Source organism: Mobula hypostoma, chromosome 5, assembly GCF_963921235.1.
Source record: "Mobula hypostoma chromosome 5, sMobHyp1.1, whole genome shotgun sequence".
Classification (NCBI taxonomy): Eukaryota; Metazoa; Chordata; class Chondrichthyes; order Myliobatiformes; family Myliobatidae; genus Mobula; species Mobula hypostoma.
The window spans coordinates 9,501,531-9,573,619 of NC_086101.1; the positions used below are offsets into that span (position 1 = coordinate 9,501,531).

The 72,089-nt window shown below is 46.0% G+C and overlaps 1 protein-coding gene and 1 long non-coding RNA gene across 3 annotated transcripts in view; one reads left to right on the forward strand and one right to left on the reverse strand.

Moving 5' to 3' along the window:
* Positions 1-2,592, reverse strand: part of LOC134346096 (uncharacterized) — a 12,017-nt gene extending 9,425 nt beyond the window's left edge. Inside the window, exons 1-2 of one of the 2 annotated variants that reach the window (XR_010017825.1) lie at positions 2,481-2,586; positions 1-5 (exon numbers count right to left, since the gene is read on the reverse strand). The exon at positions 1-5 is cut by the window's left edge and continues 45 nt beyond it. This is a non-coding gene — a long non-coding RNA (uncharacterized LOC134346096). Of the gene's footprint in view, positions 6-2,480 lie in introns of both variants that reach the window. The other variant, XR_010017826.1, reaches the window with a different exon arrangement.
* Positions 2,593-10,244: 7,652 nt separating this feature from the next.
* Positions 10,245-38,520, forward strand: LOC134346566 (zinc-binding protein A33-like). The gene is made up of 6 exons (XM_063047986.1): positions 10,245-10,748; positions 10,828-10,923; positions 11,728-11,961; positions 15,768-15,790; positions 15,887-16,005; positions 37,888-38,520. Exons 1-6 carry the CDS (start codon positions 10,338-10,340, stop codon positions 38,418-38,420), a joined length of 1,416 nt encoding a protein of 471 aa, XP_062904056.1. The 5' UTR covers positions 10,245-10,337; the 3' UTR covers positions 38,421-38,520.
* Positions 38,521-72,089: the final 33,569 nt, after the last annotated feature.

Sequence of the window (72,089 nt, forward strand, 5' to 3'; positions counted from 1 at the left end):
AGCATCTAAGGAAAAGAGTTTTGGGCCAAAACCCTTCATCAAGACCAGAGAGAAACAGATGAGGAGTCAGGGTTAAAAGTTGGGGGAGGGGAGGGAGAAACACAAGGTGAGAGGTAAAACCGGGAAGGTGGGAGGGGTGAAGTAAAGAGCTGGGAAGTTGATTAGTGAAAGAGATACAGGGCTGGAGAAGGGGAAATCTAATAGGAGAGGACAGAAGGCCACGGAAGAAAGAAAAGGGGGAGGAGCACCAGAGGGAGGCGATGGGCGGGCAAGGAGATAAAGTGAGAGAGGGAAAAGGGGACAGGGAATGGTGAAAGAGGGGCTGAGAAATCGATGTTCATGCCATCAGGATGGAGGATACCCACATAGAATATAAGGTGTTGCTCCTCCAACCTGAGCATGGCCTCATCACCATGGATTGAAATGTCGGAATGGGAATGGGAAGTTTAATTAAAATGGGTGGCCACTGGGAGATCCTACGGTTTCTGGCAAATGGAGCATAGGTGCTTGGTGTAGCGGACTGCCAATCTATGTCAGTTCTCACTGACGTACAGGAGGCCACACCAGGAACACCAGACACAGTACATAACCCCAACAGACTCACAGGTGAAGTGTTGCCTCACCTAAAAGGACTGTTTGGGGCCCTGAATGGTACTGAGGGAGGATGTGTAGGGCCAGGTGTAGCACATGTTCCCTTTGCCAGGGGGGAGATCAGTGGGGAGGGGCGAATAGACAAGGGAGTCGTGTACAGGGAGAACCCTGCGGAAAGCAGAAAGCAAGGGGGAGGGAAAGATGTGCTTGGCAGTGGGATCCTGTTGGATATGATGGAAGTTACAGAGAATTATGTGCTGGACACAAAGGTTGGTGGGGTGGCAGGTGGAGACAAGAGAAACCCTATCCCTGATGGGGTGGCAGGAGAATGGGGTGAGAGCAGACATCGTGAACTGGAAGAGATGCAGTTGAGAGCAGCATTGATGGTGGAAGGGGGGAAGCCCCTTTCTTTGAAGAAGGAGGACACCTCCAATTTTCCAAAATGAAAAGCCTCTCCCTGAGAGTTGATGCGGCGGAGACAGAGGAATTGAGAGAAAGGGGTGGCGTCTTTACAAGTAACAGGGTGGGAAGAGGTACAGTCCAGGTAGCTGTGAGTGTCCGTGGGTTTATAACAGGCATCAGTAAATAAGCTGTCTCCAGACACAGAGACAGTGAGGCCAAGAAAGGGGAGGGAGGTGTTGGAAATGGACCAGGTAAAGTTGAGGGCAGGGTGGAGGTTGGAGGCAAAGTCGATGAAGTCGAAGAGCTCAGAATCGGTGCAGGAAGCAACACCAATGCAGTCATCAATGTAGCGTAGGAAAAGTGGGGGACAGACACCAGTAACATAAACTGTTCCATGTAGCTGATAAAAAGGCAGACATAGCTGGGATCCTTGCGAGTGCCCATGGCTACCCCTTTAGTTTGAAGGAAGTGGGAGGAGTGAAAGGAGACATTACTGAGAGTGAGGACAAGTTCTGCCAGACAGAGGAGAGTGGTGGTGCTGGAGGAGAAATGCTGTTCAGTAAGAAATGGAGAGCTTTGAGGCCTTCCTGGTTGGGGGTGGAGGTGTATAGGTACAGGACATCCAGAGTGAAAATAAGATGATTGAGACCAGGGAATTTGAAATCATTGAAAAGATCCAGAGTGTGTCAAGTGCCACTGTTGTAGGGAGGAAGGAACTGGACCAAGAGGGATAAAACAGAGTCGAGGTTTGCCGATACGAGTTCAGTGGGGCAGGAAGAAGCTGAAACAATGGAACTGCCTGGACAGGCAGGTTTGTGGATCTTGGGTAAGAGGTAGAAAGGGGAGGTGCGGGCTGCGGGAACTGTGAGGTTGAGGTTGGAGGCAGTGGATGGGAGATCCCCAGAGCTTATAAAGTTGGTGATGGTGTGGGAGGCAGTGGCCTGGTGCTCCTTAGTGGGGTCCTGTTCGAGGGGTAAGTAAGTAGGAGATGTCTGAGAATTGTCACTGGGCCTGAACGGTAGAGGTCAGTACGCCAGACTACTACAGCACCCCACTTATCTGCGGGTCTGAGGGTGAGGTGAGGATTAGTGCTGAGGGAGTGGAGAGCAGAGTGTTCGGAAGGAGTGAGGTTGGAATTGGAGAGAGGAGCGGTGAAGTGGAGATAGTTGATGTCCCATCAGCAGTTGGCAATGTAAGGATCCAGAGAAGGCAGAAGACCCGAGCGGGGTGACCAGGGAGAGGAGGAGGGTTGAAGACCGGAGAAGAGGTCATCGGTGCTTGTCCTCCCTCGCCCTTCAGTCTGTCGGATTGCACAGGAGAGAGGTGAGAGCACCAGCGACCCATCAGCAGCCGCTGCGGCGCAGCTCCGGTCTCCCTGCAACAGGAGACGGGTTTCGGAGGCAGCTGCAAACAACCGGCCCCGATCCCCGGCGGGGAAAGGCCGGGCACCCTCAGTATAGCTGGAAAATCTCTCGGAATCTCCTCACCTCCACCACTGAAAAGATTCGCAGCCCCGGTCGGTGTTGCAGCGGTTGCCCAAGGCGCAGCTGCCGATTTGCGGCCTGTCCCCGGATCGGACCCACTCGCTCCCGGTGGCAATGGACGGCCCACTGGGCGGGGCTCACTCCTCGGCCGATGAGAGCCGGTCCGGCTGATTGACGGACCGCCTCCGAGAGCTGCAGAGTTCAGTCCGATGGAAGCGCCGAGTTTGTTCACAGAATCACAGGAAGCTCCTGTCAGTAACTTTGTTTATCGCCTGTGCATGTGAACTTTGCGTTAATGAACTTGGGTACAGTTCACCCAGACTAACACCTTAGACCGCAAGTCACCAGGAGGGACTCGATGTACACGGTACAACACGCACAAAATGCTGGAGGAACTCAGCGGGCTTTTCTGCTTCTATGGGGGGATGAAAAGTACAGTCGTCGCTTCGGACCGAAACCCTTCGGCAGGACTGGGGAAAGAAGAACTGAAGTAGATATAAAAGATGGGGGAGGGGGAGAGACACACACGGTGATCGGAGTAACCTGAAGGGGGGTGGAGGATGAACTAAAGAGCTGGGAAGTTGATCGGTGAAAGAGATACAGGGCTGGAGAATGGGGAGTCTGATCGAAGAGGACAGAAGGCCATGGAGGAAAGAAAAGGGGGAGGAGCACCAGAAGGAGGCGATGGGCGGGCAAGGAGATAAAATGAGAGAGGGAAACGGGGGATGGGGAATGGTGATTGAGAGGGGGTTGGGGGCATTACCGGAAGTTCGAGATATCGATGTTGATGCCATCAGGCGGGAGGCTACCCAGACAGAATATAAAGTGTTGTTCTTCCAACCTGATCGTGGACTCAACACGACGGTGGAGGAGACTATGGTAATGTCCCCCACTTCTCCTTCACCATCCCGTCCACTTTTTCCCAGTGGTGGGTAAATTGTTGGAGAAGGTCCTGAGAGGCAGGAATTATGAGCAATTGGAGAGACATAATCCGATCAGGGATAGTCTGCCTGGTTTTGTCAAGGGCAGGTCATGCCTTACAAACCTGATTGAATTCTTTGGGGATGTAACAAAACATGTTGATGAAGGTAGAGCAGGGGATGTAGTGTATATGGATTTCAGCAAGACATTTGATAAGGTTCCCCATGCAAGACTGATTCAGAAAGTAATGAGGCAAGGGATCCAAGGAGACCTTGCTTTCTGGATCCAGAATTGGCTGGACCACAGAAGGCAAAGGGTGGTTGTAGATGGTCTGTATTCTGTATGGAAGATGGTGACCAGTGGTGTTCCACTAGGATCTGTTCTAGGACCCCTCCTCTTTGTGATTTTTATAAATGACCTGGATGAGGAAGCAGAAAGATGGGTGAGTAAATTTGCTAATGACACAAAAGTTGGGGGTCTTCTGGATAGTCTGAAGGGTTGTCAGAGGTTACAGTGAGATATCGATAGGATGCAGAACTGGGCTGAGAAGTGGCAGATGGACTTCAATTGAGATAAGTGTGAGGTGGTTCATTTTGGTAGGTCAAGATTGAAGACAGAATGTAATATTAATGGTAAGAACCTTGACAGTGTGGAAGATCAGTGAGATCCTGTCTAGAGGACACACAAAGCTGCTGCGCAGCTTGATAGTATGGTTAAGAAGGCGTATGGTGTGTTGGCCTTCATAGTCATAGTCATACTTTATTGATCCCGGGGGAAATTGGTTTTCATTACAGTTGCACCATAAATAATAAATAGTAATAAAACCATAAATAGTTAAATAGCAATATGTAAATTATGCCAGGAAATAAGTCCAGGACCAACTTATTGGCTCAGGGTGTCTGACCCTCCAAGGGAGGAGTTGTAAAGTTTGATGGCCACAGGCAGGAATGACTTCCTATGACACTCTGTGTTGCATCTCGGTGGAATGAGTCTCTAGCTGAATGTACTCCTGTGCCCAACCAGTACATTATGTAGTGGATGGGAGACATTGTCCAAGATGGCATGCAACTTGGACAGCATCCTCTTTTCAGACACCACCGTCAGAGAGTCCAGTTCCATCCCCACAACATCACTGGCCTTACGAATGAGTTTGTTGATTCTGTTGGTGTCTGCCACCCTCAGCCTGCTGCCCCAGCACACAACAGCAAACATGATAGCACTGGCCACCACAGACTCATAGAACATCCTCAGCATCATCCGGCAGATGTTAAAGGACCTCAGTCTCCTCAGGAAAGTGACGGTTCTGGCCCTTCTTGTAGACAGCCTCAGTGTTCTTTGACCAGGCCAGTTTATTGTCAATTAGTATACCCAGGTATTTGTAATCCTCCACCATGTCCACATTGACCCCCTGGATGGAAACAGGGGTGACTGGTACCTTAGCTCTTCTCCGGTCTACCACCAGCTCCTTAGTCTTTTTCACATTAGGCTGCAGATCATTCTGCTCACACCATGTGACAAAGTTTCCTACCGTAGCCCTGTACTCAGCCTCATCTCCCTTGCTGATGCATCCAACTATGGCAGAGTCATCAGAAAACTTCTGAAGATGACAAGACTCTGTGCAGTAGTTGAAGTCCGAGGTGTAAATGGTGAAGAGAAAGGGACACAAGACAGTCCCCTGTGGAGCCCCAGTGCTGCTGATCACTCTGTCGGACACACAGTGTTGCAAGCACACGTACTGTGGTCTGCCAGTCAAGTAATTAAGAATCCATGACACCAGGAAAGCATCCACCTGCATCGCTGTCAGCTTGTCCCCCAGCAGAGCAGGGCGGATGGTGTTGAACACACAGGAGAAGTCAAAAAACATGACCCTCACAGTGTCCAGGTGGGTGTAGACACGGTTCAGCAGGTAGACGATGGCATCCTCAACTCCTAGTCCGGGCTGGTAGGCGAACTGGAGGGGATCTAAGTGTGCCCTAACCATAGGCCGGAGCAGCTCCAGAACAAGTCTCTCCAGGGTCTTCATGATGTGGGAGGTCAATGCCACCGGTCATTGAGGCTGCTGGGGCGCGGCGTCTTCGGCACAGGGACGAGGCGGGACGTCTTCCACAGCACAGGAAGCCTCCGGAGTCTCAGGCTCAGGTTGAAGACATGGCGAAGTACTCCACATAGCTGAGGGGCACAGGCTTTGAGCACCCCGGTACTGACACCATCCGGTCCTGCAGTCTTGCTTGAGTTGAGACCTTTCAGCTGACTTCTCACCTGTTCAGCTGTGAAGCCCACCGTGGTGGTTTCGTGTGGGGAAGGGGTATAGTCATGAGAGCAGGGTTGGGGACTGTGAGGAGGGGTAGGAGGGGAGAGTGGAATATGTGTTGGTTGGGGGCTGACAACAGATGACTCATGGGTGATGGGCAGGGGCCATAATGTCAAATCTGTTAAAGAACAGGTTAAGTTTGTTGGCCCTGTCCACACTGCCTTCAGCTCCTCTGTTCCTAGTTTGCCGAAACCCGGTGATGGTCCTCGTCCCCATCCAGACCTCTCTCATGTTGTTCTGCTGGAGTTTCCACTCAGGCTTCCTCCTGTACCTGTCTTTAGCCTCCCTGATCCTGGCTTCCAGGTCCCTCTGTATTGCCCTCAGCTCCTCCCTATTTCCATCTCTAAACACCCTCTTTTTAGCATTCAGGATGTCCTTAATGTCCTTTGTTACTCATGGCTTGTTATTTGAATAACAAAGGAATGTTCTTGTCAGAAGATTGCAGTCCACACAGAAGTTGATGTAATCAGTGATTCACTCTGTGAGCCCATCAACTGTGTGATTGAGTTCAAGAGCCATGAGGTAATGTTACACTTGGAGTCCTGTGTTCAGTTCTGGTCACCTCATTACAGGAAGATTGTGGATACTATAGGGAGATTTACAAAGATGTTGCCTGGATTGGAGTGCATACCTTATGAGAAAAGTTGAGTAAACTTGGCCTTGAAGCGATGGAGGATGAGAGGTGACCTGATACAGGTGTATAAAATGATGAGAGGCATTGCTCGTGTGGATGGCCATAGGCTTTTTCCCAGGCCTGAAATGGCTAACACGAGGGGCCAGAGTTTTAAGTTGCTTGGAAGGAGGTACAAGGGGATGTCAGAGGTAAATTTTTCACACAAAGAGTGGTGGGTGCATTGAATGCAAAGAGAAGGTGGTAGAGTCAGATTGAATAAAGTGTTTTAAGAGACTCTTAGATATGTACATGGAGCTTAGAAATATACGGGGCTGTGTGGTTGGGAAACTCTAGGCAGCTTCTAGAGCAGGATACAGGTTGGCACAACATTGCGGGCCGAAGGGCCTGTAATGTGCTGTGGATTTTCTATGTTGTATTTCTATGTTCTATGCTGGAGGAACAGGTCAGACAGCATCTATGGAAATGACATTACGTGCCGAGATCCTTCTTCAGAACTGGAAAGGAAATGGGAATAGAAAGGTCGGGGGTGGGGGGGATGGAAAGGAGGATAGCTGGAAAGTGATAGGGGAAACCAGGTAGGTTGGAAAGATAAAGGGTTGGAGAAGAAGGAATCTGGTACAAGAGCAGAATGGCCCATAGGAGAAAGGGAAGGAGGGGATGCAGGGGGAGATGATAGTCAGGTAGCTGAAGGTAAGAGGCCAGAGTGGGGGATAGAAGAAGAGGGGAGAGACAGGGAATTTTTTTTTTCTGGAAGGAGAAATCAATATTCATGCCATCTGTTTGGAGGCTGCCCGGAAATACTATACGGTGTTTTTCCTTTGCGCTGAGGGTGGCTTCATTGTAGCACAAGAGAAGGTCATGGCCTGACGGGTCGGAATGGGAATGAGAATTGGAATTAAAATGTTTGGCCACCAGGAAGTTCCATCTTTGGCAGATGGAGTAGAGGTGCTTGATGAAGCAGAACCCCAATTTACAACAGGTCTCACCAATGTAGAGGAGGCTGCAGTGGGAGCGGCAGATCAAATAAATGACCCCAGCAGATGAAGTGTTGTCTCACCTGGAAAGACAATTTGGGTCCTTGAATGGAGGTGAGGGAGGAGGTGAATAGGTACTTTGGCTGCTTGCAGGGGTAAGTGTCAGGACTGTGATTAATGGGGAGGGTGAATGGACAAGGGAGTCATGGAGGGAGTGATCCCTGCAGAAAGTAGAGAAGGGAGGAGGTAAAGATATGTTTGGTAGTAGGTTACCATGACTGTGTAGCTGGGCATAGCTCAAATACCATCTATAAATTTGCTGATGATACAACTATTGTTGGCAGAATCTCAGATGGAGATGAGAGGGCATACAGGAGCGAGATATGCCAACTAGTGGAGTAGTGTCACAGCAACAACCTTGTACTCAATGTCAGTAAGATGAAAGAGCTGATTGTGGACTTCAGGAAGGGTAACACGAAGGAACACATACCAATCCTCATATAGGAATCAGAAGTGGAGAGAGTGAGCAGTTTCAAGTTCCTGGGTGTCAAGATCTCTAACGACCTAACCTGGTCCCAACATATCGATGCAGTTATAAAGAAGACAAGACAGCGATTATACTTCATTTGGAGTTTGAAGGGATTTGGTATATCAACAAAAACACTCAAAACCATCTATAGATGTACCATGGAGAGCATTTTGACAGGCTACATCACTGTCTGGTATGGAGGGGCTACTGCACAGGAACGAAAGAAGCTGCAGAGGGTCATAAATTTAGTTGTCTCCATCTTGGGTACTAGTCTACAAAGTATCCAAGACATCTTCAAGGAGCAGTGTCTCTGAAAGGCAGTGTCCTATACTAAGGACCCCCAGCACCCAGGGTATGCCCTTTTCTCACTGTTACCATCAGGCAGGAGGTACAGAAGCCTGAAGGCATACACTCAGCAATTCAGGAACAGCTTCTTCCCCTCTGCCATTCGATTCCTAAATGGACATATTGAACCCAAGAACACTACCTCATGTTTTTAATATATTTCTGTTTTTGCACAATTTTTAATCTATTCAATATACATATACTTTAATTGATTTACTTAATATATATATATAGTACTTCTATATTATGTATTGTATTGAACTGCTGCTGCTAAGTTAACAAATTTCACAACACATGCCGGTGATAATAAACCTGATTCTGATTCTGGTTCTGAGATGGTGGAGGTTTTGGAGGATGATGTGTTGGATGCGGACACTTATGTGGTGGTAGGTTAGGACAAGAGGAACTCTATCACTGTTAAGGCAGAGGGAAGATGGAGTGAGCACAGATGTTCAGGAAATGGAGGAGATGCAGGTATGGACAGCATCAATAGTGGAGGAAAGGAAACCCTGTTCTTTGCAGAGGAGGATGTACCTGATGTTCTGGAAGGGGAAACTACATTCTGGGAACAGATGTAGATTATGAAGACACGTAGTCCCCTTTTATTGTCATTTAGTAATGCATGCATTAAGAAGTGATACATTATTTCCTCCGGTGTGATATCACAAAACACAGGAAAAACCAAGACTGAAAAAACTGACAAAACCACATAATTATACATGTAGTTACAAACAGTGTAACAATACCATAACTTGATGAAGAAAGTCCCTGAGCACAATAAAGTTCAAAGTTTCTCAAATGTCCCACATCTCACGCAGACGGGAGAAGGAAGAAAAACTCTCCCTGCCATGCCGACCACAATCTGACTCTGAGTCATCCGAAAACTTCGAGCTCTGATCAGCTCTCCGACACCGAGCACTGAGCGCCATCTCTGCCAAACGATTTGACCTCCTTCTCAGTTGCCAAAAGCAGGCAAGGTGCGGATTTTAAGGCCTATGCTCTGAAAGATACTCAACCACACAGCAAGGACAACAGCGGATGGGCGTTTCAGAAATTTCTCCAGATGTTCCCCTGTGCTTTCAAGTCCATTCTCCATCAAATCAGAATTGTCCACAGCCCCTATTTAACAGATACGACACAATTTTCCACCGGAGATACAGTGGAAATGAAGGAATTTAGAAAAGTTACAGGAGACAGGGTGGGAAGAGGCATAGTCAAGATACCTGTGGGAATCAGTAGGTTTATAGAGTATGTCGGTTGACAGTATGTTTCCAGAGATGGAGGCAGAGAGATGGGCAAAGGGAAGGGGGGTGTTTGAAATGGACCAAGTGAATTCAAGTGCAGGGTGGAAGTTAGTGGCAAAGTTAATGAAATTGATAAACTCAGCATGGGTGAATGAACCAGCACCAATGCAGTCATTAATGTTTCTGAGGAAGATTTGGGGAGCATTACTGGGGAAGGCCGAGAACATGGACTGTTCTATGTAGCCAACAAAGAGACAGGCATTGCTGGAGCTCATGCAGATACCCGTTGATAGCCTTCGAGTCTGGAGAATGTGGGAGGATCAGAAGGAAAATTGTTGAGTATGAGGACCAGTCCTTCCAGATGGAGGGGAACTGGTTTGTTCTTTTATTGAGAAAGAAATGTGGAGCTCTAAGGCCTTCTTGATGGGGCATAGAAGTTATAAATTGACATCCATGGTGAAGATGAGGTGGTCAGTGCATGGGAATTGAAAATTGCTGAGGAGATTGAGGACGTGAGAAGTGTCGCGGATGTAGGTTGGAAGGGATTGACTTGAAGGGGTTAGAATGGAGTCAATGTATGAGGACAGGAGTTCAGTGGGGCTGGAGCAAGCAGGGACATAGGCCAAATGACTATCTCGCTTTTCAGGAATTGTCCCTTTCATTTCTGCCTTACACTGAACCAGGCTCCGCGCTCCGGATTCATTTATAATCGGACCTCTTTGATGTGTTTCTGATCCCACCCTGACGTGGAAATTGCCGCGAATCCTTCCCGGACAACACATGTAGCAGAATTATGTTCATTCCCGAGACTGCAGCGCGCATACTGGACAATCGCAGTACTGCAGGGGTTCAGCAACTCCCGAAAGTGAAAGGATCCTGAACCCGGAAGTGCCGGAATTAACATGGCTTCGAAAGGACAAGTCGAGAGCTGGACCGAGGAGGTAATTTGTCCCATCTGCCTGGATTTCTTCACCGAGCCGGTGTCACTGGAATGTGGTCACTACTTCTGCCGCTCCTGTATCACACGGTGTTGGGAAAGGGAGGAGAGAAACTTCTGTCCGGAATGTAGAGAGGAGATTGCAGACCGCACCCTCAGGGTCAATCGGGTTTTAGCAAACCTGTCTGAGAAAGCTCGAAAACTAAACCTGAATCCGAAAGAGAAGGAAAGTAAACTTCACTGCGAGGAACATGAAGAAGAACTGAAGCTGTTTTGCGAGACGGACAGGAAACTGATCTGTCTGATCTGTAGAGATGCACTGGAACACAGAGAGCACCGCTTCCTGCCGATTAAAGAAGCCGTTAAAATTTACAAGGTAAAAATAACCCGCTTTCAATCGTCTGTTTATGTTGTGTCTTTTTTCCTGTCTAATCCATTCACTCTTTAATTCCCAGGATCGGGTTAAATCTTCCTTGGACTCTCTCACAAAAAAGAAATCAGACTTTCAGGAAATGAAGCAGGAACAGAAAGGGAAGATTGCTGGAGTTCGGGTGAGGCTTCCTGAGCAGAATTTCCAATATCGTTGTGTAGTTTTGTTCCCTTTAATGTAGAATAGCAGAGTATCGCAGCTTCAGTGCCTGGGGTTCGATCCTAACCTCTGGTGCTGTCTGCGTGGAGTTTGCACGTTCTCTGGATGATCACGAGGGGCCGACATTGCCAAGAAATCCTGATTGAATGATTAATTGTCTACTGTAATTAACCCCTTGAGGGGCTTTGTATGTGAATCAGGTGGGAGTTAATGGGTCAGTGAGGAAGACTGGGTTTCAGGGAAATGTGATCGAAGATCTGAGAGCCACTGACTTACTGCCTGTTATGCCACCGGCGTTTAGGACAGTCCTCCATCTCTAGCAGTGTTCATGTCTTCATTGAACATGTCAGTCGCTACTTCTTGGTTTTCACTACTGTCAGTCATGCAAGTCCTGAGTGGAGATTCAGGAATAACATGGCACTCAGATGTAGAATGACTCTTCATTGCTGTTTCCATAACAATTTTGTTTTACCAGTCAGTATTGTTAGCCCTGAGCTGAACCCATTAACCTGGAGGACTAGTAGACCACTCTTACTCTGGCCTCTACCCTTTGACTTGTTTGGCATGGGTGACCCTACCAAGAGTCAAAGCATAAAGCCCTGACTCCAGCCAATATAGTGCTTTGGGTCAGTGAGGCACACAAGCCTCCAAACCCAACGGCAAGGTTGTGGTCCTCTTGTATGATAATGGGCTGGATAGACCTTCCATATCATAAGGAAATACATCAGGGCCAAATAATAAACTATCCTCTCCTTTCATTTGACAGGAACAGTCACAAAGCGTTCAGTCCCACATCACATCCCAGTTTGCTGAACTGCGCTGGATTATCACCGAGAAAGAGCAGCGTGCGCTCCGTGATCTCAGGGAAGAAGAGGAGAGGATCCTAAATCCAATGGAGAAAAATCTTCAAGTAATTCAAGAGAATTTAAATTCCATCCAGGAGGAAATCTCAAGGTTACAGGAACAGATGGATCAACAAGACAATATCATATTCCTCATGGTGAGAGATTTCAGTTTGTTTCTGTAAAAGTGCAGAGTCACAAAATGATCTATTTTAACCATATAACCATATAACAATTACAGCACGGAAACAGGCCATCACGGCCCCTAGAGTCCATGCCGAACGCTTACTCTCACCTAGTCCCATCTACCTGCACTCAGCCCATAACCCTCCATTCCTTTCCTGTCCATATACCTATCCAATTTTTTTTTTAATGACAAAATCGAACCTGCCTCTACCACTTCTACTGGAAGCTCATTCCACACAGCTACCACTCTCTGAATAAAGAAGTTTTCCCTTGTGTTACCCCTAAACTTTTGCCCCTTAACTCTCAACTCATGTCCTCTTGTTTGAATCTCCCCCACTCTCAATGGAAAAAGCCTATCCACATCAACTCTATCTATCCCTCTCATAATTTAAAATACCTCTATGAAGTCCCCCCTCAACCTTCTACGCTCCAAAGAATAAAGACCTAACCTGTTCAACCTTTCTCTGTATCTTTGGTGCTGAAACCCAGGTAACATTCCAGTAAATCTCCTCTGTACACTCTCTATTTTGAGGATATCTACAATTCGGTGACCAGAACTGTACACAGTACTCCAAATTTGGCCTCACCAATGCCTTGTACAATTTTAACATTACATCCCAACTCCTATACTCAGTGTTCTGATTGATAAAGGCCAGCATACCAAAAGCTTTCTTCACCACCCTATCCACATGAGATTCCACCTTCAAGGAACTATGCACCATTATTCCTATATCCCTCTGTCCTACTGCATTCCTCAATGCCCTACCATTTACCATGTATGTCCTATTTTGATTAGTCATAGCAAAATGTAGCACCTCACACTTATTAGCATTAATCTCACTCTGCTACCTTTCAGCCCACTCTTCTAACTGGCCCAAGTCTCTCTGCAAGCTTTGAAAACCTACTTCATTATCCACAATGACACCTATCTTAGTATCATCTGCATATTTACTAATCCAATTTACCACCACATCATCCAGATCATTAATGTATATGACAAACAACACCGGACCCAGTACAGATCCCTGAGGCACACCACTAGTCACCGGCCTCCAATCTGGATAGATTGATTATGTAGGTAGATAAATAGATAGATATACTTTATTGATCCCGAGGGAAATTGGGTTTCATTACAGCTGCACCAACCAAGAATATAGCATAAATATAGCAATACAAAAACCACAAACAATCAAACAACAAAATGCAAACTATGCCAGATGGAGATAAGTCCAGGACCAGCCTATTGGCTCAGGGTGTCTGACCCTCCACAGGAGGAGCTACAAAGTTCGATGGCCACAGGCAATCTCCACAATCTGACAAACAGTTATCTACCACTACTCTCCGGCATCTCCCATCCAGCCACTGTTGAACCGTTGGCAACACTGTCGGCAACCGGGAGATCCTGTCTGTTGTGGCGGACGAAGCGGAGGTGCTCGACGAAGCGGTCCCCCAATCTGCGTCGGGTCCGCCACAACAGACAGGATCTCCCGGTTGCCACCCACTTCAACTCTGCTTCCCACTCCCATTCGGATATGTCCATACATGGCCTCCTCTACTGCCATGATGAGGCTAAACTCAGGTTGGAGGAGCAACACCTCATATACCGTCTAGGTAGTCTCCAGCCCCTTGGTATGAACATAGAATTCTCCAAATTTTGGTAATTCCCTCCCCCTCCCTTCCCCTATCCCTATTCCACTCTGCCCCCTCCTCCAGCTGCCTATCACCTCCCTCATGGTTCCGCCTCCTTCTACTACCCGTTGTGTTTTCCCCTATAACTTCTTTACCTTTCCTGCCTATCACCTCCCTGCCTCCTCTCCCCCACCCCTTTATCTTTCCCCTTACTGGTTTTTCACCTGGAACCTACCAGCATTCTCCATCCCACCCTCCCCCCACCTTCCTTATAGGGCCTCTGCCCTTTCCCTCTTCAGTCCTGACAAAGGGTTCCAGCCCAAATGTTGACTGATTGTTTCCATTGATGCTGCCCAACCTGCTGAGTTCCTCCAGCATGTTGTGAATGTTGCTTTGACCCCAGCATTTGCAGAGTATTTCGTGTTTTCAATATTCATCTCTTTAGTGAAGACTGAAGGAAAGAAATTGTTCAAAATCTCCCCATCTCTTTTAGCTCCGCATATAGCTGTCCACTCTGTTTCTCTAAGGAACCAATTTTATCCCTCACTATCCTATTGCTATTAATATAACTGTAGAAACCCTTTGGATTTATTTTCACTTTACTTGCCAAAGCAACCTCATATTTTCTTTTAGCTTTTCTAATCTCTTTCTTAAGATTCTTTTTACATTCTTTATATTCCTCGAGTACCTCATTTACTCCATTCTTCCTATATTTATTGTAGATCTCTCTCTTTTTCCGAACCAAGTTTCCAATATCCCTTGAAATCATGGCTCTCTCAAACTTTTAACCTTTCCTTTCAACCTAACAGGAACATAAAGATTCTGTACCCTCAAAATTTCACCTTTAAATGACCTCCAATTCTCTATTACATCCTTCCTATAAAACAAATTGTCCTAATCCACTCCTCCTAAATCCTTTCACATCTCCTTAAAAGTAGTCTTCCTCCAATCAAAAATCTCAACCCTGGGTCCAGTCCTATCCTTCTCCATAATTATATTGAAACTAATGGTATTGTGATCACTGGACCCGAAATGCCCCCCAACACATACCTCCATCACCTGACCTTTCTCATTCCCTAACAGAAGATTCAACACTGCCCCTTCTCTCATTGGTACCTCTATGTATTTTAACTCAGTGTGGCATTTACAAATACTGTAGTTCTAAACTGATTTGAACCAGACAGATGTTCTGACTGTTCAGGATTGTTCTTGTCCCCAAACTGGCCTCCCACAAATTCTGTACATCACAGGACAGTCTGCAACCTTCTCGGGAGTGTTCACTCTGATCAGAACACTGAGCCAGTGATCATTTCTGTGATTCCCCACGTATAATATCCCGAGACACAGAGTAACAACCCACTACAGTCACAGACTGTGAGTGTGTCTGGTGCAGTGGGTGTGAGGGTCTCTCTGTTGATCAGTGGGAACTGAGGTTGAATTCCAGAATGTGACCTACACATCAGATTTACAATCTATATCTGGTTTGTATCAGGTTTGGTGTTTAGGAGAATTTTGCACTGTCTTTTTGTTTCTCAGAAATAGTCTTCATCGGAATATATCCCATTTTCCATCATAGACAGGCCTTTCAGTCCATTCTCTCCTATCAGTTTCCCTGCTTCACAAGCCTCCTCCCACCTACTCACCACACCCAGTAACAGTGACCCCAACTCCATGGTCCGTCATGTGTTTATGAAGCTTCCCCATCACATTCACTCTCTGCTGTTCCACTTCAACCACTCCTGTGGCAGTGAGTCCACGTTCTCTTCACTACATTTCTTGTGGAATTTATTAACAACCAACTGATGTTTTATCTTTGACTTATGGTCCCCATACAAGCAGAAATATTTTCTATCAAATCCATTCGGAATCTTAAATTCCTCCATCTGATCCTCCCTGACATTATACCCAGCTAAAAATAGACAACCTGTCCAGTCTCTCCTGTAAGTTCCACCCTCTCAGTTATGGTATAAATTTCATACATATTCCTTGGACTTTCTCCTGTGGTTCAGTCTCCCTCTTTCTCCGTGTGTGTCAGTGGGAGTAAATGGGAATTTTCAACAGTTTTTAATAAACTTAGCTCAGATTCCTGCTGTCGGGATGCCGACGGGTCAGTGTCAGTCAATTGAAATCTGTGTTTTGTTTATTTCAGGAGGAACCTCGTCGGAAGAGGAGGTAGGACATGGTCTTTACTGAAACTCTGGATGGATTTGTAAAATAGTTCAAATATCACTGATGCTCAGTTTATAACTACATGTATAATATTTACAGGATTAGTGAGGATGCCCAGAAATTGTCAGTGACAGATGGTGCCCTACTGGTTGAAAAATTCGATCACCCCTATTTGCTTGACATAGCGTCGGAAGAAGTGATTGACTGCATTAAAAAAGGTAAAACATAAGATTCATTTGTCCTTGTTTATGAGACACAACTAAGTTATAATTAGACACAAAATATGGCTGTAATTATAGGCTGAAGGGAAACTATAGACAATAAGACATAGGAGCAGAATTAGTCTCTTTGGCACATTGAGTTTGCTCCGCCATTTAATCATGGCTGATCCTTTCTTCCCCTCCTCAGCCCCTCTCCCCGGCCTTCTCCCTGTAACCTTTGATGCCACGTCCAATGTCCAATGTCCATGTCCATGTTCAATCAAGAATCTATTGAGCTCTGCCTTACGTACACCCAATGAACTGGCCTCCACTGCTGCCTGTGGCAATAAATTCATTAAATTCACCAACCTCTGGCTGAAGAAATTTCTCCGCATCTCTGTTTAAATGGATGTCCCTCTATCCTGAGGCTGTGCCCTCTTGTCCTAGATTCCCCTCCATGGGGAACATCCTTTCTACATCTACTCTGTCCAGGCATTTCAGCATTCGAAAGGTTTCAATGGCAGCCCCCCCATCCTTCTAAATTCCAGCGAGTACAGACACAGAAATGTCAAACGTTCCTCGTATGATAACCATTTCATTCCCAGAATCATCATTGTGACCCTCCCTTGAACCCTCTCCAATGCCAGCACATCTTTTCTTAGATGAGGAGCCCAGAACTGTTCACAACACTCAAGTTGAGGCCTCACTAGTTCCTTATAAATCCTGAGTATCACATCCTTGCTCTTGTATTCTAGACCTCTTAAATCAGATGCTAACATTGAATTTCCTTCCTCACCACTGACTCAGTCTGCAAGTTATCCTTTAGGGTGTTCTGCACAAGGACTCCCAAGTCCCTTTGCATCTCAGGTTTTTGGATTTTCTCCCCACTTAGAATACAGTCTGCAGATTTATTTCTACTAGCAAAGTGCATGAGCATGCATTTTCCAACATGGTATTTCATTTGCCACTTTCTTGTCCATTCTGCGAATCTGCCTAAGTCCTTCTGCAGCCTATCTGTTTCCTCAACACTACCTGCCCCTCTACCAATCTTTGCATCAGCTGCAAACATAGCAACAAAGCCATCCATCCCATCATCTACGAGGGTGATTGGTAAGTTCTCAGACAGTGCTTACTTGCAATTTTCAATTACCTGAAACAGAAATACCACAAAAGTTATTAACTTCAAACTTTCTGCATAATCACTCAAAGAGTTGAACTGCACGTGAATGTAACGAGAGCTGTATAACTCATCTCCTTCTACATTAGGCCATGAACTTATCAATCACCCCTCGTAAGTCATTTATATACGGCATAAGTGGAAGTCGTCCCAACACCGACCCTTGCGGAACCCCACTAGTCACTGGCAACCAGCTAGGATGTGATAATTTTATTCCCACTCGCTGTCTCCTACCGATCAGCCAATGCTCTAAACATGCCAGTAACTTTCCTGTAATACCATGGGCTCTTAACTTGGTGAGTAGCCTCGTGTGGCACCTTGTCAAAGGCCTTCTGAAAATCCATATATACAACTTCCCCGTTATCTATCCTACGCGGAATCTCCTCAACGAATTCCAACAGGTTTGTCTGTCGAGATTTTTCCTTAATTTTTCCTTAATTCCATGCTGAATTTGTCCTATCTTGTCCTGGGTCACCAAGTACTCCATCACCTCATCCTTAACAATTGACTGCAGCATCTTCCCAGACACTGAAGTCAGGCTAACTGGTCATAATTCCCTGTCTGCTGCCTTCCGCCTTTCTTAAAGAGTGGAGTGACATTTGCAATATTCCGGTCGTCTGGCACCATGCCAGAGTCAAATGATTTTTGAAAGATCATTACTAATGGCTCCACAATCTGTACCACTACCTCTTGCAGTTCATCTGGTCTGGGTCATTTATGTACCCTTAGGTCTTTCAGCTTTTTGAGCACCTTTTACCTTGTAAAATTAACTACACTCACTTAGTTCTTCTGCCACCTCCTTGTCCCCCGTTACTACTTAATTTTAGGCTGAGAGTAGCAAATCTGTGGAATGCTCTGCCACAGACTGTGGTGGAGGCCGAGTCCATGTGTATATTTAAGGCGGAAGTTGATAGTTTCCTGATCGTTCAGGGCATCAAAGGATATGGCGAGAAGGCAGGTGTAGGTCATGGAGTGAGATCCAGGGTCAGCCATGATGGAATGGCAGAGCAGACGCGATGGGCTGAACAGCCTAACTCTGCTCCTATGCTTTATGGTCACAGAACCGGACTCAGTTCCAGCGTCCCACCACCATGACTCTCCTCTGTTAGGTCAAACCCCCAACAGTATCCAAGATAATATACTGTACGTGTTGTTGAGGGGGATGGCTACAGGGGCACTCGACAATGGTTCCTTAACCGCTTTCCATAAGATCATAAGATATAGGAGCAGAAGTAGGCCATTTGGCCCATCGAGTCTGCTACGTTGTTCAATCATGGGCTGATCGAATTCTTCCAGTCATCCCCACTCCCCTGCCTTCACCCCATACCCTTTGATGCCCTGGCTGATCAAGAACCTATCAATCTCTGCCTTGAACACACCCAATGACTTGGCCTCCACAGCCACTCGTGGGAAGAAATTCCACAGATTTACCGCCTTCTCATGAAAGTAATTTCTCCGCATCTCAGTTTTTTTTTGGCGTGCGTGTCTTTTTCATGGCTTTTACAAGGCGCGGAGCGAGAGAGAGAGAGAGAGACTGTGTGGCACGCCACTCCTCATGCAGACATTTTCGCAGTATTTTTCCCTTTATTTTACGAGGTCGAATTGCGATCTCGACACTCAACACGGCACGGATGGAAAACGTACTCAGGAGCAGACCCGACTGGTTTCGAACCCAGGAACCTCCGCTACCGGGTCCAGCGCCGATTCAATCCTGAAGTCGTGCCCTCTTGTCCTAGAAACCCCTACCATAGGAAATAACTTTGCCATACCTAATCTGTTCAGGCCTTTTGACATTCAGAATGTTTCTATGAGATCCCCCCTCACTCTCCTGAACTCCAGGGAATACAGACCAAGAGCTGCCAGATGTTTCTCATACGGTAACTCTTTCATTCCTGGAATCATTCTCGTGAATCTTCTCTGAACCCTTTCTAAATACATCCTTTCTAAAACAAGGAACGCAAAATTGCACACTGTATTCCAACTGTGGTCTCACTTATAGAGCCTCAACATCACGTCCCTGATCTTATATTCTATACCTCTAGAAACGAATATTGCATTCACCTTCTTCACAACCGACTCAACCTGGAGGTTAACCTTTAGGGTATCTCGCACAAGGACTCCCGAGTCCCTTTGCATCTCTGCATTTTTAATTCTCTCCTACTCTCTTGTAATCTGTGGTCCATATCCCAGCTACTATTGGGAGGCCTGTATATACCCTTGCATTTTCTTAACTCAGCCCACAAGGATTCAACATCTTCCATTCCTATGTCACATCTTTCTACTGATTTGATGCCATTCGTCACCAGTAGAGCCACACCACCCCCTCTGCCTACCTTCCTGTCACTCCGATATAATGTGTCAGCTCCCAACTACAACCATCCTTCAGCCACAATTCAGTGATGGCCACAACATCACATTTGACAATCTGTAATAGTGCAACAAGATCATCCACTTTATTTCTTATCCTCCATGCATTAAAATATAACACTTTGAGTACTGTATTTGCTACCCTTTTTGATTTTGCATCCCTAATGCACTGATACTCACCCTGCTGGCTGCAATTATGACCTGTCATCTGTCTGCCCTTCCTGACAGTCTGACTGCAGGCTATCTTTGTTTTTTTACCATCCATCCTATCCTGAGTCCCCTCACTCCGGTTCCCACCCCCCTGCCAAATTAGTTTAAACCTTCCGCAACAGCTCTAACAAACCTGCCCGTGAGAATTTTGGTTCCCCTCGGGTCCAGGTGCAACCTGTTACTTTTGAACAGGTTATATCTCCCTCAGAAGAGATCCCAATGATCCAAGAACCTGAAGCCCTGCCCCTTCCACCAATTTCCCAGCCATGCATTAATTGGCCAAATCATCCTGTTTCTACCCACACTGGCACACAGCACAAGCAGCAATCGAGAAATTACTTCCTGGGAGGTCCTGCTTCTCAACTTTCTACCTAGCTCTCTAAGTTCTCTGTTCAGGACCTCTTTTCACTGCGCTGACTGCCTATTTACATTTCCATTTCTCATGACAGACTCCCAGCTACTCGCCTCCTGCAACTTTGGAGTGACTACTTTCCAGTAATTCTGATCGATTATCTCCTCACTCCCCTCTACAATCCGAAGGTCATCCAGCTGCTGCTCCAGATCCCGAATACAGTCTTCAGGGAGCTGGAGCTGGATGCACTTCACACAGATGGTGTTCACTGGGAGACTCTGGTCTCCCAGGACTCCAACATCTGGATTGAAGAACACACAACAGCCATTTACTACACAAGGTACAGTAAGAGGGAAAAAAAAGAGAACTTTAACAGAAGTTTACCCAGAGTAATGCCTCTTTTAATGGTGAAGCCTCCTTTGAGCCAAAGCCTGACACTCCTACTCTCACCACTGACCTAATCCCAACAATGATCACCCCGACAATGGCCGCTCCACTTGTCCCTTCTCTACTTTTAAACAAGCATCGCAAACCTGATGGAAACCTCATCACTGAGTCCTGCTCATGCCTCTAATCGGGTCGTCGGAATTGAGGTTAATTCCGGCACCAACCCCACCTGTTGGGAAGCATCACTGTCACATGGTCAGCTGGAGATGTCAAATCCCTGAACAGACCAACACAGGGGTAACATACAACCAACACACGGCACTGTTATGTGAACCACTGCGTCCTGATCCCATTCACACTGGACAAATACGCCAATGCATGAGTTTGAATCCCAACACAGTAGCTCTGGAATTAACATTCAATGAATGACATTAAAGGGGATAAAATCTGGTATCACTGTGGTGACAGGGATTGTCAGAAAAATACACCAGTCCTTCGTGCCACTCACCGTGTCTGACCTGTCCGTGACCGCAGTCTGATTGACTCAACTCTGCCCCCTGCTGGACTCGCGAGTCTCACTGTTGTTATCAAACCACCACATTGACGCATCGTCAGACTAAGCCCGGACACACTGATCAGCATTGACCTCGGTGAACGATGGGAGAAGATCATGTAACCAGCCTGGCAAATCTCCCTCACACACATGCACAAGGACGATTGATAAATTGTAGTCCGAACCTCAGCATTGCACACACACACACACACACACCAGTGATAAATACCCAGACGCACCAGCAGACTGGGACACATAGTCAGAGACACAGACACAAATTTACATTTAAGAATGAAATCTGCCACCTTATCCAATCTGCCTGTTTTTGTGGCACTGAACTGCCCTCTGAACTGACGTCACACCAACAGTTCACAGACAGACTCCAGGGTGAGATTCCGCAGGTGGATGATCTGGGAAGGGGTTTGGTAGAGGTTGAACCCATGGCCCAACTCATCCATCCGGGCTAAGATGTCTTCCTGAGTAAGTCCCATTTCCGTGTGTTTGTCCCATATCCCTCTAACCATTTCCTATCCGTGTACCTGTCTAGATTTATTTTAAAATATTTTCATTAAACCATAGACCATAAGACTAAGATATAGGAGCAGAATTAGGCCATTTTTCCCATTGAGTCTGCTCCACCATCTGATCGTAGCTGATCCAATTTTCCTCTCAGCTCGAATCTCCTGCCATCTCCCCACATCCCTTCATGCCCTGACCAGTCAAGAATCTATCAACCTCTGCCTTAAATATACATAAAGACTTGACCTCAACCTCAACTTGTGGCAAAGAATTCCACAGATTCACCACTCTCTGGCTACAGAAATTCCTCCACATCTCCGTCCTAAAAGAATGCTTCCCCATTTTGAGACTGTGTCCTCTGGTCTTAGACTCTCCCACCACAGGAAACATCCTCTCCATATCCACTCTATCAAATCCTTTCAATGATAGATTTCAATGAGATCACCCCTCATTCTTCTGAATTCCAGTGAATACAGGCCCAGAGCCATCAAACAAAGCTCATATGACAAGCCATTCAACACTAGAATCATTTTCATGAACCTCGTTTGAACTCTCTCTGCAGTTTCAGCTCATCCTTTCTGAGATAAAGGGCCCAAACCTGCTCACAATACTCCAGGTGAGGTCTGACCAGTGCCTTATAAAATTTCAACATTACATCCTTGCTTTTATGTTCCAGTCTTCTTGAAATGAATCCTAACATCAGATTTCCCTTCCTCACCACAGACTCAACCTGCAAATTAACATTTACGGAATGCTGCACAAGATCTCCCAACTCCCTTTGCCCCTCAGTTTTTTTATATTTTCTCTCCATTTAGAAAATAGTTAAGACATATGTTTTTTTCACCAAAGTGCACGACCATACACTTCCCGACACTGTATTCCATCTGCCATTTCTTTGCCTGAAGAGAGATTTCCAGGAGTTAGGAAGGAAGCTGAGAAGCAGGACCTCCAGGGTAGTAATCTCGGGATTGCTACCTGTGACACGTACTAGTGAGGGCAAGAATAGTAGGATCAGGCAGGTGAATGTATGGCTAAGAGACTGGTGCAGGGGGCAGGGCTTCAGTTGCTTGGATAATTGGGATCTCTTCTGGGGGAAGAATGACCTGTTCAAAAAGGACAGATTACACCTGAACCCGAAGGGGACCAATATCCTGGTGGGAAAGTTTAATGGAGCTGTTAGGGAGGGTTTAAACTAATTTGGCAGGGGGATGGGAACCGGAATGACAGAGCAGAGGAAGGGGAAATCTAAGATAGTGAGCAGGAAAGACAGGCAGGTGATGGGCAAATTTGTAGCCATTGGGATGAGTTGCAGTGCAGTAAAGTTGCAGTGAAATCAAAGCGAAAAGTACCAAATACTGGTCTTAAGGTGTTATACTTAAATGCACGCAGCATAAGGAATAAGGTGGATGATCTTGTTGTACAGCTACAGATTGGCAGGTATGATATTGTGGCCATCACTGAGACATGGCTAAAGGATGCATGTCTCTGGGAGCTGAACATCCGAGGATACATGGTGTATCAGAAGGACAGGAAGGGAGGCAGAGGGGAAGGCGTGGCTTTATTGGTAAGAAATGATATTAAATCATTAGAAAGAGGTGATATAGGATCGGAAGGTGCAGAATCTTTATGGGTTGAGCTGAGAAGTTGCAGGGGTAAGAGGACCCTGATGGCAGTTATTTATAAGCCTCCAAACAGCTGCAGGGATGTGGACTACAAATTACAACAGGAAATGGAAAAGGCTTGTCAGAAGGGCAGTGTTGTGATAATTGTGGGGGATTTTAACATGCGAGTGGATTGGGAAAATCAGGTCGGCACTGGATCTCAAGAGAGAGAATTTGTAGAATGTCTGCGAGATGGCTTTTTAGAACAGCTTGTTGTTGAGCCCACTAGGGGATCGGCTGTACTGGATTGGGTATTGTGTAATGAACCGGAGGTGATTAGAGAGATTGAGGTGAAGGAACCCTTAGGAGGCAGTGATCATAACATAATTGAGTTCACTGTGAAATTTGAAGAAGAGAAGCTGAAATCTGATGTGTCGGTATTTCAGTGGAGTAAAGGAAATTACAGTGGCATGAGAGAGGAACTGGCCAAAGTTGACTGGAAAGGGACACTGGCGGGAAAGACAGCAGAGCAGCAGTGGCTGGAGTTTATGCGAGAAGTGAGGAAGGTGCAGGACAGGTATATTCCAAAAAGGAATAAATTTTCGACTGGAAAAAGGATGCAACCGTGGTTGACAAGAGAAGTCAAAGCCAAAGTTAAAGCAAAGCAGAGGGCATACAAGGAAGCAAAAATTCGTGGGAAGACAGAGGATTGGGAAGTTTTTAAAACCTTACAAAAGGAAACCAAGAAGGTCATTAAGAGAGAAAAGATTAGCCATGAAAGGAAGCTAGCAAATAATATCAAAGAGGATACTAAAAGCTTTTCCAAGTATATAAAGAGTAAAAGACAGGTGAGAGTAGATTTGGACCGATAGAAAATGATGCTGGAGAAATTGTCATGGGAGATAAGGAGATGGCAGAGGAACTGAACGAGTATTTTGCATCAGTCTTCACTGAGGAAGACATCAGCAGTATACCGGACACTCAAGGGTGGCAGGGAAGAGAAATGTGCGCAGTCGCAATTACGACAGAAAAAGTACTCAGGAAGCTGAATAGTCTAAAGGTAGATATATCTCCTGGACCAGATGGAATGCACCCTCGTGTTCTGAAGAAAGTAGCTGTGGAGATTGCGGAGGCATTAGCGATAATCTTTCAAAAGTCGATACACTCTGGCATGGTTCCGGAGGACTGGAAGATTGCAAATGTCACTCCACTATTTATGAAGGGGGCAAGGAAGCAAAAAGGAAATTATAGACCTGTTAGCTTGACATTGGTGGTAGGGAAGTTGTTGGAGTCGATCGTCAAGGATGAGGTTACAGAGTACCTGGAGGCATATGACAAGATAGGCAGAACTCAGCATAGATTCCTTAAAGGAAAATCCTGCCTGACAAACCTATTACAATTTTTTGAGGAAATTACCAGTAGGTTAGACAAGGGAGATGCAGTGGATGTTGTATATTTGGATTTTCCAAAGGCCTTTGACAAGGTGCCACACATGAGGCTACTTAACAAGATAAGAGCCCATGGAATTACAGGAAAGTTACATACTTGGATAGAGCGTTGGCTGATTGGCAGGAAACAGAAAGTGGGAATAAAGGGATCCTATTCTGGTTGACTGCCGGTTACCAGTGGTGTTCCACCAGGTCCGTGTTGGGGCCGCTTCTTTTTACATTGTACATCGACGATTTGGATTATGAAATCGATGGCTTTGTGGTTAAGTTTGCTGACGATACGAAGATAGGTGGAGGGGCCGGTAGTGCTGAGGAAACGGAGAGTCTGCAGAGAGACTTGGATAGATTGGAAGAATGGGCAGGGAAGTGGCAAATGTTGGAATGTTGGAAAGTGCATGGCTATGCACTTTGGCAGAAAAAATAAATGGGCAGACTATTATTTAAATGGGGAAGGAATTCAAAGTTCAGAGATGCAACGGGACTTGGGAGTTCTCGTACAGGGTACCCTTAAAGTTAACCTCCAGGTTGAATCAGTAGTGAAGAACGCGAATGCAATGTTGGCATTCATTTCTAGAGGAATAGAGTATAGGAGCAGGGATGTGATGCTGAGGCTCTATAAAGTGCTGGTGAAACCTCACTTGGAGTACTGTGGGCAATGTTGGACTCCTTATTTAAGAAAGGATGTGCTGACATTGGAGAGGGTACAGAGAAGATTCACGAGAATGATTCCGTGAATGAGAGGGTTAACATATGAGGAACATTTGTCCGCTCTTGGATTTTATTCCTTTGAGTTTAGAAGAATGAGGGGAGACCTCATAGAAATATTTTGAATGCTGAAAGGCATGGACAAAGTGGATGTGGCAAAGTTGTTTCCCATGATGGGGGAGTCTAGTACGAGAGGGCATGACTTAAGGATTGAAGGGCGCCCATTCAGAACAGAAATGCGAAGAAATTTTTTTCGTCAGAGGGTGGTGAATCTATGGAATTTGTTGCCATGGGCAGCAGTGAAGGCCAAGTCATTGGGTGTATTTAAGGCAGAGATTGATTCGTATCTGAGTAGCCAAGGCATCAAAGGTTATGGTGAGAAGGCGGGTGAGTGGGACTAAATGGGAGAATGGATCAGATCATGATAGAATGGCGGAGCAGACTCCATGGGCCGAATGGCCGGCTTCTGCTCCTTTGTCTTATGGTCTTATTCTCCAGAATTATCTAAGTCCTTCTGTAGCTTCTCTACTTCCTCGAAAGTACCTGCCCTTCCACCTATCTTCATATCGCCTGTAAACTCTTTAACAAAGCCATTAATTCTATCATTCAAATAATTGACATACAATGTATAAAGAATCAGTCCCAACACAGACCCCTGTGGAATACCACTAGCCACTGGCAGCCAGCCAGAAAAGGCTCCATTTATTCCCACTCTTTGCCTCCTGCCAATCAGCCACTGCTTTGTCCATACTGGGATCTTTCCTGTAATACCGTGGGCTCGTAGCTTGTTAAGTAGCCTCATGTGTGGCACCTTGTCAAAGACTTTCTGAAAATCCAAGTACACAACATCAATGATTCTTCTTTGTTTATCTGGCTTGTTATTTCTTCAAAGAATTCCAACAGATTTGTCAGGCAAGATTTTTCCGTGAGTAAACCATGCTGACTACGGCCTATTTTATCCTGCGCCTCCAAGTACCCTGACAACTCCTCCTCAATAATCACCTTCAACATCTTCCCAGCCACTGAGGTCAGACTAACTGGCCCAGAGTTTCCTTTATTCTGCCTCTCTCTTCTTGAACAGTGGAGAGACATTTAGAACTTTCCAGCCTTCCAGAACCATTCAAGAATCTGGTGATTCTTGAAGGATCATTACTAATGCCTCCACGATCTCTTCAGCCAACTCTTTCAGAACTCTGGCATGTTCACCATCTAGTCCAGGTGACAGCTACCTTAATATCTTTCAGTTTCCCACGAACCTGTTCTCTGGTAATGCGAACTTCACGCACGGCATGCCACCTGACACCTGTAACTTTCACCATACTGCTCGTCTCTTCCACAGTGAAGACTGATGCAAAATACGTCTTCAGTTCATCCACCCCTTCATTGTCCCCCATTACTACCTCCCCAACATTGTTTTCCAGCAGTCTGATATCCACTCTTGCCTCCCTCTAATCCAGAAAATAGCGTCTCCCAGGTACTAATTTCTAGATTGCCCCTGATGCCACGTGCCAGTGAGGGTAGAAACGGGATGATTTGGCAGATAAATGTGTGGCTGAGAAGCTGGTGCAGGGGGCAGGGCTTCAGGTTCTTGGATCACTGGGATCTCTTCTGGGGGAGGTATGACCTGTTCAAAAGTGATGGGTTGCACCTGAACCGAGGGGAACCAATATTCTCGCGGGCAGGTTTGTTAGAGCTGTTGGGGACGGTTTAAACTAATGTGGTAGCTGGGTGGGAACCGAAGTGAAGGGACTCAGGATAGGACGGATAGTGAAAAATAAAGATAGCGTGCAGTCAGACTGTCAGGAAGGGCAGGCATGTGATGGGCCTCAGTTGCAGCCAACAGGCTGAGTATCAAAACATTAGGGATGCAGAATCAGAAAGGACAGCAAATACGGTACTCAAGGTGATGTATCTAAATGCACGTAGTGTAAGAAGTAAAGTGGATGATCTTGTTGCATGATTACAAATTGCCAGGTAGAATTTTGTAGCCATCACTGAATTGTGGTTGAAGGATGGTTGTAGTTGGGAGCTGAATATCCAAGGTTACACATTATATCGGAGTGATAGGAAGGTAGGCAGAGGGGGTGGTGTGGCTCTACTGGTAAAGAATGACATCAAATCAGTAGAAGAATGTGACATAGGATCGGAAGATGTTGAATACTTGTGGGTTGAGTTAAGAAACTGCAAGGATAAAAAGACGTTGATGGCAGTTATATACAGGCCTCCCAACAGAGCTGGGAGTTGGAACACAGATTACAACAGGAAATAGAACAGGCATGTCAAAAGGGCAATGTTATGGTAGTGATGGGAGATTTTAACATGCAGGTCGATTGGGAAAATCAGGTTGGTAATGGATCTCAAGAGAGTGAGTTTGTTGAATGCCTAAGAGATGGCATTTAAATCAGTTTGCATTGATCTACCAGGGGATGAGCTATACTGGACTGGCTGTTATGTAAAGATCCGGAGGCAGTTAGGGAGCTGAAGGTAAAAGAACCCTTCGGAATCAGAGATCACAGTATGATTGAGTTCAACTTGTAACTGGATAGGGAGAAAGTAAAGGCTGATGTAGCAGTATTTCAGTGGAGTAAGGGAAATTACAGTGGTATGAGAGGAGTTGGCCAAAGTAATTTGGAAAGAGCTGCTGGCAGGGATGTCAGCAGAGCAGCAATGGTGTGTGTTTCTAGGAAAAATGAGGAAGGTGCAGGACACGAGTATTTCTTCATTTCTTCCAAAACTGAAGAAATACTCAAATGGTAAAATAGTACAACCATGGCTGACAAGGGAAGTCCAAGCTATTGTAAAAGCAAAAGAAAGAGCAGACAACAAACAAAAAATTAGTGGGATGATAGCGGATTGGGAAGTTTTTAAAAACCTACAGAGAGCAACTAAAAAAATCATTGGAAGGGAAAAAAATGAAATATGAAAGCAAGCTAGCAAATAATATCAAAGTAGACGGTAAAAGTTTTTTCAAGTGTGTTAAAAATAACAGAGAAATGAGAGTGGATATAGGACCGCTAGAAAATGAGGCAGGAGAAATAATAACAGGGGACAAGGAGACGGCTGATGAACAAAATGAGTATTTGCATCAGGCTGCACTGTGGAAGACACTGGCAGTGTGCCTGATGTTGTAGTGTGTGAAGGAAGAGAAGTTGGTGAAATTACTGTTACAAGAGAGAAGGTGCTCAAAAAGCTGAAAGACCTAAAGGTTCATAAGTCACCCAGACCAGAGGAACTGCACCCTAGGGTTTTGAAAGAGGTCGCATTAGAGATTGTGGTGGCATTAGAAATGACCTTTCAAAAATGATCGGACTCTGGCATGGTGTCAGAGGACTGGAAATTTGCAAATGTCACTCCACTCTTTAAGAAAGGAGGAAGGCAGCAGAAAGGAAATTATAGACCAATTAGCCTGACTTCAGTAGCTGGGAAGATGTTTGAGTCAATTGTTAAGGATAAGGTGATGGAGTACATGGTGACACAGGACGAGATAGTACAAAGTCAGCATGGTTTCCTTCAGGGAAACTCCTGCCTGACGAACATGTTGGAATTCTTTGAGGAGATTACAAGTAGGATAGACAAAGGGGCTGCAGTGGATGTTGTGTATCTGGACATTCAGAAGGCCTTTGACAAGGTCCCACACAAAAGGCTGCTTACCGAGTTAGAACCCATGTTATACAGGAAAGATACTGGCATGGTTACAGCATTGACTGATTGGAAGGAGGCAGCAAGAGGGAACCAAAGGATCATTTTCTGGTTGGCTGTCAGTGACTTGTGGTGTTCGGCAGGGGTCAGTGTTGGGACCACTTCTTTTTATGCTGTATATTAATGATTTAGATGATGGAATAGATGGGTTTTTTGCCAAGTTTGCAGATGATACGAAGATTGGTGGATGGGCAGGTCGCTTTGAGGAAACAGGTAGGATGCAGAAGGACTTAGACACATTAAGAGTATGGGCAAGAAAGTGGCAAATGAAATACAATGTTGGAAAATGTATGGTCATGCACATTGCTAGTAGAAATAAATGTGCAGACTATTTTCTAAATGGGATCTGATATCTAAATCTGAGATGCACAGGGACTTGGGAGTCCTTGTGCAGAACACCCTAAAGGTTAACTTGCAGCTTGAGTCGGTAGTGAGGAAGGCAAATGCCATGTTAGCATTCATTTCAAGAGGTCTAGAATACAAGAGCAAGGATGTGATGCTGAGGCTTTAAAAGTCACTGGTGAGGCCTCACCTTGAATATTGTGAAGAGTTTTGGGCTCCTCATCTGAGGAAGATGTGCTGGCATTGGAGAGGTTCCAGAGGAGGTTCACAAGGATAATTCCAGGAATGAAAGGGTTATCATACAAGGAACATTTCATGGCTCTGTGTCTGTACTCGCTGAAATTCAGAAGGATGAGGGGGGGATCTCATTGAAACCTTTCAAATGTGGAAACGCCGAGACAGAGTAGATGTGGAAAGGATGTTTCCCACGGTGGGAGAGTCCAGGACAAAAGGGCACAGCCTCAGGATAGAGGGGCGCCCTTTCAAAGCAGAGATGAGGAGAAATTTCTTTAGCCAAAGGGTAGAGAGTTTGTTAAATTTGTTGCCACATGCAGCTGTGGAGGACAGGTCGTTGGGTGTATTTAAGGCAGAGATTGATAAGTTCTTGAATGGACATGGTTTTAAAGATTACGGGGAGAAGGATGGAAACTGGGCTTGAGGAGGAAATAAAAAATAGGATCAGCCATGACTGAATGGTGAAGCAGAGTCGATGGGCAGATGGCCTAATTCTGCTCCTGTGTCTTATGGTCTTTTAAACTTTATGTATCTGAAGAAAATTTGTTGCCTTTTTAATATTATTGGCTAACTTAGTTTTGTAATCCCTCTTTACCCTAATTACTTTTTTAGTTGCCTTTTGAAAGCTTCCCAATCCTCTGACTTTCCACTACTCTTTGCTCTGTTTTATGCCCTCTCTTTGGCTTTTATGTTGGCTTTGACTTCTCTTGTTAGCCACATCTTGCCTTTAGAGTACTTCTTCTGTGGGATGTAGAAACAAAAAGACATAGAAAACCTACAGCACAATACAAACCCTTTGGCCCACAAAGCTGTGCCAAACATGTCCTTACCTGAGAATTTACCTGGGGTTACACAAAGCCCTCTATTTTTCTAAGATTCATGTACCTATCCAGGAGGCTCTTAAACGACCCGATCATATCTGCCTCCACCACCGTCACTGGCAACCCATTCCACGCACTCACCACACTCTGTGTTTAAAAAAAACTTACTCTTGACATCTCCTCTGTACCTACTTCCAAGCAGCTTAAAACTGTGCCCTCTTATGTTAGCCATTTCAGCCCCGGGAAAAAGCCTCTGACTATCCACACGATCAATACCTCTCATCATCTTATGCACCTCTATCAGGTCATTTCTCATCGTTCGTCGCTCCAAGGAAAAAAGGCTAAGTTCACTCAACCTATTCTCATAAGGCATGCTTCCCAATCCAGGCAGCATCCTTGTGAATATCCTCGCCATCCTTTGCATGGTTTCCACATCCTTCCTGTAGTGAGGTGACCGGAATTGAGCACAGCACTCCAAGTGGGGTCTGACCAGGGTCCTATATTACTGCAACATTATCTCTTGGCTCCCAAACTCATTACCTCAATTGATGAAGGCCTATGCACTGCCTGCCTTCTTAACTACAGAGTCAACCTACGTAGCAGCTTTGAGTGTCCGATGGACTCCGACCCCAAGAACCCTCTGATCCTCCACACTGCCAAGAGTCCAAGTGTCATTAATACTATATTCTGCCATCATATTTGACCTGTCAGAATGAACCACCTTACAGTTATCTGGGTTGAACTCCATCTGCCTCTTCTCAGCCCAGTTTTGCATCCTATCAATTTCCCGCTGTAACCTCTGACAGCCCTCCACACTATCCACAACACCCCAACCTTTGTGTCATCAGCAAATTTACTAACCCATCCCTCCACTTCCTCCTCCAGGTCATTTATAAAAATCACGAAGAGTAGGGGTCCCAGAACAGATCCCTGAGGCACACCACTGCTCCCCGACCTCCATGCATAATATGACCAGTCTACAACCACTCTTTGCCTTCTGTGGGTAAGCCAGTTCTGGATCGACAAAGCAATGTCCCTTTGGATCCCATGCCTCCTTACTTTCTCAAAAAGCCTTGCATGGGGTATCTTGTCAAATGCCTTGCTGAAATCCATATACTTTTCTACCATCATCAATGTGTTTAGTCACATCCTCCAAAATTCAATCAGGCTTGTAAGGCACGACCTGCCTTTGACAAAGCCATGCTGACTATTCCTAATCATATTATGCCTCTCCAAATGTTCATAAATCCTGCCCCTCAGGATCTTCTCCTTCAACTTACTGACCACTGAAGTAAGACTCACTGGTCTATAATTTCCTGGGCTATCCCTACTCGCTTTCTTGAATAAGAGAAAAACATCCTCAACCCTCCAATCCTCCAGAAACTCTCCAGAGGTTCAGCAATCTCCTTCCTCGCTTCCCACAGTAGCCTGGGGTACATCTCGTCTGGTCCCAGTGACTTATCCAACTTGATACTTTCCAAAAGCTCCAGCACATCCTGTTTCTTAATATCTACATGATCAAGCTTTTCAGACCGCTGTAAACCATCCCTACAAACGCCAAGATCCTTTTCCATGGTGAATACTGAAGCCAAGTATTCATTAAGTACCTCTGCTATCTCGTGTGGTTCCATGTACACTTTTCCACTGTCACACTTGATTGATCCTATTCTCTCACATCTTATCCTCTTCACATATTTGTAGAATGCCTTGGGATTTTCCTTAATCCTGTCCTAACCCTATTTGTTTCCCTGAGAACATCTGTTTCCAATTTATGCTTCCAAGTTCCTGCCTGATAGCCTCATATTTCCCCTTAGTCCAATTAAACGCTTTCCTAACTTGCCTGTTCCTATCCCTCTCCAATGCTATGGTAAAGGAGATAGAATTGTGATCACAGGAGCCCAATGATCCAAAAATGTTATGCCCTGCCTCCTACACCAACTCCTTAGTCACATATTAAACTGTATAATCTTGCTTGTTCTGGCCTCACCAGCACGTGGCACGGAGAGCAATCCTGAGATCACAACCCTGGAGGTCCTGCCCTTTAACTCAGCACCTAACGCCTTGAACTCCCTTTGCAGAACCTCGTCACTCATCCTACCCATGTCAGTGGTATCAATATGGAGCACGACTTCTGGCTGTTCACCCTCACACTTAAGAATGCTGAGGACTCAGTCCGAGATATCCCAGACCCTGGCACACGGGAGGCAACATCCCATCTGGGAATCTCGTTCTCGCCCACAAAGCCTCCTGTCCTTTTCCCCAACTAACAAATCCCCTGTCACCACAGCATCCCTCTTCTCCCCCTTCCCTTCTGAGTCACAGAGGCAGACTCAGTAGCCGGGACCCGACCACTGTGACCTTCCTCTGTTAGGTCATCCCCCCCGGACAGGATTGTTGAGGGGGATGTCCACAGGGGTACTATACACTGGCTCCCTCAACCCTTTCCCCTTCCTGACTGTCACCCAGTTTCCGTGTCCTGCACCTTGTTATAATTACCTCCCTGTACGTCCTGTCTCTCATCCCTTCAGCCTCCCGAATGATCCGGAGTTCACCCAGTTCCAGCTACAACTCCTTAACGTGGTTTGTCAGAAGCTGCAGCTGGATGTACATCTCACAGTTGTAGTCCTCCGGGACACTGGAAGTCTCCCTGCCTTCCCACATCCCGCAAGAGGAGCATTTGTCTATCCTGCCTGGCATCTCTACTGTCCTGGCTGAGCAGATACAAAGAAGAGAAGGAAAAAAGAAGAGCTTTTCTTTCCTTTGCTTTCTCTTAACCAGGTGGTGAGTTTGAGCCCCAACCGAGGCAGTGTGTTGTGTCTTAATCACACAGTGCTCTGCGACGACACTGGTGCCAAGCTGTATGAGTCCTAATGCCCTTCCCTTGGACAACATCAGTGTCGTGGAGAGGGGAGACTTGCAGCATGGGCAACTGCTGGTCTTCCATACAACCTTGTCCAGGCCTGCGCCCTGGAGAGTGAAGACTTTCCAGGCACAGATCCATGGTCTCGAAGCCTTGAAGAGCTGAAGCCTCAAGATCACCACTCTGACAATGTCCACTCAGACGATGGCTGTTGTGTTTGCCTGTCTTCCTTTAATTTGCTCTTCCTAATCAATCCCAGATGCCGATTGGTCACTGGTTGCCCTGCAGCTCCCTTAAAAAACTTCCCCCTCTCACCTTCCCTCTCTGCCCTCTGGTTTTGGACTCCCTGCTTATGGGAAAAAGACCATGAGCCTACACCTTACATCTGCCCCTTATGATTTTATATACCTTGAAATGGGGTCACCCCTCAACATCCATCGCTCCAGGGAAATGTCCCCAGCTTATCCAGTATCTCCTTTTAACCCAAGCCCTCCGGCCATTGTTACAGCCTCCTGAAGCTTCCTGACCAGTGTAATGACATCTTCCCATAGTCGGGGAACCAGAAATGTCCACAATACTCCAAGTGTGGTCTATCATCAACATCAAAGGCCTTGGTGAAGTTCATGTGGACAATGTCTACCACCTTGTCCTGGTCAGTCCTCTCTGTCACCTCTTCAACAAACTGGAGTTTGTGAGCAGTGATTTTCCATGCACAACAGCATGCTGACTGTCCCTGATCTGTCCTTGTCTTTCCAAATGCAGCAGGCAGGATGCAGGGAGGATGTTTCCCCTGTCTGAGGAGTCGAGGGTCAGGGGTCACTGTCTCAGGATGGGGTGGACCCTCAGAGGATGGTGTGACTGGAATTCTCTGCACCGGAGGCTGTGGGGTCTCAGTCATTCAGTTCATTTAAAGTCACAGAGTCATCGTTGTACAGTATCGAAATGGGCCCTTCGGCCCGTCACCTCTGTTCTGACCTATTTATGTCAGTCTCCTTCTGTGTCCTGTCCATTAAAGTGTCTGGCTGAGTTTCTCGGAAACACAGTGATTGTATCTGATTCCATCACCTCCTCTGGCAGCAAGTTCCAACATCAACCACTGACTGTTCCAGTAAACTCACCTTTAAACTCCTTCCTCTCACCTGAGACATGTGACCTCTTGTATTTGATCCCCCCTCCTGTGGGAAGAAGATTTCAACCATCTGCTCAATCTAACCCCTCGTTACCTTAAATGTTTCTGTCAGATCACCCCCCGCCACCAGTCCATTTACCTGCATTTTGCCTGTATCCTGCTAAACCTTCCCTGTCATCATTTCTCAACTCCTCTTCTGTGCCAGTTCCACAGGGTCCTCAATTCCCCCGTGTTACAGAAAATGATCGACCTCATTTTCTACCACATTACAGAAGCGAATGTGCTGCAGGTCCTGAAATGCATAAAGTTCGATATATCCCCAGGTCCTGATCAAGTGTATCCCAGGACTTTGTGGGAAGCTCAGGAGGAAGGTGTGGAGCCCATTTTGGAGATATGTGTGTCATCGATAGCTGTGGGTGAGGGGTCAGAAGACTGGAGGGAGACTAATGTTGAACATTTATTGAAGATCGGCTGTAGGGAAAAGCCTGGGAAGTACAGACCGGTGAGCCTAACGTCAGTGGAGGGAACATTAATGGAGGGAATTCTGAGAGACAGGATCTACATTCATTTGGAAAGGTGAGGACTAATCAGGGATACCCAGCTTGGTTCTCTGCATGGACAGTACAGTAGCATAGTGGCTAGCACAACGCTTTACAGTACCAGCGACCCGGGTTCATGTCCCATCACAGTCCAAACCCGTACCGGTTGGCAGGTTAATTGGTCATTGTAACTCGTCCCATGGTCAGACTCGGATTAAATCAGGGGTTGCTGGGTGGTGGGGGTCATTGTAACTTGTCCCATGGTCAGGCTCGGATTAAATCAGGGGTTTCTGGGTGGTGGGGGTCAAAGGGCCGGAAGGGCCTATTCCGTGTTGTATCTCAATAAATAAATTACAGCTGATGAAAGTGCAGTAGACATCGTCTCCATGGAGTTTAGCGAGGGATTTGACAAGGTAGCAGAGAGTTAGATCACATTGGATACAGTACGATCTGGAATAGGATACAGAATTGTCTGGGTGGAGTCCTGTGACCAGCGGTTGTGCTGCAGGGATCGGTGCTGGGTCCATTGTTTTTCATCATTCATATGAATGATTTGGAGAGAATGTAGGTGACGTGTTTAGTAGGTTTGTGAAGGACTCTAAAATTGGTGGTTTCATGGACAGTGAAGAGGTTATTTATTTATTTAGATACAGTGTGAAACAGACCATCCCAGACCAATGACCTGCTCCACCCAGCACCCCAACTATTTAAAACTAGCCTCATCACGAGGCAATGTACAATGACCATTTAACCTACAAACCGTTATCTCTTTGTACGAGCGTCACAGAGTGATAGAAACTAACAACACAGGCCCTTCAGCCCACCTAGTCTATACTGAAACATTTAAACTACCTGCTCCCATCGACCTGCACCGGGACCATCGTCCTCCAACTTCTACCATCCATGTACCTGTCCAAACTTCTCTAAAATGTTTAAATCGAGCTTGTATGGACCACTTGCATTGGCAGCTTGTTCACACTCTCACAACCTTCTGAATGAAACAGAGGGTTCCCCTTAAACTTTTCATCTTTCACCTTTAACACATGACCTCTGGTTGTAATCCCACCCAACCTCCGTGGAAGAAGCCTGCTTGCAGTCACCCTATCCATACCCTCATAATTTTGTATACCTCTATTAAATCTCTCCTCAGTCTTCTATGTTACAGGAATAAAGTCCTGAACTATTCAATCTTTCCTTATGTCTCAGGTCCTGCAGTCCTAGCTACATCCCTGTAAATTTTCTCTGTACTGTTTCAATCTTGTTTACATCTTTCCTGTAGGTAGGTGACCAAAACTGTACACAATATCGCAAATTAGGCCTCACCAGGTCTCATACAACTTCAACATAACATCCCATCTCCTGTATTCAATACTTTGATTTATGAAGCCCAATGTGACAAAAGCTTTTTTTTAACATTATCTACCTGTGACACCACTTTCGATGCACTATGGCCCTGTGTTCCCAGATCTGCTGTGGAACAGAGTCCTCAGTGCCCGACCATTCACTGTGTAAGACCTACACTGGGGTCCTACAGAAGTGCAACAGCTCACACTTGTCTGCATTAAACTCCAGCTGACACTTTTCAGCCCATTTTTCCAGCTGCTCCAGATCCCACTGCAAGTAATGATGGTCTTCCTCACTGTCCACTCCTCCCCAATCTGAGGGATGAATCGCAAGCACCCAGAGGAAAAGCACGAGGTCTCGGGGAGACCATACAAACTCCTTACAGATGGTGTCGCAATTGAATTCTGAACTCCAGAATGCCCCATGGTGAAACAGTTTTGTGTTATTCACTGCATAACCCTGTTGCTTATGCTTTGTCCAAGATTACAATGAGATCTCGATTAATTGGGTCTCTGGGCCATTGGATGGAAATTGATTTTAATTCAGAGATGAGGGTGTTGCATTTTGGAAGGCAAACCAGGACAGGATTACACAGGAATCAGTGGGGCCATGGAGAGTGTTGTGGAACAGAGAGACCAAGAGGTGATTGCCTTCATCAGTCAGAATACTGAGTACAGGAGCTGGGACTTTACGTTAAGAGTGTACAAGACATTGGGAAGGCCACATTTGGAGCAGAGTAATACACACAAACTGCTGGAGGAAATCAGCAGGTCAGGCAGCATCTACGGATATGAATAAACAGTCGATGTTTTGGGTCAAGGTTTTGTGTGTGTTGCTTTGGATTTCCAGCATCCGCAGACTTTGTCGTCTTTATGATTTGGATCACTCTGTACAGGTCTGGTGATCTTTCTGCAGGAAGAATGTCATTAAACTGAGAGGGTATGGAACAGATTTACAAGGATGTTACTGGGACTGGAGGGTTTGGGTTATAAGGAGAGGCTGGATATTCTGGGTCTTTTTTCCTAGAGTTCAGGACGCTGCCAGACGAAACTGTAGAGGTGAATACAGTTGCAATGATTTAAAAGACATCTGGGCGGTTACATGGGTAGGAAAGGGTTAAAGGAATATTGAGCAAATACAGGCAAATGGAACAAGTTCATTAAAGTGAGTTGGTCAGCATGAATGAATTCTGCCTGACCTCCTCTTTAAATGCCTCCAGTGTTTACTCACTCCATCCTCATCTGGATCCAGTTGTTGCTCCTCTCCTTCCTCATACCCGTTTCCACTGCTATCTCCCGTCTTTCTTTCCAATCCTGAGGTAAAGTCTCTGCTTGCAATCTCCCTTAACACATGCTGCTTGACCCGTTGTGATCCTCCAGAATTTTGTGTGTGTTGATCGGAAAAAAATCCGCTCTCCATGTCGGGGAAAAACCTCGGGAAGATGCTGGTTGCCCATCCGCTGTGTTTGGGTAAAATCCCGGGAAAGGGTCCTGTCGGCCACACGACTGAGCCTGAGGCCCAGCGGCCTCTCCCCCGGTCCGGTCCCGGGGCCGCGCTGCCCGAGTCTCCCCCCGATCCCCGGGGACTCTCTAATTCTCTGCTTCTCCCCCCAGTCTCTGTCACCCTGGATGTGGAAACGGCGAGTCCGCGGCTCGAGGTGTCTGAGGATCGGAAGAGTGTGAGACGGACCGGGACCCGGAGGAATCTCCCGGACACCGGGAAGAGGTTCACAGACCGGGCTTGTGTGCTGGGATCGGAGGGATTCACATCGGGGAGACATTACTGGGAGGTGGAGGTGACGGGGAATCGGTGGTGGTGTCTGGGAGTCGCCGCAGAGTCTGTGAAGAGGAAGGGATCGGTCACACCGAGTCCGGAGACCGGATTCTGGATCATCGGGCGGGTTGATGACGAGATGTGGGTTTACACCTCCCCTGAGTCCCGTCTCCCTGCCGGTCCCATCCCCGGGAGGGTGGGAGTTTATCTCAGTTACCAGTCCGGGACAGTTTCATTTTACAACGCGGAGACCAAGTCCCATCTCCACACCTTCACTGGGAATAAATTCACGGGGAAAATTTATCCTTTCTTCAGGACAGTATATCCAAACGAGCGGCTGAGAATCTGCTCTGGTTCCGCTCCGGGTCTGTAAACGGGTCGGGTCCGGGACCGGCGTCAGGAGTAAGTCAGTGTAAATATAAATGTGCGAAGAGTGAAATAAACACGATGTGAGAATTATCGATCCATTAATTTTAACTCGTTCACCGCATCCGTCAACGGAACAGAAACACCGCGGATTCAGCAGCAGCCGCGGGCGGCGGGTCCTGAGCTCCCCGGCTCCACCGGGACTGACCGGGTAACTGGGACAAGTGGTGGTGGGGCTGACTGGGAGAGGGAGGTCACGGTGAATCTTGGTAACACGGGACATGTACTGTCGGTAATACACGAAGCGGCGGGATCTCCCAGTGTGTCAGGTAACATCTGTGGAGGGAAATGGACAGGTGAGGGGTGGATCCAGGTGAGGGGTAATAGATGAGGGAGGAGTGGAGTTTGGAAATGTGTCAGAAACTGGGAGGTGAGAGGTGTCAGTGACAAAGGGCTGAAGATTTTGGAATCTGACAGGAGGGGAAAGTGGAGGCCGGAGTAAAGGGAGGGAGGTGGGGAGGAGTGTGTGGGTGATGGGGAACGGAGAGGGTGGGGGAGGGAGGGGAAAGAGATAGGGTGATGGGGCTGGTGGATTAGGAGGAGAGAGACATTTACATAGTAAAAGTGACAGGGAACAGCTACCAAAAGTTTCAATATTCAATGTTGATGCTGTCAGGTTGACGATCACCCTGACGGAACATGGGGAGCTGTTCCTCTAATTTATGAGACAAATAGAGCCGGGATCTCTACGTTAAATCAGATATTCATTTTGGGACATAGTTTATACCCAGGAATGCAGGAAAAATACAGCAGGTTGGTCAGGATCTGTGGAGAGAGGAACTGGCTTCACGTTCCACGTCGGTGACCTCTCCCGGAATTGATTCAAACACTGCCTGCTCTGTTGCGGGTTTCAAATAATTTCTGTTTTGTTTTAGTTCTTCCAGCATCTGATTCAAGAAAAAAATGGGAGTGCAGTGTAATTTCCTCTGGAACGGGGATAAGGAAGAAGGAATGTGCTCGGAAAGGGGAGTGGACCATTAGAGAAATCGATGCTCAGGTTGGAACTACCCGGAGAGGTACGGTGAAGGGTAGAGAGACGTGGACATGATATTTTGGAGCCGGAAGTGTGGCAACACATGCAGGCTGATCCCAGCACAATCCTCGGGCAGACTGTGTTGGTCATTGACGCAATGGGGAAATGTAAATGGTGATGTCCCCTGTGTGTATTTGTGTATGGTGGAGACAGAGAGAGAGTCTGAGACTTGCTCCGGGCTCCCCAGGTAGATGCAGGGATGATGTTTCTGGTAACGGGGGTGTCAGGGTGAGGAGGAACAGTGAGGGGACGACCATTCAGAGGTGAATAAATGTATTTACCCAGCTCATAATCTAACAGGGCTCTGCACATTTACACATCAACTATGTTGAGGAGAGATGTGGATAGTGTTTTGGATTCAGAGGTCGATCCAGATTCTCCTGAAGCCCTTGAGCCCCGGTAACATTCCTGTGACTCTTGTCTGCACACATTCCAGCTGAATGTCATCCTTTCTACAGCTCGGTGACCAGAACTGCACCCAGTACTCTGAGTGTGGTCTCACCAATGTCTTGTACAGCTGTAACATGACAAACTATCTCATGTACTTAATGCCCCGATCGATGAAGGCCAGCGTACCAGACACCTTCTTCACTACACTGTCTACCTGTGTCTCTACTCTCAGGAACTATGTACTTGTTCCCCTGGGTATTTCTATTCTACAACACTCCCCAGGGCCCTGACATTCACTGTCTACATTCTGTCCTGGTTTTAACTTCCTGAAATGCATCACTTTGCACATTTCTGTGTTAAATTCTTTCTGCCATTCCATTGCCCAGATTCCCAGTTGATTGAGGTCCTGTTGTGACTTTAGACAGACTTCACTGTCCAACACATGACCAACTTCAGTTTCTGTGTCTGTTCCTGGGCTGTACTGTTCTATGTTCCCCGTTTAGAAGAATGAGAGATCTCAGCGAAACACAAAACTCTTTCAGGGCTCAACAGACAGGATGCAGGGAGGACGTTTCCCCTGTCTGAGGAGTTGACAGAAACCTCGGGCCTCAAGTCCCAAGAGTAATTCCACCTGAGCAGGGGTTAGCACAGATGAGAGCACTCCGTCCTCCCAACCGTCCTCATTACCCACCGCTGGCACAGAACCACACTGAAGGGAGGAAACGATACACCAAACTTGCCACTGCTTCCATTAAAAACCGGGCAGCTCTCGCAGAGCAGCACGGCTGATGTTCGCCGCATGAAGTTGCTCACTTCAGTATCTATGGCACAGAACAAAAATGCCATTGACTTGAAATACAGACTTTTTTGTGTGTCAGTATATCTCATAGAGTTTGCTTTTCTCTGCCTGAACTCTAATCTTTCTTCCCTTCTCGTTCGATACACACATTCAAACAGAAGATAACAAATTTATCTGGTCTGTCACAGACCCAGTATTCCATCACCTACTGAAGAACAACCAGCCTTCCACGGCTAAAGTGGCAGAAAGAGCAATTGTATCTGATAAAGGTCCTGTGCCATCAGCTCTACAGAGGTCATGTAATTTTTCACAAGTGCATTCATCATATCTGCAGTTGATGGTACTCTATCTAAATAAGAATGCCTTAAAAGAGCTTGTGGCTCACTGTCAAATGTCATTCTCTGGTCCCTCATGTTCCTTTCGAAGTTACTTTTTCCTTTGGCTTTTTGTCAGTCTTCAATCTTGTAATCAGTAGTGACCCATTGGACAAGCTAGAGAAAACTTGCTGCTTACCAGGCAAAGTAGAAAAATAGATAATGTTTGAGAGATGAATGATTGAAATAGTTGCAAATTACAATTGTAGCAAGAGTTAATTCACCACTTATTCGAACTTTGACGATAACAACATTTTCATTTCAACAGTCCCAAGATCTTAGTGAAGTTCTGGATTACAGCCTTTCCCTCTCCCCCACTTTCTGCTTTCAGCAGGGATCACTCCCTACACGACTCCCTTATCCATTTGTCCCATCCCACTGAACTCCCTCCTGGCACTTCCAGGTGAGGCGACACTTCACCTGTGTGTCAGGTGGGGTCATAGACTGTGTTTGGTGCTTCTGGTGTGGCCTCCTGTATATCAGTGAGACCCGACATAGATTGGGAATCTGCTTCATCAGGCACCAGAAAAAGCTGCATCCTAGTAGCCACCCATTTTAATTCCACTGCCTATTCCCATATGTCCATCGAGGGCCCCCTCTACTGTCACGATGAGGCCACACTCAGTTGGAGGAGCAATATCTCATATTCCGTCTGGGTAGCATCCAAGCTGATGGCATGAACATCGATTTATCGAACTTCCAGTAATGGCCACCCCTCCTTCACCATTCCCCGTGCCCTTTTCCCTCTCTCACTTTATCTCCTTGCCTGCCCATCGCCTCCCTCTGGTGCTCCTCCCACTTTTCTTCCATGACCTTCTGTCCTCTCCTGTAGGACTCACCCTTCCCCAGTCCTGGATCTCTTTCACCCATTCAACTTCCCAGCTTCCGGTTTCACCGATCACCTCGTGTTTCTCCCCCACCTTTCAAATGTGATTCCTCATCTTTTTTCTCCAGTCCTGCTGAAGAGCTTTGGCCTGAAACGTCGACTGTACTTTTTCTCGTAGATGCTGCCTGCCCTGCTGGGTTCCTCCAGCATTTTGTGTGTGTTGCTTGGATTGAATTGAATTGACTTTATTTCTTACATCCTTCACATACATGAGGAGCAAAAATCTTTACCTCTCCATCTATGTATGCAATCATCATAATTTATAATAAATAGAACAGTCAGTGTAACATAGAAATACACTCAGATCAGTGTGAGTTAATCAGTCTGATGGTCTGCTGGAAGAAGCTGTCTCGGAGCCTGCTGGTCCTGGCTTTTATGCTGCGGTACCGTTTCCCGGATTGTAGCAGCTGGAATAGATTGTGGTTGGGGTGCCTTGGGTCCCCAATGATCCTACGGGCCCTTTTTACACACCTGTCTTTGTAAATGTCCTGAATCATGGGAAGTTCACAAGTACAGATGTGCTGGGCTGTCGGCACCACTCTCTGCAGAATCCTGCGATTAAGGGAGGTACAGTCCCCATACCGGTCAGGATGCTCTCAGTTGTGCCCCTGTAGAAAGTACTTAGGATCTGGGGGCCCATACCAAACTTCCTCAACTGTCTGAGGTGAAAGTGGTGCTGTTGTGCCTTTTTCACCACACGGCTGGTGGTGAGGTCCTCGGTGATGTGGATGCCGAAGAACTTGAAGCTGTTCGCTCTCTCAAACCCAGATCCATTGATGTCAATAGGGGTTAGCCCATCTCCATTCCTCCTGTAATCCACAACCAGCTCCTTTGTTTTTGCGACATTGAGGAAGAGGTTGTTTTCTTGACACCGCTGTGTCAGAGAGATGACTTCCTCCCTGTGGACCACCTCGTTATTGTTTGAGATTAGGCCAATCAATGTAGTGTTGTCGGCAAATTTAATTAGCAGATTAGAGCTGTGGGTGGCGACACAGCCCTGAGGAGCTCGTGTATTGAGAGTCAGAGGGGTGGAGGTGAGGGAGCCCACTCTTAACACCTGCTGGCGATCTGACAGGAAGTCCAGGATCCAGATGCACAAGGCAGGGTCAAGGCCGAGGTCTCTGAGCTTCCTGTCTAGCCTGGAGGGAATTATGGTGTTGAATACTGTAGTCCAATAACAGCATTCTCACATAAGCATCCCTCTTCTCCAGATATGTAGGGATGGTATGTAGAGCAGTGGCTATTGCATCGTCTGTTGATTGCTTGTGTCAGTAGGCAAATTGTAGGGGCTCCAGTGTGGATGGCAGCTTGCTGCAGATGTAATCCTTGACCAGCCTCTCAAAGCATTTGCTTATTATTGAGGTGAGTGCAACAGGATGTCCGTCGTTCAGGCATGTTACCTTGGTCTTGTTTGGTTCAGGGACAATGCAGGATAATTTGAAGCAGGAAGTTACTCTACACTGGGAGAGGGAGAGATTAACTATTTCCAGCATCTGCAGATTGTCTCTTGTTTATAGTTTCACGGTGCAGGATCGCCACCTGCTGCTGGAAACCGGTACTGCAGGAAGAGCAGAAACACAATGCTGTAACTCGGCTGGAATGTGGGCATCGGTAGCGGGGCCAACATTTACTGCCCGCCGACTGCCCAAAAGAAAGTCGAAATGAGCTACTTGTGGCCCACTCGTACACAGACAGATCGCTAAACAGAGGAAGGAATCAGCATCAAATCCCGTTGATTATATTATCACCGGCTTGTGTTAGCTTAGCAGCAGCAGTTCAATTCAATACATAATATAGAAGAACGAAAAATAATAAGTAAATGAATAAGTAAATCAATTGCAGTATATGTATATTGAATAGATGAAAAATCATGCAAAAACAATTATATTAAAAAAGTGAGGTAGTGTTCACGGGGTCAATGTGCATTTAGGAATCGGATAGCAGAGGGGAAGAAGCTGTTTCTGAATCGCTGAGTCTGTGCCTCCTGCCTGATGGTAACAGTGAGAAAAGGGCATGCCCTGGGTGCTGGCCGTCCTCAATAATGGACGCTGCCTTTCGGAGACACCGCTGCTTGAAGATCTAGGTACTCTGTAGGCTTGTACCCAAGATGAAGCCGACTATATTTACGACCCTCTGCAGCTTCTTTTGGTCCTGTGCAGTAGCACCCCCACCCCCCCCCGCATACCAGACAGTGATGCAGCCTGTCAGAATGCTCTCCACGTTACATCTAGAGAAGTTTTTGAGTATATTTGTTGACATACGAAATCTCTTCAAGCCCCTAATGAAGTATAGTCACTGTCTTGCCTTCTTTGTAGCTGCATTGATATGTTGGGACCAGCTTAGGTCCTCAGAGATCTTGACACCCAGGAACTTGAAACTGCTTCCTCTCTCCAATTCTGATCCCACTACGAGGATTGGTATGTGTTCCTTCCTCTTACCCTTCCTGAAGTCCACAATCAGCTCTTTCATCTGACTGAGTGACGTTGAGTGCAAGGTTGTTGTGACACCACTCCACTAGTTGGTATATCTTGCTCCTGTACGCCTTCTCGACTCCATCTGAGATTCTACAAACAATGGTTGTATCATCAGCAAATTTATAAATGCTGTTTGAGGTGTGCCTAGTCACACTGTCATTGGTATTGAAGAGTAGAGCAGTGGGCTAAGCACACATCCCTGAGTTGCATCAGTGTTGATCCTCAGTGAGGAGGAGATACTGTCACCGATCCGCACAGACTGTGATCTTCCAGCTGGGAAGTCGAGGATCCAATTGCAGAGGGAGGTACAGAGGTCCAGGTCACCGGCATACGTCATAACATTTGTATCTTAGCGGCAGCAGTACGATGCAATACATGACAATATAGAAAAAAAGTAGATCTGTCACAGAGAGTATATATCTGTATTAAAAAGTGAAATTAAAATATTGCAAACGCAGAAATAATATAGTAAAAACTGAGGTAATGTTCAATGTCCATTTAGGAATTGGATGTCAGAGGGGAAGAAATAGTTCGTGAATCGCTGAGTGTGTGCCTTCAGGATTCTGTACCTCCTTCCTGATGGTAACAAGGAGAAGAGGGCATGTCCTGGGTCTTGGGGGTCCTTTCTGACGCACTGCTCCTTGGAGATATTTGAATACCATGGAGGCTAGTACTGAAGATAGAGCTGACTAATTTTACAAGTTTATGTAGCTTCTTTTGAACCTGTGCAGTCGCACCCCCCGCACCTTCCCCAAACCAGGCAGTGATGCCGCCTGTCAGAATGCTCTCCATGGTTCATCTTTAGAAGTTCTCAACTGTTTTAGGTGACAAACCAAATCTCCTCAAACTCCTAATGAAAGATAGCTGCTGTTCTGGTTAGACCAGATTAGATCTTCAGAGATCTTGACACCCAGGAACCTGAAATCGCTCACTCTCTCCAGTTCTGATCCCTCTATGAGGATTGGTATGTGTTCCCTCGTCTTACCCGTTCTGAAGTCCACAATCAGTTCTTTGGTCTCACCGACGTTGAGTGCAAGGTTGTTGCTGTGACTCCACTCAACCAGCTGGAATATCTCATTCCTGTACGCCCTCTCGTCACCACCTGAGATTCTGCCAGCAATGGCTCTGTCATCAGCAAACATATAGATGGCATTTGAGCTACACCCAGTCACACAGAGAAAGTAGAGCTGTGGGTTGAGTACACATCCCTGTTCTGTGCCAGCATTGATCGTCAGCGAGATGGAGATATTATTACCAATCAGCACATATTGTGGTCCTCCAGTTTGGAAGTCAATGATCCAGATGCAGAGGGAGATACAGAGACTCAGGTTCCGTAGCGTATTGATCAGGGCTGTAGGAATGATGATGACTGAGCTACAGTCAATGGTCAGCATCCTGACGTAGGTATTTGTATTGTCCAGGTGACCCAAGGCCATGTGAACAGCCATTGAGATCGTGTCTACTGTTGACCTATTGTGGCGATAGGCAAATTGCAGTGGGCCCAGGTCCTTGCTGAGGCAGGAGATGCATCTAGCCAGCATTTTGTGTGTTGCTCTGGATTTCAGCATCTGCAGCCTGTCGTGTCTCCAGACTGTCACGGTGCCTTTTACACACGACAATAAATTCAGCATGACTTCACTTCATCTTACTTCACTTCGAGGATACCTCTCTTACATCCTCCCAGTCTTTTTGCACAGCCAAAATCCCTCACTCAAGTAAACTTCCACAGATGTACTGCAGGGAGCATTCAGTCTGGGTACATACTGACCGTGTGGAGGTACCATTGCACAGGATCGGAAACCATTACAAAGGTTTGAAAACTCAGCTGGCTCCATCATGGGCACTAGCCTCCCCGCCATTATGGATATCGTCAAATGAGGCTGCCTCAGGAGTGTGGAGTCCATCATTAAAATCCTCGCCATCCAGGACAAGTCCGCTGACAAATCCTGTCTTCCTAAAATGCAGTGAGTAGAATTGGAGTTCAGTCTCTATCGCTCAGCTGCGGAGACGTTCCCATTGTTTGTAATTTCCCCTGCCGGAGTTTCTGTTCACAGCTTTTGCTCTCAGCTTTGCTTCCTTGTTCACCTGTCCTCTCTTTCAGAAGAGATATGACTCACCAGTCTCCCCCACCCCCTCACACATAGCGCTAATCTATTTTTCTCCTGTTCTCTGTCTCACCTAATAACTTGACATTCTAGTTGTTCATCATTACAGCTTCTTGTGTGGGTTAAGTCTGGTAACACACGACTGTAATTCTATCCCATTGCCTTCTCATTCTGAAACTTGACTTCCTTCAGAACCTGTTGACCTAAATCTGCTCTTCACTCTTTGACAGCCCGTTTCAAGTCAGCTGCTGAACACGTTTCTTTTCAAAGTGTTTTACTGTTGTACTCCAGGGATGATCGGTTCTCTCGCCTGCCCCATTTTGTCTCTCATCCTTCACTCCTGGGTCGGGTGGCTTGACGATCAGCTTAGCGGGGTAAACTCTGGGACGATGATATTGCCAAGAATTTGAAGTCTTGTCCAATCCAGAGGGGGTAAGGAAGGCAGTTGTCCCCCCTGAACAACATTTGTGAATGTAAATTGGCTTTTCTTGTCACATTGAAAGATACAGTGAATCGGGCTGTTTGTGTCAATCACCAACACATTCTGTGTGCTCAGGCCAAGAGTCACCACATTTCTGGCACCAAGATAGCACGCCCACAACTTACTGACCCTAACCTACACATCTTTGGAGTGTGGGAGGAAACCGGAGCATCCAGAGGAAACTCACACAGTCACAGGAAGAATCTACAAACTCCTTACAGACAGCAGCTGGAATTGACCCCGGGCCACTGGCTCTGTAATAGCGTTACACTTACTGCTGGGCTACCGTGACACCCAAATTGGGTGGGTTTTCACAACAATCCTGTAAAAATGTCACCATCAGCGATGCTAGTATTTACTTAAGGCTAGGTTTAGTTGATATTACATCCTTAGTCAATAGTGAAAAGGTTCGAGCTCTTGTGTCAGGTTTAACTGGCCAAATATCTTTTTCCCAGGACTGGAGACTGAAGGACTAATTGGTATGAAGTGAGTTAACAGGAATCTGAGGCCAATGTTTTCACCTGGAGAGTGGTCAGCATAAGCAATAGGAAGTATTTCCTAGGGCAGCAATGGCTAATACCAGGGGGCATCATTTTCAGGAGAATGGAGGAAGGTCTGGGGGGTTGTCAGAGGTAGATTACTACATAGAGGTTGGTGGGCATGCAGAACGCTCTGGAAGAGTGGTGGTAGAGGCAGATACTTTCGGGGCATTGAAGATACTCAGACAAGCACGTGGATGAAAGAAAAGTGGAGAGCTATGTGGAAGGGAAGGGTTATGTTTATCGTAGAGCAGGTTAAAATGTCAGCACTGCATCATTGGTCGAAGAGTCTGTACGGTGTTGTATTTATGGAGAGGAATAAAGAGTCGATATTTTGGACCGAGGCCCTTCGTCAGTATTTCAGATCATCGCATCCTGATGGATGGTCTCGACCTGAGAAGCTGGCTCTTTCTTTGTCTCCATAGATGCTGCCTGACCTGCTGAGTTCCTCCGTCATTTTGTGAGTTTTACTCTGGATTTCCAGTATCTGCAGAATCTTGTGTATTCATACATAACAAGCTGAAAACAACCAAAACGGCTCTTTTGTTTGGTGTTGTTTGTGTGATTAACATTGGCCAGGATGTTGGGGATGGCCCTGTATTGCCCTCAATACCAGTACTCAAAGTTCAGTAAAATTCATTGTCAAAGTACCTATTTGTTACCATGTACTACCTTGAAATTCCTTTTCATGCCGGCATTTACAGGGCAATAAAGAAAGCAATAGAATTTATGAAAACTGTACATAAACAGAGACTGACAATGAATCAATGTGCAAAAGAAGATAAATTGTTCAAATAAAGAAAAATATACTGAGAACATTATTTGCAAAGAGTTGTTGAAGGTGAGTCTGTAGGTTGTGGGATTGGTTCAGAGTTGTGGTGAGTGAGTTATCCACACCGGTTCAAGAGCCTGATGGTTGTAGGGTAACAGCTGTCCATGAACCTGGCGGTGTGGGACCTAAGGGTTCTGTATGTCCTGCTCGATGGGAGTGGAGAGAAGAGAGCATGGTGTGGATGGTTGGAGTCCTTGATGACGGTCGCTGCTTTCTTGTGGCCAGGCTCCATGTAAATGGGCTCATCGCTGAGGATTAGAAAATTTGCAGACGATAGCAAGATTGGGGGTGTAGTGGACAGCAAGGGAGACTATCAGAGCTTGCTGTGGGATCTGGTCCAGCTGAAATTGGACTGGAAGATGGCAGATGGAATTTAATGTGGACAATTGCAAGATGTTGCACTTTGGTAGGACCTACCTGAGTGAGGAGTGCAGTAGAACAAAGAGATCTGGGAATACGGTCCAACATTCATTGAAAGTGGTGTCTCAGGTTGATCGGGTCGTAAGGAAAGCTTTAGGCGCGTTGGCCTTCATAAACCAAAATATAGATTACAAGAGATGGGATGTTATGTTGAAGTTGTATCAGATGTTTACGAGGCCTAATTTGGAGTATTGTGTGCAGTTTTTCCTACAGGAAAGATGTTAATAAGGTTGAAAGGGTACAGAAAAAATTGACAAGGATATCGCTGGGACTGGAGACCCCAAGTTATAAGGAAAGGTTGAAAGACTTTATTCCGTGGAATGTAGAAGATTGAGGGGAAATTTGATAGAGGTAAACAAAAGCCTGAGTGGTATAGATAGGGTAAATGCAAGCAGGTTTTTTCCACTTTGGTTGGGTGGGATTACAACAAGGTCACTGGTAAGGGTGAAAGGTGGAAAGTTTAAGGGGAACATGAGGGGACACTTCTTCACTCAGGTTGTGAGAGTGTGGAATGAGCTGCCAGCACAAGAGGTGCATGTGAGCTCAATTTGAAGGTTTAAGAGAAGTTTGGATAGGTACATGGATGGCAGGCATATGGAGGACTATGGTCCTGGTACAGGTCGATGGGAGGAGGCATTTCCAATTCTCTCCCCATCTAAATAGTAGTCTGCCCGAAATTTCCTCAAAGAATTGTAGTAGGTTTGTCAGGCAGTATTTTCCTTTCAGGAAACGATACTGGTTTTGGCCTACTTTGTCATGTGCCTCCAGGTACTTCGTAATCTCATCCCTACCTATCCATTCCAACAACTTCCCAACCACTGATGTCAGGCTAACAGGTCTAGTTTCCTTTCTGCTGCCTCCCACCCTTCTTAAATAGCAGCGTAACATTTCCAATTTTGCAGTCATCGGGTACAACGGCAGAATCTATCAATTCTTGAAAGAGCATTGTTAATGCCTCCGCATTCTCTCCAGCTACTTCCTTCAGAACCCGAGGGTGCATTCCATCAGGTCCAGGAGATTTATTCACCCTCAGACCATCAAGCTTCCTGAGAACCTTCTCAGTCGTAATTTTCACTGCACAAACTTCCTTCCCTGACACTCTTGAATGTTCGGTATACTGCAGATGTTGTCTTCCACTGTGAAGACTGTTGCAATATATGCATTCAGTTCCTCTGCCATCTCTTCATTTCTCATTACAATATCTCCAGTGTCATTTTGTATTGGTCCTATATCTACCCTCGACTCTCTTTTACCCTTTATATACTTTGAAAAAGCTTTTAGTATCTTCTTTGATGTTCATCATAATTCATCTTTTCCTTCTGACTGTCCTTCTTATTTTCCTTCTGCAAGTTTTTAAAACACTTTGAACCACTACCGTCAGTAATAGGTACAGGAGCATCAGGACTAGGACTGCCAGACTGGGTGTCAGCCACTTCCCTCAGGCTGTGAGACTAATGAATACCCTGTCACCACCAAGGTCTTGTCACTGGGACAAAAAGCCATTTGCTGTTCACCTGTGCTGTGGTTTATTGCATGCATTTTGAATTAGATTTTATAAACTTCATTGTAATATAATATTTTTGTTAATGTGCTGTGTGTGATATATGTTTTGTGGATGCAGCATGGTCTGGAAGAATGTTATTTTGTTTGATTGTATATATGTACAGTCCGCTGATATGAAACTTGAACTTGAATTTGAAGGGACATGCCAGACTTCTCTGGTCCCCTGAGGAGGAAGAGGCCCTGGGGCACTTTCTTGGTCGTATTCCCTGTACCACAAATACCTTCTACTGATTTCATTCGGTTACAGAAGTTTTCTCAAGCTTGCTTCACCGTCTCTGGGGACTGAAATCTGGTTTGTCTGACTCTCCCAGCTACTGTCAGTCACCACAAGGGGGCGATGAGGGACCGTTCTGCACATTGTCACGTTGGATTCGGCTCGACAACAGCGGGTCTGGGAGGCGACCTTGAAGGGAAGCCCCCTCCGAGTCTGACTGTGTCTGGGGGTTGAGGAGGGGGTGTTGGGTTTGCACCACAGGAAGTCGGCAATAGCGAAGCACCCTTAGTAAGTCAAGCCTGTCAGTAGGAAACTGCTGATGATGGGTTCCTAAAGCGAGAGAACGAGACGCCGACAACTGCGGATGATCCGCTGTGTAGACGATGCACAGGGCAATTACAGTAGATAATTACAAATTCTGGTAATTACTCATCCTTTACTCTCCTCTCATTTTCCACTTCACGCACCTGAAAATTGACTGATTCCACAACCTAGGGACTCACTTTCAAGGAATCGACAACTCGTTCTCAGTGTTATTTATTACATATTTATTTATTAATAGCAATTGTTTCTTCTTGTAGTCACACAGTTTGTCTTCTTCTGCACATTGATTATATGTTGTTTGTTTGTGTGGAGTTTTTCATTGATTCTATTGTGTTTCTTTGTGTCTACTGTAAATGCCTGCAAGGAAATGAATGTCAGGGTGATGAAAATGTACTTTGACAATAGTTTTGCTTTGAACTGAGCTCCTCCAGCATTTTCTGTGTGTTGTCAGTATTTTCAGCATCTGCAAGATCTCAAGAACAATAAGACCATGAGGCACGGGCACAGAATGAGGCCATTCAGTCCATCGAGTCTGGTCTGCCTTTCGATGCTGATCCAGAAGAAGGAAGCTGCAAGTCCTCAGGCCACAAAGCCCTACAGAGGATAGTAAAGACTGCCAAGAGGATCACTGGGGTCTCCCCCTGCCCCCGGGTTGTTACATTTACCGGGAGGGTTAAATAGAAAGGGACCAAAGCATTGTTGAGGAACACCACCACCACAATCTCTTCGACCCACGACCACCAGGAAGGAGATGCAGGAGCATGAGGATAGAAATGCCAGACGGGTTACAATTTCTACCCTCTGGCTGTGAGACGAATGACTACCCTGCCACCACTAAGGTCTTGTCACTAGGACAGGGAGCTGTTCAGTATTTACCTGTGCTCCACACTTGATATGCATTTTGAATGATAGTTTATTATCTTATTTGTGGTAATATTTTGTTTTATGCGATGTGTGTGATATATGTGTTGTGGGTGCTCAATGGTCTGGAAGAACATTGATTCGTTTGTGTTTATGAACAGTCAGATGACAGTAAACTTGAACTTGAGCTTGATGATGGCCGATGTACTTTCCATCTCAACCCCCGTCCTTCTGCCTTCTCCCAGTAAACCTGACAAGCTTGTTAACCTATTACCCTCCGCTCAAAATACACCCAACGGCTTGGCCTCCATAGGCATCAGTACCAATGGATTCCACAGATTCACCATCCTCTCCTGACACATCCCTCCTCATCTCTGTTGTAAATGGATATCCTTTTATTCTGAGGCTGTGCCCTCTGGTCATAGACTCTCCCACTACAGGAAACATCCTGACGACGTTCACTCCACCTCGGCCTTTCAGTATTTGATAGGTTTCATTGGGATTCCCCTCCCCCCTCTCCATCCCTCTGCATCCCAGCAAGTAGAGACCCTCTTCAGATATTAACCCCTTCATATCCTGGATCATTCTGATGAACCTCCTCTGGACCTACTCCAACACCAGTCGATCCTTTCCAAGATATGGTGCCTAAAACTGCTGCCAATACACCAAATGTGGCCTGACCGATGATTTATAAAGACTCATCATTACAGTATATCTTTGCTCTTATATTTCACTACCTTTGAAATGAATGCTAACATTGCATTTGCCTTCCTTACTGCCGTCTCAACCTCCAAGTTAATCTTTAGGGTATTCTGCACTCGCTCTCCCAGGTCCCTTTGCACCTCTGATTTCGGAATTCCCTCCCGTTTAGAAAATATTCTCTGCCTTTATTCCTTGTTTCCAGAGAAGATACGAGCAGCTTTTACTTGTCACATCAGAACAGAGATTGGAATGAGTCATTTGCGTCAACAATGAGCCCACATTCCGAGGATGTGTTGGGGGCAGCCGGCAAGTGTCACCATGTTTCTAGAGCCAACGTAATGTGGCCACGACTTATTAATCCTAACCCGTACATCTTTGTACTGTGGGCAGAAACCAGAGCATGCGAAGGAAAGCCCTTACAAGCTCCTTACAGACAAGTGGCAGGAATGAAACTCTGATTGCTGGTGCGGTGGAGCGTTACGCTAACTGGTACGAGACCTTGCCACACTCATCACATCAGGCGTGTAAACTGTGCTTCTGGTCTCCGGCGCTCACCTTTACCAGAAGGTCACCCGCAGCCTCAGGAGTTGGTTCCGCAGCAGGAGAAGATCGGGCAAGCACGGGTGAAGCTGGCATCGCAGTTAAACCAACCTCTGGGAAGAGGGTTTTTTTTTTGGGAATCAGAATGTTGCTGAGCTCTTGTGTGGGTGTTGGGGGAGGTGCTGTTGTGTGGGAGATACCTGCTTGGGGTCGAGACATATTTCCCACCCCTGCAAGGTGATGATGTGTGTTGATCTCTGAGTCAATGTGATACCCTCTGACCACACTTCCCACCTTCATGCTGTTCTTGGGTCAAGTGGACAGGAAAGGACAAAGGGAGAAGAAGTTAAGCTGATATTAAGTGTCAGCCAAGCCAAGTAGGGTCCCGAGGATCACAATATTCAAACTCCACCCCCAGTTGATCTCAGAAAGTAAAAGTTCAAGTGAGTTCAAATCTCTTTCAGTACCACTTTGAATTGTAATAAAGAATGACAAACACACAATGACGACGAACACAGAATCAATTTTAAAATAATCTTCCAGCTCTCTTCAGATATGAAAATATGTAAATACTTTTCCCAGTCTCCTCTAAAGAGGCCTTTTTCAGCCCCAACAGCAGACTATAAATGTAAGATATTGAACTGTTGTCAAAGGGTTTCAGATTAAAAATTGTATCTATTATATTCTTATCTGGACTTGTCGGAAATGTATGTAATTGAGATCTTAAAACATCTCTAATCTGTAAGTTTTGAAAAAAGTGAGTATTGGAAAGGTTAAATTTTGTTAAAAGTTGCACAAAAGAAGAGAGATTCTTTCCATCAAACAAATCCTGAAATCGTTTAATACCCAAACTATCCCATTCTTTAAAAGATAAGTCAATTAAAGATGGTTTTAAAAAACAACGAGAAAAGATGGGACTTGAGAGGGAGAATCTCAGTAAACCAAAATGTTTTCTAAACTGTAGCCAAATCCTCAAAGTATGTTTGACCACCACATTGTCAGTTAGTTTATTTAAAGATAAAGGAGGTGAGGATCCAAGTAAAGAAACAACGGAAAATTTCATAACTGAGTTAACTTCCAAAGAAACCCTTATAGGGCAATTCTCATGGTTAATGTAATATATCCAGAACATAATATTTTGTGTATTATGAGTTCATATGTCTAAAGACAAACTCTCTCGTTGCTACACAGATATTTCCCCTTACTGTGATCGATGTACTAATAGAGTGGCCACAATAATTCATATGTTTTTGACATGTCCAAGCCTTGATAAATATTGGAAAGATGTATTTCAAACTTTTTCTGTACTTTTCAGTGTTAGTTTTAAGCCCAAACCTTTGACTGCCATGTTTGGTATTGTCGAGGATAGTGCAACATAACTGAAGCCATCTAATTTGCAGGTAAACACGAGGACATCTGCAGATGCTGGAAATTCAAGCAACACACACAAAAATGCTCCTGCACGCATGCTGAGCTCGTTGACTTCATTAACTTTGCCTCCAACTTTCACCCTGCCCTCAAGTTTACCTGGTCGATTTCTGACACCTCCCTCCCCTTTCTAGATCTTTCTGTCTCTATCTCTGGAGACAGCTTATCCACTGATGTCTACTATAAGCCTACGGACACTCACAGCTACCTGGACTATTCCTCCTCCCAGACTGTCTCTTGCAAAAACGCCATCCCCTTTTCACAATTCCTCTGTCTCCGCCACATCTGCTCTCAGGACGAAGGAGGTGTCCTCCGTGTTTAAAGAAAGGGGCTTCCCTTCCTCCACCATCAACTCTGCTCTCAAACGCATCTCTCCCATTTCACGCACATCTGCTCTCACCCCATCCTCCTGCCACCCCACTAGGAATAGTGTTCCCCTTGTCCTCACCTACCACCCCACCAGCCTCTGGGTCCGACATATAATTCTCCGTAACTTTTGACACCTCCAACGGGATCCCACCACTAACCACATCTTTCCCTCCCCCCGTTTCTGCTTTCCGCAGGGATCGTTCCCTACGTGACTCCGTTGTCCATTCTTCCCCCCCCCCATCTCTCCCCACTGATCTCCCTCCTGGCACTTATCCGTATAAGCAGAACAAGTGCTACACATGCCCTTACATTTCCTCCCTCACCACCATTCAGGGCCCCAGACAGTCCTTCCAGGTGAGGCGACACTTCACCTGTGAGTCGGCTGGGGTGATATACTGCGTCCGGTGCTCCCAGTGCGGCCTATATATTGGCAAGACCTGACGCAGGCTGGGAGACCGTTTTGCTGAACACCTACGCTCTGTCCGCCAGAGAAAGCAAGATCTCCCAGTGGCCACGCATTTTAATTCCACGTCCCAATCCCATTCTGATATGTTTATCCACGGCCTCCTCTACTGTCAAGATGAAGCCACACTCAGGTTGGAGGAACAACAACTTATATTCTGTCTGGGTAGCCTCCAACCTGATGGCATGAACATTGACTTCTCAAACATCCGTTAATGCCCCACCTCCCCCTCGTACCCCATCCCTTATTTATTTATTTATTTATTCATTCATTCATTCATTCATTCATTCTTCCTCCTTTTTTCTCCCTCTGTCCCTCTCACTATACCCCTTGTCCATCCTCTGGGTTCCACCCCCCCCGCCCCTTTCTTTCTCCCTGGGCCTCCTGTCCCATGATCCTCTCATATCCCTTTTGCCAATCACCTGTCCAGCTCTTGGCTCCATCCCTCCCCTCCTGTCTTCTATCATTTCGGATCTCCCCCTCCCCCTCCCCCTCCCACTTTCAAATCTCTTACTATCTCTTTTTTCAGTTAGTCCTGACGAAGGGTCTCGGCCGGAAATGTCGACTGTACCTCTTCCTATAGATGTTGCCTGGGCTGCTGCGTTCGCCAGCATTTTTAGTGTGTGTAACTTGCGAGTATTGGCCTTTATGTCTGTGATGGCCAGGAGGGTGATCTTGCTCAAGGGGAAGGAGGCCGCCCCGCCCGTTCATGTTCAATGGCCATCTGATGTTATGTTAGGCCTTGATCTAGAGAAGATTCGTTGTTCGATTTCTGATTCTAAACGATTTCCTAATGTTATGGGGACCCTTTCTGAGTTACTTTCATAATCTTTGAACTGTTATTAAAGTATGGATCTGAGCCATTATTATTATAATATTATATGGTAAGGTATTTCTTTTTTTCCTTCTCTTTTTTTTAACTAACCAGCTCATTTTGGTAGTGGGGGTAGATTAAAAAAAAATAAAATACAATTATTTTATTTTATTTCATTTCATAATTCAATTTTTTTTACCAGGGTGCTGCCTAGATTACCGAGCATGATAACAAGAGCAATGGAAGCTGATGAGAGATCTGATAGAGGTTTATAAGGTTATGAGAGGAATAGATTGAGTAGACAGACAGCATCTGTTTTCTCGGGTTGAAATCTCTAATACCAGAGGGCTTATAGTTAAGATGAGAGGGGGAATTTTCAAAGGAGGTGTGAGGGGAAAGTTTTTTTTTTACACAGAGAGTGCTGGGTACCTGGGGTGGTTTGGGTACATTTGGAACTTTTAAGATATGTTTAGATAGGCTCATTTCTTTTCACTTCAAGGTGGCTGGGGTCCTGTCAGTGATCTACAGTTGCAGCTTCAACTATGGTTCTCCACGGGGAGTGGGTTCGCATCGTGCGGTCGGGCGTTTCAGTATCTCCAGGCGCGGCCTGGGAGACGTGCGCCATTGGATGCGGCCCTGTGGGCCACCCGGTTCCTCGTTGATGTCACCGACTGCAGCGTTGCAGGAGGCTGAAACAGTGGGACAGCGGGCAGTGTGCGCGGCTGTCGGAGGGAGGCCTCGGCACTCGAGTGACCCCTGTCTCATTGACGGAGGGTGAGAACTTGTTGATCCTCAAGCCGGGGACTGGGAGAAGTGATTGTAACATCGAAACAGCGAGCTGCTGGTCTCCTGTTCTCGATTGTTGCAGGAGTGACCTCTCCCTCACTCACCAGTGAGAGAAAGCCTGTCTGAGGTACCAAAGGGCTGGGTTATGGACTGTAGTTTTCTGATGGGACTCCAGAATAAGGTCTCTGTGGGGGCTTTTGCTATTGCTTGCATGGTGGGGGAGGAGGGGGCTGGTGTTTTTGCTGGAGCGTTGGGAGGAGGGGGAAGGGTTGATGCTTTTGCTGGGGCTTTGGCCTTCTGGCATCTCTGTCATTCATTATTCGGACATTTTTCTGTTGTGTGGATGTTTGTGAAGAGTAAGAATTTCAGGTTGTGACTTTGGAGAGAGTCCAGGAGAGGTTTATGAGGATGATCCTAGGAAAGAAACAGTTAATGTATGTGGAGAATTTGATGGCTCTGGGTCTGTAATCGCTGCTGTTTTTGAGAATGTTGGGAGATCTCATTAAAATGTACCAAATAATGAAAGGCCTCGATAGAGTGGATGTGGGGAAGACGTTTCCAAAGTTGGGACAGTCTAGGACTATAGGACACGGCTTCAGCACACAAGAACAGAGACGATGAGGAATTTCTGTAGCTAGAGGTAGTGAATCTATGGAATTCATTGCCACAGACAGCCATGGAAGCCAAATATATTTGGGTATATTTAACACAGAGGTTGACAGGCTCTTGATTAGTAAGGGTGTCAAAGGTTACAAGAATAAGATTGGGGAATAGTGTTGAGAGGGAAAATAAACCCACCGTGATAGGATGGTAGAGCAGACTCAATGGGCTGAATGGCCTCATTCTGCTCCTAGCTCTTACGGTGCTATGGAACTGTCAGGATTTTGGGAAGATGGAGAAGCTGAGTCAGGCATCTTTAAGAAACTGCAGAGAGATTCCTTCGTCGGTGGGAGAACTTTCCTGTCTTTCAAATCTCTGAACATTGACCTACTGCCCAGTAGGAATCTGTCTGTCTCTGTTTCTGTCTATGTCTGTCTGTCTGTCTGACTCTCTCTTTAACTTTATTTCTTTCTCTCTGCTTGATCACACTCTCCTGACATTCTCCCTCGGACCGAGAGTCATCCGTTTTCATCAGAAAACATTGGGCTCTCTGAGGACAACGAGGCGCTAATGAAGAGAAGAGGATGGGGGATAGGGAGGACTTCCATGGGGTTGGCCGTGGGGTGGGGTGGGCTGGGGTTGGGGGGGACCAGTGTTTATCCAGCCGAAGCCATGGGCCTACTTTGCCCACACCTTCCACAGTGGAAGAGCTGTCCAATAGTTCTGAGCTGGGCCCAGGGTCAGTTGACCGAAACCTGGTGTGTGTCTTCAGGAGAAGGAGGGATGGGCCTGTAAATCTTTAAGTAAAGCAAGTTTCCCTCTTTGTTTTTGTTACAGTTGTGAAATCATGAAAATCATTTTAATTCGAGGAGGAAGTGGTCAGGGGAGAAATTCCCACTCCTGATACAGTGCTCTGGAAACAGTGATGAGTTAAGTTTCTAAAGTCCTCTGCTCCAAGCTTCCCATCTCGCTTTATCCCTCTGCACCTTTGACCTACTTTCTTCTTGCTCTCCTTCCTCCCCCACAACCTTCTGCTGCCCTTTTCAGTCCTGAACTCTCTTATCTCTACTTCCCCCTCCCTGCTATGTCAGATTATCCATGTCCCCACTTCGTCGTCCACCACACGCATTGCACACTTGTTCCTCTCTGTGCGTCATTCCTTTCCCTCACTCCACTGAACCCTTACCCCTCTCCCTGTCCCCGACTCACTCATACACACTTGCTCCCTCTCTTTCTTTCTCTCTTCCTCTCACACTCTCTTCCCTTTCCCATTCTCTTTCAGTCTATTCCAATTTCCCTCTCTCCCCATTTCAATTTCTCTTTCACTCTCTCCATGCCCTCTTTCTCTCTCCCTCCCTATCGCCTCTTCTCTCCTCCCCTCCCTCTCTCCAAGTCTCACCTTCACCCACTCTATCCCCATCTTGCACTCTCTCCCTCTGTATCTATTTGTCTGCCTCTCTCTTTTCTCTCCCTCTTACTCTCCGTCCCCCTCTCACTCTCTGCCTCTGTCTCTGTTATTCTCTATATGTGTGTCCTCTCTTCACTATCTTCCTGTCTCTTACTCCATTTCCACTCACTCTCTCTGACTCCCTCACTTTCTCTGTGTGCCTGTCAGTCTTCAAGCACAGGACATACGACACTACAGCACAGTACAGGCCCTTCAGCCCACGATGTTGTGCCAGCCTTTTAACCTACTCCAAGATCAATCTAACCCTCCTTTCCCACAAAGGCTTCCATTTTCCTTTCATCCATATGCCTATCTGTGAGTAAGTCTAAATAAACCTATCTCTGACATCCCCCCTATACTTTCCTCCGATCAACTTAAAATTATGCCCTCTCATATTAGTCATCGCTGCTCTGGGAAATAGGTGCTTGCTGTCTATGAAACTTGTTATCTCTCTATCAAATCACATCTCGTCGTCCTTCCATAAGACCACAGATTACGCAGAGAGTGGTGGGTGTGTGGGACAACGCTGCCAGGGGTGATGGTCGGGAGAGGCACATCAGGGACATTAAGAGACTGTTAGGTAGACAGATGGATGATAGACAAATAGGAGGCTATCTTGAAGGATTAGATTGATCTTGGAGTGGGTTAAAAGTTGGGGCCTGTATTGTGTTGTAATTCTCTAAGTTCAAAGTTTGTCCATAAATTAAAAGAAATTTCCAAATGGTTGTCTGGACTTCCTTGCTTCTGTTTTCCATTTACCAAGCCCATATCCTGTGTACTTTGTAAACAACTTTCTCAACCTTTCCTTCCACTTCCACTGAATGATAGAGGTACCCCACATCTCCCCGTCCATGTTCAACTTCCGGTTCTCCGACCTCTCATTTAAATTGTCCCTTCTCCTATCAATCTCTCTCTATCTCTCCATCTCTCTATTTCTCTCTCTATCTTCCATCTCTCTGTGTATCCATCTATCTCTCTCCTTCTCTCTCTCTCTCTCTATCTCTCTCTATCTATCTTTCTCTCTCTATCTCTATCCTCTCTCTATCTCTCTCTCTATCTCTCTCTATCCCCTCTCTCTCTCTCTATCTCTATCCTCTCTCTATCCTCTCTCTCTCTCTCTCTCTCTCTCTCTCTATCTCTCCCTATCCTCTCTCTCTCTCTCTCTATCTCTATCCTCTCTCTATCTCTCTCTATCCTCTCTCTCTCTCTCTATATATATATATATATATCCTCTCTCTCTCTCTCTCTATCCCCTCTCTCTCTATCCTCTCTCTCTCTCTATCTCTCTCTATCCCCTCTCTCTCTATCCTCTCTCTCTCTCTCTCTCTCTCTCTCTCTCTCTCTCTCTCTCTCTCTCTCTCTCTCTATCTATCTAACAACCATGTTGGAGGTGCTGCTGCTGCCAAGGTTTGCATATGTATCCAGCAGCTCTCAGGTGGTTGCTCTGGGATTCTTGCAATACCATGGACGTGTCTTTGTGTTTATTCCTTTGTGATAAGGTCTTCCTTTCACCCTTTCATGTGTAACTGTTGCTGTGTGTATGATAGGCCTGTCATACAGCTGCAAGTTTTTCATACCCGTACCTCACCAAGTGAAACCGGTTTGCCTTGAACTGTCATTGCCGACTTACTCATCTCTGAGAACTCGGACTTGTCCCTCAATCACATTTTACTTCTTGTGCACAAGGAGAACAGCCAGGGCGCTGCTGCCAAACTGTTCTGAAGTCTGAACAAAGGAATGTTGTTTTTATACAGAAACTGATCAGTTGGAGATATATTGACCAATTGGTAACCTGGTGGAAATTTGCATAATCAATCACCAATCGCACTACAAAGCAACACACATAAAAGTTGCTGGTGAACGCAGCAGGCCAGGCAGCATCTCTAGGAAGAGGTACAGTTGGCGTTTCGGGCCGAGACCCTTCGTCAGCACTAACTGAAAGAAGAGATAGTAAGAGATTTGAAAGTGGGAGGGGGAGGGGGTGATCCAAAATGATAGGAGAAGACAGGAGGGGGAGGGATGGAGCCAAGAGCTGGACAGGTGATGGGCAAAAGGGATGCAAGAGGATCATGGGACAGGAGGTCCGGGAAGAAAGACAAGGTGGGGGGGGGACCCAGAGGATGGGCAAGGGGTATATTCAGAGGGACAGAGGGAGGAACAGGAGAGTGAGAGAAAGAATGTCTGTATAAAAATAAGTAACAGATGGAGTACGAGGGGGAGGTGGGGCATTAGCGGAAGTTAGAGAAGTCAATGTTCATGCCATCAGGTTGGAAGCTACCCAGACGGAATATAAGATGTTGTTCCTCCAACCTGAGTGTGGCTTTATCTTTACAGTAGAGGAGGCCGTGGATAGACATGTCAGAATGGGAATGGGATGTGGAATTAAAATGTGTGGCCACTGGGAGATCCTGCTTTCTCTGGCAGACAGAGCGTAGGTGTTCAGCAAAGCGGTCTCACAGTCTTTGCTCTGTCCACCAGAGAAAGCAGGATCTCTCAGTGGCCACACATTTTAATTCCACATCCCATTCCCATTCTGACATGTCTATCCACGGCCTCCTCTACTGTAAAGATGAAGCCACACTCAGGTTGGAGGAACAACACCTTATATTCCGTCTGGGTAGCCTCCAACCTGATGGCATGAACATCGACTTCTCTAACTTCCGCTAGGCCCCACCTTCCCCTCGTACCCCATCTGTTACTTATTTTTATGCACACATTCTTTCTCTCACTCTCCTTTTTCTCCCTCTGTCCCTCTGAATATACCTCTTGCCCATCCTCTGGGTCCCCACCCCCCTTGTCTTTCTTCCCGGACCTCCTGTCCCATGATCTTCTCGTATCCCCTTTTGCCTATCACCTGTCCAGCTCTTGGCTCTATCCCTCCCCCTCCTGTCTTCTCCTATCATTTTGGATCTCCCCCTCCCCCTCCAACTTTCAAATCCCTTTCTCACTCTTCCTTCAGTTAGTCCTGAAGAAGGGTCTCAGCCTGAAACGTCAACTGCACCTCTTCCTAGAGATGCTGCCTGGCCTGCTGCGTTCACCAGCAACTTTTATGTGTGTTGCTTGAATTTCCAGCGTCTGCAGAATTCCTGTTCGCACTACAAAGAGCAGCTTTATTTTATCACATGTAAATCGAAGCATTCAGTGAAATGCATAGCTTTGCCTCAACGACCAACACAGCTCGAAGAGTGTGCTGAGGGAAGCCTGCAAAATTCGCCACACTTCTGGTGTTGACATAGCATGCCCACAATTTACTGTCCCTAACCTGTCTGTCTTTGGAATGTGGGAGGAAATCAGAGCACCTAGAATGAACTGACATGGTCACTGGGAGAATGCACAAAGTCCTGACAGACAGAGGGCGAAATCGAGCCCTGAGTGGTCACAGGCACTGTAAAGCGATCGCACCAACTGCTGCACTAACGCGCCAACCCAAATAGAAAGGTATTAATAGCCAATAAAATCTATATGTCAAACACCTATAATACTTCAGAATTAGGGAAGTAACTGTCTGAAGTTCAAAGTAAATTATTAAAGTACATATACGTCACTATATACTACTTTCAGATTCGTATTTTTGCGGGCATTTAGAGGAAAATAAAGAAATACAATAGAATTTATGAAAAAGTATATATAAAAAAAGACTGACAAGCAACCAATGTGCAAAAGAAGACAAATCATGTAAAAATTTAAACATGTAAATAATTAATACCGAGTTGTAAACATGTTTTATGTATTTATGCTTTTATTTTCTTTATTTAGAGATGCAGCATGGGCCCACAATACCCAATTACTCTCACACGAATAATTAACCTACTAACCATATGTTCCTGGAATGTGGGAGGAAACTGGAACACCCGGAGGAAACCCACACAGACATGGGGAAAATGTTCAAATTCCTCACAGTCAGCAGTGGGAATTGAAGCCCGATCGCTGGTGTTGTAAAGCGATACCCTAACCAGTAAGCTGCAAGGTAGAGTAAATGTCACTCTCGTATCCTTTAGAACATAGAATATAGGAATTTATAGCACATTTCAGGACCTTTGGCCCACAATGTTGTAACTTATTCTAGAGACTGCCTAGAATTTCCCTAGCGTGTGGGCCTCTGATTTTCAAAGCTCTGTGTACCTATCTAAGAGGCTCTTGAAAGACCCTATTGAATCGGCTTCCAACATTGCCGCTGGCAATGCATTCCACGCACCCACCACTCTCTGTGTGAAAAACTTACCCCTGACATCCCCCTGGTACCTATTTCCAAGCACCTTAAAACTGTGCCCCCTTGTGTTAGCCATTTCAGCCCTGGGAAAAAGCCTCTGGCTATCCACACGATCAATGCCCCTCATCATCTGATACACCTCTATCAGGTCACCTCTCATCCTCCGTCACTCCAAGGAGAAAAGGCCAAGTACACTCAACCTATTCTCATAAGGTGCACTCTCCAATCCAGACAACATCCTTGTAAATCTCCTCTGCACTCTCTCTTTAGTATCCGCATCCTTCCTGTAGTGAGGTGACCAGAACTGTACAGAGTACTCCAAGTGGGGTCAGACCACAGTCTGATACAGCTGTAACATTACCTCACCGCTCTTGAACTAATCCATGGTTGATGAATGCCAACAGACCATACACCTTCTTAACAACACTGCCAACCTGTGCAGCAGCTTAGAGTGTCCTATCGACACTGAACCCAAGATCACTCAAATCCTCCACACTGCCAAGAGTCTTACCATTTATATTATATTCTGTCTTTAAATTAGAACTACCAAAATGAACCACTTTGCACTTATCTGGGTTGAATTCCATCTGCCATTTCTCAGCCCAGTTTTTCATCCTATCAATGTCTTGCTCTAACCTCTGACATCCCTCCACACTATCCACAGCACACCAACCTTTGTGTCATCAGCAAATTTACTAACCCGTCCCTCCACTTCTCCTTCCAGGTCATTTATAAAAATCACATAGTAGAGGGGTCCCAGGACAGATCCCTGTGGAACACCACAGGTCACCGACCTCCATGCAGAATACAAACCATCTGCAACTACCCTTTGCCTTCTGTGGGGAAGCCAGTTCTGGATCCACAAAGTAAGGTCTCCTTGGATCCCATGCCTCCATACTTTCTGAAGGAGCCTTGCATAGGGAACCTTATCAAATACCTTGCTGAAATCCAGATGCACTACATCCACTGTTGTACCTCATCGATGTGTTTTTTTACACCCCCAAAGAATTCAATCAGGCTCATAAGGCACGACCTGTCCTTGACAAAACCGTGCTGACTATCCCTAATCAGATTATGTCTCTTCAAATGCTCATAAATCCTGCCTCTCAGGATCTTCTCCAACAACTTGCTCACCACTGATATCAGACTCCCTGCTCTATAATTTCCTAGGTTATCTCTACTCTCTTTCTTGAACACAGGAACAATATTTGCAACGCTCCAATTCTCCGGTACTTCTCCCATCCCTTCTCCCATCACTGGTGATTCACAGTAGCCTAGAGTATATCTTATCCGGTCCCTGTGACTAATCTGACTTAATGCTTTTCAAAAGCTCCAGCACATCCTCCTTCTTAAGTCTATACGCTCAAGCATTTCAGTCTACTATAAGTCATTCCCACAATTGCCAAGGTCTTTTTCCTTGGTGAATACTGAAGCAAGGTATTCATTAAGTACCTCTGTGACCTTCTCCGACTCCATGCGCACGTTTCCACTGTCGCAGCTGATTGGTCCTATTCTCACATGGCTCATCCTCTTGTTCTTCACATACTTCTAGAATGCCTTGGGGTTTTCCTTAATCCTGCTCACCAAGGCCTTCTCATGGCCCCCTCTGGCTCTCCTCATTCCATTCTTAAGCTCCTTCCTCAACAATCTTGTAATTTTCTATGCAAACAACAGGAATTCTGCAGATGCTGGAAATTCAAGCAACACACATAAAAATTGCTGGTGAACGCAGCAGGCCAGGCAGCATCTCTAGGAAGAGGTGCAGTCGACCTTTCAGGCCGAGACCCTTCGTCAGGACCCTTACTCACTCTTCCTTCAGTTAGTCCTGACAAAGGGTCTCGGCCTGAAAGGTCGACTGCACCTCTTCCTAGAGATGCTGCCTGGCCTGTTGCGTTCACCAGCAACTTTTATGTGTGTTGCTTGTAATTTTCTATAGCTTGTTTCTTGAATCTTTTGTCAACTTTTCTTTTTTTCTTAACTAGATTTTCTACAACTTTTGTGGCCATGGTTCTTTAACCCTACCATCCTTTCCCTGACTCAATGGAACACATCTACGCAGAACACCATGCAAATGTTCCCTGAACATTTCCCACATTTCTGCGGTGCATTTCCCTGAGAATATCTGCTCCCAATTTATGCTCCCAAATTCATGCTCCCAAATTCCTACCTAATAGCATCATAATTTCCCCCTACCCCAATTAAATGTTTTCCCAAATTGTCTGCTCCTATCCCTCTCCAGTGCTATGGTAAAGGAGATAGAGTTGTCGTCACTACCTCCAAAATGCTCTCCCTCCGAGAGATCTGACACCTGACCAGGTTCATTTCCCAATACCAGATCAAGTACAGCCTCTCCTCCAGTTGGCTTATCTACATATTGTGTCAGGAAACCTTCCTGAACACACCTAACAAACCCCACCCCATCTAAACCCCTTGTGCTAAAGAGATGCCAAGCTATATTAGGAAAGTTAAAATATCTCATCACAACAACCCTATTAATTTTGCACCGTTCCAGAATCTGCTTCCCTATCCGCTTCTCGATATCCTTATCTCTATTCGGGGGTGGGGGGGGGGGTTCTATAAAAACACCCGGTTGAGTTACTGCCCCTTTCCTGTTTCTGACTTCCACCCACACTGACTCAGTAGACCGTCCCTCCATGACTTCCTCCTTTTCTGCAACTGTGACACCATCCCTGATTAGCAATGCCACACCCCACCTTTTTTGCCTCCCTCTCTGTTCTTTTTGAATCTTTTATAGCCTAGTACACTCAGCAGTCTTTCCTGCTCCTGAGACATCCAAGTCTCTGTAATGGCCACAATGTCATAAATCCATGTATTGATCTGCGCTCTAAGTTCATCCGCCTTATTTATGGTACTCCTTGCGTTAAAATAGACACATCTCAAACCATCAGACTGAATGCATCTTTGCCGTCATGCTTTGTTTGCATATTTATCTTATCTCCGTAAACCAATGGTTTCAGTCCCATGCTGAGCAAAGGAAAGCAATGTTCTTCAAAGGCCCCTCCGGCCTGCACACAATGTGTAATCTGTTCCTGCACAGACATTACCTTAACCCTTACCTTGTCACGACTTCCCCAGAGTATAAGAAATAGAAGCAGGAGGGGGTGAGAGTGCATTCATCCACTTGTGACAACTTCTGTACAGTCACGCCCGACGCAACACACAACACAGAACAGTACAGCACAGATACGGGCCCACCATATTATGTACAGTAACTAGTAATTAAACATATAACTAATCCAATCCCTCCTGCCTACACAATGTCCACGTAGCTCCATCCTCTGTGCCCCAAGTGCTTTTATATGCCTCTGTTGTATCCGCCCCCACCACCACCCCAGGCAGTGCTTTCCAGGCACCCTTTACTCCCTCTGTAACAAAACGTGTCTGCACATCTCCTTTGGAATATTAAACTAAGACGAACATGGCAACCTGTCTCAATGACTATCATCCAGTAGCACCTACATCCACTGTGATGAAGTGCTTTGAGATGTTGGTGATGAAACATATCACTTCCTGTCTGACAGGCAACTTGGGTCCGCTCCAACCTGCCTGTCATCACAACAGGTTAACAGCAGATGCCATTTCATTGGCCCTTCATTCAACCCTAGAACATCTGGAAGCGAAGAAATATACATCAGGATGTTCTTCATTGACTACAGCTCTGCATTCAACAGTACAATAACCTTGAAACCTTGAAACTAATTAATAAGCTTCAAGACCTCGGCCTCAATACCTCAATGTGCAACTGGATCCTGGATTTCCTCACTTGCAGACCCCGGTCAATTCGGATTGGCAACAACATCTCCTCCACAATCTCCATCAGCACAGGTCTGTGGGCTTAGCCGCCTGCTCTACTTGATGTATACTTATGACTGTGAGGCTAAGCAGAGCTCCAGTGCCAGATTTAAGTCTGCTCACAACACCACTGTCACTGGCCAAAGCAACAGTGACGAATTAGCACATGGAGGGAGATTGGAAATTCAGCGATCCACAACACCAACCTCTCACTCAATGTCAGCAAGACTGAGGAAATGATTATTGACTTCAGGAAGAGGAAACTGGAGGTCCATGAGCAGGTCCTCATCAGGAGATCTGAAGTAGGGACAGTCATCAACTTTAAATTCCTCAGTGTTATCATTTCAGAGAATCTGTCCGGGGTCCAGGACAAAACAGCCTTATGAAGAAGTCGTGACAGTGCCTCTACTTAGAAGTTCGCAACAGTTTGACAAACTTCTATAGATGTGAGGTGAAGAGTATATTGACTGGTTGCATCATGACCTGATATGGGAACACCAATGCCCTCGTACACAAAAAACTACGAACAGTAGTGTATAATGCCCAGTCCATGATGTGTGAAGTTCTACTCATCATTGAGCACAGCTACACAGAGCACTGTCACAGAAAAGCCGCATCCTCATCAAGGACCCCCACCGCTGAGCTCATTCTCTCTGCTGTCTTGTCACTGCTACCATCAGGATAAAAGCACAGGAACTTCAGGACCCATACCATCAGGTTCAGGAGAAGTTATTACCCCCATCAGGCTCTTGAACCAGAGGGGCTAACTTCACTTGTCCTATCACTGAACTGTTCCCACACCTATGGACTCACTTTGTCTCATGATCTTGATATTTATTGCTTCTGGCCCTGTCCTTATATTGACCAAACATCAGCGCATTCTTTGCTCTAGGACCCAGTCTCCATCGCCTCAATTCAGCCTGTTTCTGACCTTTTCAATCTGGACCAGCGCTTAAATTGGCCAAACATTGGCTCTTGGGCCTGGGACCTGCTGTTTCATTTTGGCTGCAGTTCGGCTCCAGCAATGGCCAAACATTGTCTCATTCCTCACTCACAGGCCACAACCATCAGGTTCAGGAGAAGTTCACAGTCCTGCCACCTTGATTCGTCACGAACCCACCACGCCACAACTTTACAGCATCTTCAAGACTCAAGTTCACACCATAAAATGTCAGGTCGTACAGGTGGTTCTAAAGCACAACTTCAAAAGGGAGATTACGGTCTATTTATTGCAGTGATGGTTGTTGAGAAAAGATGCGATTGATAGAGTCATTAGCAGATTTCTTTGCTGCCAGTAAGACGTCACTGCGTCTCACCAGCACCATTTTAAAGCCTAACCAGATGTGCACTAATCAATGTTTAATAAGGTTGCAACATATCTTCCTGACCCTTGGGCTCATTTCCTTGACTAATAAATGCAAGCAACCCATACACCTTCTTTACCACCATATCGACCTGCCGGCCACTCTCCATAAGGCATAGAAACAAAATTAGGCCATTTGGCTGATCGCGTTTGCTCTGCCAGTCAGTCATGGCTGATTTATTTTCCATCTCAAACCCATGCTCCAGCCTTCTTTCCACAACCTTTAATGCCTTTACTAATCAAAAACATATTAACCCCTACCCTGTTAATAAACCTCCCAATGACTGGGCCTCCATAGCCATCTGTGGCAATGAATTCCACAGATTCACCACCATCTGGCTACAGAGCCAGGGAATTCGACTCCAAGATAAGGTCCTGACATTAACTGTGCATTGTCCCTGTACAAGTGGTCTTCCAAAGTGTGGCCCCTCACAGCTGGCTTGATTAAACACCAGCTTCCATTTCTCCGCCCTGATATTTGACATACTTAAGTCCAACACATTGAAATTTGACAGGAAAAGTATAAAATCCAATGTGTCAGAATGTCAGTGGAATAAAGGAAATTACAATGGCATGAGAGGGGAGCTGGCCGAAGTTGAGTGGAAAGGACATTTGCAGGAAGGACAGCAGAAATGGCTGGAGTTTCTGTGAAAAATGAGGGAAGTGCAAGACAGATATATTCCAAATAAGAATAAATTTTCAAAGGGAAGAAGGACACGACTGTGGCTGACAACTGAAGTCAGAACCAAAGTTAAATCAAAAGAGAGGGCATACAAGGAAGCCAGAGCTAGTGGGAAGATAGAGGATTGGGGAGATTGTAAAAACTTGCAGCAGGAAACTAAGAAGGTTATTCGGAAGGAAAAGATGAATTATGAGAGGAAGCCAATGACTAATATCAAAGACGATACTAAAAGCTTTTTAAAGTATATAAAGGGTAAACAAGAGTCAAGGGTAGATATAGGACCAATATAAAATGACTCTGGAGATATTGTAATGAGAGATGCAGAGATGGCAGAGGAACTGAATGTGTATTTTGCATCAGTCTTCACAGTGGAAGATGTATGCAGTATACCGGACATTCAAGAGTGTCAGGGAAGTGAAGTTTCTGCAGTGAAAATTACGACTGAGAAGGTGCTCAGGAAGCTTAATGGTCTGAGGGTGGATAAATCTCCTGGACCTGATGGAATGCAGCCTTGGGTTCTGAAGGAAGTAGCTGGAGAGATTGCGGAGGCATTAATGATGATCTTTCAAGAATCGCTAGATTTTGGCATTGTACCAGATGACTGGAAAATTGTATATGTTACACTGCTATTTAAGAAGGGTAGGAAGTAGCAGAAAGGAAACTATAGACCTGTTAGCCTAGCATCAGTGGTTGGGAAGTTGTTGGAATCGATTGTTATGGATGAGATTATGGAGTACCTGGAGGCACATGATAAGATAGGCCAAAGCCAACATGGTTTCCTGAAAGGAAAATCCTGCCTGACAAACCTACTGCAATTCTTTGAGGAATTTACAAGCAGGGTGGACAAGGGAGATGTAGTAGATGTGGTGTACTTGGTTTCTCAGAAGGCCTTTAACAAGATGCTGCACATGTGGCTGCTTAGTAAGATAAAGCCCCATGGAATTACAGGGAGGTTACTAGCATGGGTGGAGCATTGGCTGTCGGCAGAAAACAGAAAGTGGGAATAAAGGGATCCTATTCTGGCTGGCTGCCAGTTACCAGTGGAGTTCCGCAGGGGTCGGCGTTGGGATCGTTGCTTTTTACAATGTACGTCAATGATCTGCAGTATAGTATAAATAGATTTGTGGCTAAATTTGCCAATGATACAAAGATAGGTGGAGGAGCGGGTAGTGTTGAGGAAACAGAGGGCTTGCAGAGAGACTTAGATAGTTTAGGGGAATGGGCAAAGAAGTGGCAAATGAAATACAATGTTGGAAAGTGTATGGCCATGCACTTTGGTGGAAGAAATAAATGAGCAGACTATTATTTAGATGAGGAGAGAATTCAAAATGCAGAGATGCAAAGGGACTTGGGAGTCCTTGTGCAGGATACCCTGAATGTTAACCTCCAGGTTGAGTCGATTGTGAAGAAGGCGAATGCAATGTTGGTATTCATTTCTAGAGGTAGAGAATATAAGAGCAGGGATGTGATGTTGAGGCTCTAAAAGGCACTTGTGAGACCACACTTGAAGCATTGTGTGTAGTTTTGGGCTCCTTATTTTAGGAAGGATATACTGACATTGGAGAAGGTTCAGAGAAGATTCACGAGAATGACTCCAGGAATGAAAAGGTTACGGTATGAGGGATGTCTGGCAGCTCTTGGGCTGTATTCCCTGGATTTCAGGAGAATGGGAGGGGGGATCTCATAGAAACATTCCAAATGTTAAAAGGCCCGAACAGATTAGATATGGCAAAGTTATTTCCCATGGTAGGGAATTCTGGAGCAGGAGGGCATGACTCCAGGATTGAAAAACCTCCTTTTAGAATTGAGATGCAGAGAAATTACTTCAGTCAGAGGGTGGTAAATCTGTAGAATTTGTTGCCACAAGCATCTGTGGAGGCCAAGTCATTAGGTGTATTTAAGGCAGAGATAGATAGGTTCTTGATTGGCCAGAGCATCAAAGGGTATGGGGTGAAAGCAGGGGAGTGGGGATGACTGGAAGAATTGGATCAGGCTATGATTCAATGGCTGAGCCAACTTGATGGGCTGAATGGCCTACTTCTGCTCCTATATCTTATGGTATTACGGTCTGACAACATATAATCAGAGATGACCTCCAACCTGATGTCCTGATTTCTCTAACTTTTGGTAATTTTTCCTCTTTCACTTCCCTCCTCGTCCATTCCTTTTCTTACCTCTTCCTCTCTCCTCACCTGCAGATCACTTCCCCCTAATGTTCCTCCTTTCCTTTCTCCCAGGGTCCATTCTCTTCCCCTAATAGATTCCTTCCTCTCCAGTCCTTTACCTTTTTTATCCATCGCCCCTCCCCACCCACCTGGTCTCACCTGTCACCTGTCGGCTTGTACTCCTTCCCCTCCCCCACCTTCTTATTCTGGCTTCTTCCCCTTCCTTTCCGGTCCTGGCGAAGGGTCACTGCCTGATACGTCGAATGTTTATTGCTTTCCATCGATGCAGCGTGACGACTGAGTTCCTCCAGTATTTTGTGTGCTTTATCTATCTGCTTATCAATCTGTCTGTCTATCTATCTGTCTATCTTTGTATTTGCACAGGCTGTCTTCTTTTGCAGATTGGTTTTTGCGGTGGTTTTTCATTGATTCTATTGTGTTTAGTTGTTTACTCGTGAATGCCTGCAGGAAACTGAATCTCAGAAAATGAATATGGTGTCATATAAGTACATTTACTCTGAATGTTAAACATTGAACTGGGGAGAAAACGTCGCCCGGGTGACTGCGAGCAGCAGCAGTTTCGGGCTCTGTCCTCAGTTGCACTCACGGAGACGGGAGCAGGAAGCTGTCGCTGCGAACCGGTATCGGACGTGAGGGAACGTTCTCACTTCCTTCCATCGCCTTCAGTGCAGCCCTCCAGCAAGGTGGAGGCCAGTGGAATCTTTGGGGAGTTTGAGGCAGTGGGGGGAACGGAAACCTGTGCTTCACTGACACATCACAAGCTCGTATCAATTGGAAAACAACCACGAAAGAACCAAGTGATCCGGTTTCCACCCACGTCCTAGAGGAGGAGAAGGCATGATGGGCTGAATGGCCATTTCTGCTCCTGTGTCTTATGATCTATAGCTTAAAACTAATAGAACTACGATCACTGACCCC

Bases quoted from the DNA above. Each gene is read 5' to 3' on its own strand.
- LOC134346566 (XM_063047986.1), top strand. From the start codon at position 10,338: ATGGCTTCGAAAGGACAAGTCGAGAGCTGGACCGAGGAGGTAATTTGT. The intron at 10,924-11,727 runs GTGAGGCTTCCT...TTCATTTGACAG, and splicing joins GGAAGATTGCTGGAGTTCGG to GAACAGTCACAAAGCGTTCA. The intron at 11,962-15,767 runs GTGAGAGATTTC...TGTTTATTTCAG, and splicing joins ACAATATCATATTCCTCATG to GAGGAACCTCGTCGGAAGAG.